Genomic DNA, 72,089 nt, shown 5'->3' on the forward strand with positions numbered 1-72,089 from the left:
CTCTGCAGGAGGGTAAATGATGCTGGCGGTCACAATCGCACCTATCAGCAGGTGCGCTAACACTGCACTGACCTGATAAGATGGGCAAAACAGCGTGCTAATGCAATCGCCAGGAAACAAGGTGCAACAAGTGGGGGGGGGGTCACTCACCCAGCCCCCTCTCACACGTACCGAGGATCTACTGGCCAACCTGGGGACACCTGCAGACCTCCTGCCACAAGCTTCAGCTGGTATTGTGGAGGTGGGTGTCTCTCAACCACTGAGCCTGGAGTTGCCTGGTAAGTCACTACTGCACATAAAACACAACTATATATCACATAGTTACATGTGTTACTGTACAATATGTAATGTAACATCATATGCAAGGCATGCATGCACACATGTCACATACTATAGTCTGCTACTCTATGTATGCACAGATGTGCATACTCCATAGTATAGTGTATTGTACTGGCTTATGTGCTAACATAGACATTGCACCCTGTAGCTACCACACAGGTGTGGATAATGATCTTACTGCTGTGACACTCCTGTTTAGGTACCTCTGGTGTTTTGCAGTGACAGCAGCCTGTATCAGGTGAGATTGTTATCATTTACCAGGCTTGATAATGCATGGAACATATTAATTGTATGCTATCTGCCATAGCACACATACACATAATGTATGGCAGTCCTGGTAATGGACACTGGTCAGACCTGCAATGCATCACACTATTTACCTATGTGAAACAATTAAAGACTATATGAAACACCTACACTAAACCTTCCAAACTGTCATTGCCAGATGTGTGGACAACAGTGAATACAATGGTGGAGGTGTGTTCCACTGTAGGGACAGGTACTACATATCAGCATTACACATGTTGGGAACATGAACAGTACTGTACAGAGAGCATATGTGTGCACACACACTAAATGTGTTGGAGCTGGAGTATGCCCAGCCCACAGGATACACCTTTGTGGAGTATACCCTTGCTATGAATATCACACAATGTCATGTGCTATCAGACATGTCCATGACATGTAGTGGGCTGACTGCAACAATGCTCAACTATCCTGCAAAACATGTCTCACATCCCATATATACCACCCTTTGTCTGCATAACCCTGTCCTCAGTGGAGCATATGACATCTATGGGTGTATGTTATATGGGATAACACTGACATGTAAAATAAGATGGCCATCACAAGCATTGGTCTGAACATGTGTACACATGGCCATGGAGGATAGCCAGAGGCATGAAGCAAAACACACAATAGAAGTGATGTACATGTGTGTACACCCTGTTGTACATTGGCTCGACACAATACAACTATGGCCTTTGTGTAATGGTGATATTGCAGATGTGAAATACTAAACATCATACAGGCCTGTGCACAGCTTGTGTAGGCATATCATGAAACCACCACATAACATGTCTTGAACATCTGGAGTGTGTCACGACCTGGAAGCATTCACCTATACAGTATCCAAATACATACATGTGTTGCACAACATACACATACATCCACATCAAGCCACGGATATAGTACATTCACCTTGCTGGTGTCAGACATCACTGTCATGCCCGCTCCTCATGTGTGTGAGGTACACAGATGGCATGTGGGACATACAGTGCTTGTAAGATGTGTGGGCATAGTTGCCAGGTATCAGTAATATGGTTGCAGATATGCATGGGGTGTCATCCGTATACACTTCTGTGACCTGTGTCACACATTCCACATTAGGGTTTATTGTGTATACACCTCGGTGGCACGGTCACATTCCACATTAGATATGTATTGTATGTGAAGACAGTCATGGCTATGAACTGTGTCAGTAGCTCACACTGTATAGCAATTGTGAAGCCACATGATGTCCTGCAATGGCTATGCACATCAGCTCAATGTGTAGTATGTCCCTGCATATTTGTAGGGTGGACAGACAACATTGCATCAGCTGAAGACCCATGTTAGTATAACATGTCCCTGCATTGAGACACCATTACCGTACTGTAGATTGGAAAGGACACCATTGTGTTACACATGTATGCATGTCATTCAACACATCAGCAGAAGACATGTCATACTACATGTGATTGGCAAGGTCATACGCTACACAGCAGGCTGGTATACTGTAGACCTGTGCCGGTCTGTGACACCATTGCAAAGTAGGGACAGCCATGTCAAATGTGTGTACAGTCACATGCACAATGTCTACACTCAGCTCAGGGGTAGGTGGAATAATGTTGAACAGACATGCACTGCTTTGAGGGAGATATGCAAGCTAGGGCTCAGGCAAACATAGTATGCAGTCGACATACCCTACTGCTCATGTCCTTACACATAGGGGCAGTGGCCAACACAAAGCATCAGTGGCAGATGTACAAAGGTCAGCGATGGTCGTTTAACATGTATGTATGTTGCACACACCATGGCAGTGCAGTGCAATGATGCAAAGTGCATGCATTGTGTTGCAGGTATGGAGCATAGGCTACTAACACAAATGGTGCAATACAGGTATGTATGCTAACCACCACTATAATTATGTAAGGTGCATGCCATCTGCTATACCACATGCATGCAGTTGTGTGCAACTCAGGGATGTATGATAACTACCACTATAATTGCCTAAGCTGAAACTATAATTGTCTAAGCTGAATGCGATCTGCCATATCACCTGCATGTATCATGTGTGTGTGTGTGTGTGTGTGTGTGTGTGTGTGTGTGTGTGTGTGTGTGTGTGTGTGTGTGTGTGTGTGTGTGTGTGTGTGTGTCTCTGTCTTTGTGTGCCTCTGTGTCTGTGTGTGTGTCTGTGTGTGTCTCTGTCTGTCTATGTGTGTCTGTCTGTCTGTGTCTGTCCATGTGTGTGTCTGTCTGTCTGTCTGTGTGTGTCTGTGTGTGTCTGTCTGTGTGTTTGGGTGTGTGTCTGTCTTTCTGGGTGTGTCAGTCTGTAGGTGTGTCTCTGTCTGTCTATCTGTCTGTGTGCATCTCTATCTGTCTGTGTGTCTCTGCCTGTCTGTGTGTGTCTGTCTGTGTGTGCATGTCTGTCTGTGTCTGTCTGTCTGTGTGTCTGTGTCTGTGTGTGTGTGTGTCTCTGTCTGTCTGTGTGTTTGTCTGTCTGTCTCTGCGTGTCTGGTATAACTTGTAATGTACAGTTCTTGTCTTCCCCTCACAGGTGTTGATGTAGGTGCGTTGCCCTCCTGTGGTCCACCTGATGTTAGTGTCCCCACAGACTCTAGCAGTGATGATGATAGTATGATTGAGGCACAGGCAGGGTTGTCAGGGGCTGAATCTGTGCCATTGGTTACCATTCCACCTGTCACCTCCTCATCCTTGCACACAGTTCCCCTGCCTGCACATATCCCATCACCACTGGCAATAGAGGAAGGACAGTTGGTGGGTGGTAGCATGGAACAGGGAAGTGTAGTAACTATGGAAGGTGTGCCTGCAAACCATGATCCCAGGCAACAGACTGGTGATATCCCACACAGGCATGTGCCCAGCACTGCTCATAGGAGGACCACTGGCCAGCATGCCCCTGCGAGACCAAGCACATCAGCTGGAGTCACCAGACACATGTTTCGGGCTGTAATGGAGGCACAGGCACGTGCTGAATGGCACAACAGAGAAGGCTTGAGGCTTCAGAGGGCTGCTGTCCATTCATTAACTAACAACATCCAGGCAGTTGCAAATGCTCACCATCATCCTGCAGATGTTTTGGATAGACGATTGGGTGACATGGTGGGAGTCCTTGATCGTGGCATGTCAATCCTCGAGCGTGGATTGTCTGTGCTGGAATATCTGGTGGGAGTGAGGCATTAAGCACGTGGACGTAGGCCAGCTACATCACCTGCTGAAGGTCTACTTGAACATGCTATGGCACATGCCCACTCCCATAGTGGCGGTAGCAGCAGCAGTGCTGCTGCTGCTGTGCAATCCACACCAAGACACAGCAGGCCACATGCATGTCATCATACCCAATCTGGACCTCTGCCTGGTAGTGCCCGTGCAACCCCTGGCAGGCACAGGTCATGTGGCCATGGCCGGACACCATGAACTGTGACACCTGCCTTGTACAGTCTGCAGCTGTCAGTATTACCCCTGTGTAGGCCAGCCACATGCCAGACCTATGTGCATGCATACACACACACTGGAAGCAAATGTAGGGTAACTCAACACACACACGCATAACATCCACACATGCCCAATGATATCACAGGCCTTATCACACACGCATGATGTCATCCAATGGCACAGCCTAGACCTCTGGCAAACATTATCACCCTGTGCATATGATGATGCCTGTGCTGCATCCCTTTCATCCACACCATTGGTGCGGGGACATGTTCATATGGTCTGATGCACAGGGTGAACATACTAGGTAGACAATTGTAGATTAATATTGCTGAGTAGTGTTGATGGGTAGCAGACATACCATGTAGTTTTAGAATGCATTTTGTACGTTTGACAGTATGTATCATGTGTAAGAACACTAACAGCATGTTGATCTTGATGTTCTGCCCTCCTCTTTCAGGTGTAGTTGCATGTGCTGGGGGATGTTGGTGTTTGTGGGAGTCGCATATGTACATGTTGACTACCCACAGGTCAGTATGAAAATACCTGCACGCACTTTGTAGCTTCCACATCACAGTTATATTCTCCCATGTTTCAATTATGTTTACTGTTCCTAAGATCCAAGAGCATGATAGCTGTGTAGTAAGCTACTGTGTTCAGAGCCATCACATCCATAGTGGGTGACATCACAGGTATAGTTACCTGTAGCACGGAGTGGGTAAAAGAATGGTATGCTGGATGACAAGGGTAAAGACCAGTGGAAATAGTGGCTTCTCATTGTGATGCAGTAACACCCACTGCCATGACAGCATGCAAACACAGATACACCCAGACACTCAGGGATTCCCGACACAGTAATACACACTCTGACACATACATACACACAGTTTCCAGTGTTCAGATGAGAACCCCTGCTTATGTGCATATCATCATTATAGTACTACGCAATTGCAAGACGCGCCACAGAGATTACACATGTACAGGTAGTTGGAACGGCCTAAGATCAAGGACATCCACAGGGATACTACAGTGCAGTGAGTGTATGTGGGGAGGGGGGGGTCATCAGTAGGCTATGTAACAACAGATCACACCCCGGGGTGTACATGTTAACAGGCAGTTAGTATGCCTGTCTATGATTGATGATATCAACAGGGATGCTAGACTGCTTTGAGTGGATGGAGGGAGGGGACATTAACATTTCACTATGGTAAAATACTGCCTCATTCCAGGGACTGGACAGCCATACACACGGACAGCCATACACACACACACACACACACACACACACACACACACACACACACATACCAGCATTCGCAAAGATATACACCTATGTCACACACATACAGACACTTTACATGTGTGAGGTTTAAGCACCTGCCTATGCCTTTCTTTCTACACTTCACTCTGTACTGGTGTCAACAACAGTGTTCAGGAGAGTGGTAACATGTGGGCTGTATTTCAAACTATACGTGACATATATGGACACACACCTACACGTGCCAGTACTGTGAATCAAACACCTGTTTATCTCATGATAGGTACTACAGCAGTACAGCACTATCACATCTGGTACAATGCTTAATGAATCTTTCCTTTGACAACTCTGCTGATATATGCACAATATATGCACAGGGGTGGTATTACTATTACAGGTGTCATGGGGTTTGCCTTTGGTGTCACCCTTACAGCATTCTACATTGTCTGTCTTCCACTTCAATTAAAAAAACCTGACCTTAGCAGGTACACAGGTTATTGTAGGACTGGTTGTAACACACCAGTGATCTGTCCTCAGTAATCATTCATCTGCAAAGAAGCCCCACCACTTAGTAGTCATGTTCAAACATCTGTCCATACCTCATGTACGGCTTACTGTACTTACAGCATATCACCATACACAGTTGGCAATGTTGAGGCTGTATTGCAACAACATGATGTATTAAGACAACAGTCACCTCCAGACATCAGACATTGCACACACATGTAATCTACACAAACAGCAATATATGTACACATATGTGGTCTACATCAGTACGTGCACTAGCAGGTCAAGAGGATACATTCCACACCTTCCCCACGCCATTTGTGAAACATAACCGTGCATTACACCATAATGGATGTTGTATTCATGTACAGGTAGGACACCACCACTTTCACTGAGTAGCCAAGTGTACATATATTACAACAGCACATAACAGCATGACACACACAGCATTATTCCATGTCATGCTCCTACAAACTGACAGTGCCATGGTGAAGCCAGGGCACTGTAATGGTCAACAGTGAGCACAACATATCTGCCACACACACCTCATGTGTACTGGAAGAGTGCCAGCAATGTGCTCTGTTAGAGCTAGGCAGTACACTCATTCAAGCATGTGCGAGGTCTGTGACTTGTAAACATCTCACCCCAGCATGTACTGGCAATTGTGGTACTAAGGCTAATGTCCAGACAGCACACAGCATGCATGGCTTGCAATTGTTCACATGGGTATATGTAGGAGCTGTGGCCACACATGGCTGTACATGTCATGAACATATCACCTGTGACTACTCAGGAACATGCAGTGCAGAGCTGGATTTCCTTGATTTTGTCAATACAGGCCTTGAGTAGGTCTTATGGTCCTGTTATTTGGGTATGTTTGTAGGCATTGCATTAGGTGGACATGTCTAAAGACATACATGCCACATGGGGTGTTGTATGATATGACAGGTGTCATGGGTGACCAGTAGAGAGGGGATATTACTTCTGTCAACCTAGATATCGAACCTTATGTACGGTTAGCATGCTATCTGCCATGTGCATGTGTGTAATGACTGTAGCCACCTAAATGTTGAAAGGTAAATGAAAACTATGGTAATGTAATTTATGTTGTATGAGTGTGGGATGTACATATCCAGGGCAGGTGCAGTTAGGTCATATCCAACCATGAGGGTGTTGTTTACTGGTATACAGCAACAGTCGACCGTGTTAATGCTGAAAACATCTGAGGGACCCTGGAATGTGTACAACTGAGCTGGTTACAAACAGTGGTATTGCTGCATTGCATAACACATTATGCAGTTGTGTCTGTACATGGGTACTTTGCACAGTTGATGTAGGCCTAAGTACAGTCCACCAATCGAGGGTTATCCGGTGGCCTACCATACTATGTCATACCACATATGGATGTGTGTTGGTAGTCTGGGAACAAGGTGGTGGATGTATGTGAGGATACAACCTAGAATGCAGCATTTGCCACTGTTACCTGTACCTGACTCATCTGTGATGTGTTATGTCGGAGTAGTGGTCTTTCCATGTGAGTAGCCTTTATGAATATATGTACACCACCACCTGGTATGGTCCATATCACTGTTATGGCCCACATGTCTGGATCTGAGTTATATGGTGGTAGTGCAATTGTGCACTACAGAGCCTTCAGCCAGGTGTTCCTCACTGCATAGATGTTGGTATTCCCCATTGTAGGTTCTACATTGAGCAAATGGATTACTAAAGCCACACATCTAGCACGGGTTAGCATAAGCATCCAATGCAATTGTCATGTAGGTGTCAGGGTGTTACTTCTGTATGTAGGACATTTACCTTGGAATGCGGCTATATGGGTAAATGCGACCTAGGTATTATTTACACACACGTGTAACATGGATGCATTTGCTCTGTGTTGAAGGCTCGTCGTTCAGTCATGACAGCCCGGAATGACAGACACTGGATAACCTCATAGTAACAGCAGGACATTGGCTCATTGTTTTGGTCTAGTAGTTGCCACCCATACCATGACATCACTGCACATGGCATTAATATGTTTGGTAGCAAATGCCCCATGTAAGGTTACGGACAGCGGCAGAATTTGTGTATATGACCAATGTGAGATATACTTAGGGTAGCAGTCCTGCTAATAATGACAACTACTAACATAGCCAGGAGAGGTCATCTTGACACCTGCACCTTAGTACCATTACACAAGGTGGCTCACACATTATGCTCACACATGCCACTGTTCCACGTATAATGCCACTGTCCACAACCTGCTATAAATGTATGCCTTTCAGGGCAGCAAGGTGTGTGACACATGCTGTAGGTTGCATCCGTCTGTGCGAACCAGGTAACCTATTGTCTGTCATGTCCACACATGCATGAATGTGTATATGTAACATATATATGTCAGTAATTCATGTACATGTATGCATATGTATCACACAGCACAGACACAGATATATCATTTACAGGCCACATGCAGGTATCAGGTAGTAAACTAGTATGATGTGCATATATACTGACAGGTAAGATGTACCTAACTGTAAACCTGTGTGTTCACAATAGGAGTCCATTACAACATGTTCTTTACATGTAAGTGTTTGAGCATGCACACTGTGGCCTTCAGTGGTCAGAATCAGAGTGCATCCCAAACAGCCCTGTGCTACTAAGTGTATGTGCGTACCCACTGCCACCTTGTATAATTTGAGTCAGTGCATCCAACAAGTCATTTGTTACTGTGTATGAGCATGCCCAGTATAACCTTGTGTAGTTGCAGTCATAGTAAATCCCAAATGGCCCTGTGCTACTAAGTGTATGAGCATGCCCACTGTAACCCTGTATAGTGATAGTAGTTGTCCATTCTGCAGATGGCCATACTACAGTTCAGGTTCCTGTTGTGCTACAACTATATCTCTCAGGCCTACCTGCAGATGGTATGTCTTGTTTGTGCGTACAGGTTGTAATGGACACCTACTTTAAACACAAAGGTCTACAGCTATGTACTTCGTGACTGTCAGTCTCCCTGTTGTTGTCTTCAATTGTAGAAGGGCAGTATGACTGCCTTGGGATGTGTAGTCTGTGTGGTGCATCTCGTAACTGAGTAGTACTGTAATAGTGATCCTTAGATAGGCAGGAGTTCTGATCCCACAACTGAGTGTGTGTGTTTGTGTGTGTCAGCATAGGCTGAGTGTGGTTGTGTGTGTGTATTTGTGTCTGCATCCTGTCACGGCAGTGGGTTTTGCTGTATTCCAAAGAGATATCTCCTTTTGCACTGGCCTTTATCCTTGTCAACCGCTATACCTCTCTCTTCCCCCCTCCCCACTGCAAGTAATCGGTCCTGTGATGTCACCAAGCTCAGATGTGGAATCAGTAAGTGAAATTGTATGTGTTCTGTGGCACATACCCCAACTGCATACCACTGTACTAGTTACCTTTACATCGACAAGACGTGTATGCACAATACTGGCAAGTGTGTGCGTGTTTGTGTGTGTGACTACCCTGTAGCCAGGCATATACATGTATAATGTCTTTTAGCACACCATGGTAGCCATCTGTGGTGACCGGTGTCTACAAAGTATTACATAGTTAGGAATGGTAAAGAATACACAGTCAAGCATGACTACAGTTGGGTATGTTATTTTCCTGTGCCACTGTTGTGCAGTGACACAGAAGTGGTCACTGGGGTGTAGGTCCATACCTATCATTCCCCCACCCTAACTCCACAATCCCCGGGGTAGATTACATTAGCCATCATTCCCCACCCCAAACTCCACATACACAACAACGTGACAGTAAGCAGTGGGTAAACGCAGGTGACAGACAAGTACAACCCGCGGTACACTTGGAATGCCCTTCTTTGGCAATCCTGCTGATGTCACCCACCTACGAATACACCTCTGGGACTGCTGTAACCCAGTATTCTCCGTAGCGCGTGCTATAACTGCGTATTGCTGTAGTGTGATAACCTAGTTAGGTAGGGGTTCTATTCCAATAGAGACCAACTGTGTGTGTGTGTGTGTGTGTGTGTGTGTGTGTGTGTGTGTGTGTGTGTGTGTGTGTGTGTGTGTATGTGTGTGTCTCTGTCTGCCTGATACAGGAACAATGCTTTTTAGAGTATGCACACTCTTTACGATTCACATGACCACCTTTGGCAATCCTGTTGTAATCCAGTAGTCTTCGTAGCACATGCTGTAACTACATATTACTATAGTGTGATAAACTAGTTAGGTAGGGGCTCCATTCCTTGCTGTAGTGTGATAAACTAGTTAGGTAGGGTCTCCATTCCAAGAGAGACCAAATGTGTGTCTGTGTGTGTGTGTGTGTGTGTGTCTCTGTCTGCCTGAGACAAGAACAATGCTTTTTAGAGTATGCACACTCTTTACATTCACATGACCACCTTTGGCAATCCTGCTGATGTCACCCACCTAGGAATACACCTCTAGGACCACTGTAACCCAGTATTCTCTGTAGCGTGTGCTGTGTGTATTGCTGTAGTGTGATACACTAGTTAGGTAGGAGTTCTATTCCAAGAGAGACCATGTGTGTGTGTGTCTCTGTCTGCCTGAGACAAGAACTATGCTTTTTGGAGTATGCACACTCTTTACAATTCACATGACCACCTTTGGCAATCCTGCTGATGTCACCCACCTAGACATACACCTCTGGGACTGTTGTAACCCAGTAATCTCCGTAGCATGTTCTGTAACTGCGCAATGTTGTAGTGTGATACACTAGTTAGGTAGGGGTTCTATTTCAGGACATGGCAAGTGTGTGTGTGTGTGTGTGTGTGTGTGTGTGTGTGTGTGTGTGTGTGTGTGTGTGTGTGTGTGTGTGTGTGTGTGTGTGTGTGTGTGTGTGTGTGTGTGTGTGTGTGTGTGTGTGTGTGTGTGTGTGTGTGTGTGTGAGTGTGTGTGTGTGTGTGTTTGACTTTCAGAGCCTGAGTGGAGGTGGCTGTGAGTGTCTAACCACTGGACATGTTGGGGAGCGGATTTTGTAGTTTTCCTATATGGTGTCCATCTTATATGTCACAATGTCCACCTCACGAGGAGTACAGATGTCAGTAAACCAAGGGACTGTGTTGGCAAGCCATACCCCTACATCTGGCAAAAGGCCTGGTGGACAAAGTATGCAACCCTACTATTACCCAAAATACATCCTGAACCCATGTGCCATACACAAACACACTTGCCCAGAATATCCTTCTATGTTGCTAGTACCCTGCACACAGATAGTAGGCATGGTGTGACTGCAGTGGGCTGCAGAGGGCATGGTACCCTGTACAGCAGTACAACAGGCACATAATTGCGGACAATGTGCCTTCACTATGTTCCCCACTAGATGCCTGCAACATATGTGGTGCCATCAAATGTGATCCACAGAGGCCATACAATGCCTTAAACATGTGCCCTGTATGGACCGATGCCACTGACACCAGGGAATACCTGTATTATGCTATCAATGCAGGTACAGGGTCAACCTGCTGACTATAAACAGGTTCTGCCACACCAAGCCAGTATTGGCATTTCGGAGGATAACAGTCTGTGTACACAACATGTGACAGACAAACCAGGTACACCTGTGTATGTCACTGTACATTATTGTGGGGCATGCACATCCCAGGCAATGTCCATGTCAAGGACTATCAAACACAGACATGGCATGCATTGCAAAGCTATGGCCATACACAATTCTGACCAGGATGTCAGGAAAGTTCATACAATACCCATCTGTGTGGGACATTGCAGAAACTACACCCCTGTACTACACTGCACACCATTGTCGGGTGGCGTGATGCCAAGGATTACCCCTCACCCAGCCTTGTACAGCCATCTTCCACAGCCAACCATACACACCCATAAAGCAATGCACACATGCATGTCAGTACTGGCACCTTGTGTCTGCATGTTGGGTATGATGCTCCCAACCACAGTCACTCCCAGTATAACTCCCATTGGCATACCGACAGATGTCAAACACGTTCACATGCCCTAGCTCATAAAACCTCCAGATATCTCCTGTGGTGCATGTAGTACCTGTGTATTACTGCAGTGTGGCAAACTAAGTGGTTTGGGAATGTATTTGTGGGCCTGGCAAAGAGTGTCAATGTGAGTCCATTAGAGAGTGCAGTTGTGTTGACAATGACATTTGTTCATGTGGACAGCCATGTGTGCTACACCTAATGTATGTCTGCTATATCTCTGTTGCAGATGTCGCACACCAACACACATATATGTTCTTACAGCACACAAACATGTTAGCTTTGTGGCACATGGAGTAACTGAATGCACTTGTAATAGTAATGACTAGTCAGTCAGGGGTTTGAACCCCTGTACTGGTAGGTGTGTGACAGATGATGCTTAGGATTTAGTCTCCAAGCCCTTCTCTGATGTACTTTGCCTCTGTCTGTCCCTCCCACACACTCTCTGGTGAATGTGGAGGTGTATACCTACTCAGCAGCAGCTTGTGTATTGTAAGTGATGGTCATATTCAGGTGATGGCCTCTGCACCTATAGCAGTCCTCCTCTACCTGATTGCATGTGGAACAGCTGCGATGATGTTCCCATAGCCATTTGCATGGAAAATACAGTACAATATCTAGGAACATCATGTTGGTGTTTGCCCATGACAGTCGCTGTGAGTGGTTCTTGGATCTGGTGTTTGGTAAACGGCATCACAGATGATATCTGGATGTTCCTCAAACAACATACACAGTGGGAATTAGCCTAAAGACAGGAGGGTGATGTGCCAGACATGACTACAGCATGTAAGTGTAGCTATGCTTCATTGAGACAACTGCTTGTTTAACAAGGTGTGTGTGGTAATGGCTATCCTGCATGTTTTAAAACTGACAAGACAGTGCTCTGTTTGTGAGGGACCCCCATCTGTAGGGCCATCTGTGGACTGGTCAGTGAGTGGAACCATTTGTTTCCAGTGTTACTCACTGAACACATACCTGTGAACAGCAGGAGCATAGTGTAAGGATTGCAGTCAGTACATGGTGATAGTGATGTGTTACTGCCATTGCATCCCTGACTAGACATATGTCACATGAAACAGTGGTATGACAGACACTGTCTGGGGTTCTCAGTGACATGCCAATAATGGGCCACTGTTTATAGCTGCAGTCACAAGTTTTCTACACGTTGTACAAATGTCATGCAGTATATATGCATGCATTGTGCTCTTTCTGTAAATGTATACCATCTGCTGTGCTGGGTTGATGGTCATATATATGCATGCTGTTGTAAGTAATCCTGAATGCTGTTGACTATTACTAAACCATATTTGTGTTTAAATTGCAACACCATAGGCTGTATGGGTTTGGAGGTCCCGGCAGAACCTCCAGTCCCACTTCAGCTGGCCATGGCACCGAGCACCAGCACATATGGGGCCCAGCCTTGGACCTTCACCTCTGTCGGCTCTGCACTGCCTTCTTGTGGTACCGCCACTAAGGATGAGGCTTATCCCCCCTGGGAGCAGGTCCAGACAGGGACATGTCCACTGTCATACAGTCCCGGACGTGGTGTGTAGGGGGCTCAATAAAGGGTTTTGAGGCCGGATATGCCAGCTCAAGGTAGAGTGTCACATTTACAGGGTGAGGCTGCCCCTCCTAGACAGTCCCCAGCACTGCCAACTTTGCAGCTGTTTTGGTGCAGTGGTGGCTGCCCATGGCTGGGGTCCTCCGTCCCACTGTTTCCATCTGGGGGCTCATGCGTTTCTGAATTTCGAACACCCCTCCCCGTCCGTGGTGTATCCCCCCACATGTCATATACTGACCCTGTATGCTGTCTTTTCTGTCATCCTACCCTACCTATCCTCCATGAGCATACCTACTCTCCTTCCCCCACATCCCACTCTCTCCCTACGGAAAGAAAAGGCCAATAGGTTCCTAGAACATTTGCCCCATACATAGCTGTCCATTTCACACACGTGTCCACTGGACACATGTAACCCTTTTAATATGCATCACAACATACTCCAGTTGTCCTCATCCCTGTCTCTCAAGTGCATGATCCTAGTATGTACATGACTCCTAAATGTTCCAGGTACACGTGATGCAGACAACCCCATTGTACACACAACACTACCAGTCCCTCTATGGTTACACCATTTACCTTTATCATGATGATGATGTCGCACACAGCACCTTGCAAGAGTACTGTTCTCACATAATGATTGGACAGGAACTGTTGTGTTAATGTAAATAACATGCACAGAATGATGTATATGGCCAATGTGCAAATGTTTGCGTGTATGACTGACACATGTCTAAGGGAGTCTTGATATTACATAGGACGACACCACTACATAATACAGGTGTTGCTGGTCTTTCCCTTTTCATTCCTTTGTAATGCTTTGCTGTCACATGGGATGTTCCTGATATATCTATATATATGTATATCTATATGCTGGACATAAACACTCACACAAACATCTATATGATGGAATACATTTCCTACTGTTGAATGACTGCGCTGGATGATATGTTTGTGATAAGGTCTGATGTCTGTATATCTGCCATGGCTTAGTGGTAAATCACAATAGCTGTGTGTGCAAGGTCCTGGTTTCGAGCCTTGCAGAGGCCATTTATTTGGTTGCTGGGCAGAACAAGGCCATTGGATATGGTGTGATTAAGGCATGTTAAAGCAGTTGTGAGCGGATGAGCATGGGTTTGTGCGGTGCTAAGCAATGCTAACCTCTGGTTACAGTTTCTTACACTCAGTTAGCCTCTACATCACTTTACCAGTGTAATACTCACATACTGGCAGCCAAACAGGCTTACACTCACTTGCTCCTGCACTTGCAAATGCACTGCATTTGGTGTTTGCATCTTACACTCACTCCCCTGTGTGGGAGTGAGGACTATGATATTACCTTGTGATGCCTATTACATCGGATTACATGCCTACAGTATCGGGAATAGCTGACCATTAGGCGACAGCATGCCATTCGATTGTACGGAATCCGCGGCCTGTCCAGAGTTTGATTCATATTATTGGTGTGTTCCTCTTACAATCTGCACCCATCTGGCTAATACATGGGAACTGACACTCTTCAATACAAACAAGTAATTGGGTTTTGGAACCCACATCCTTCAGCCGAGTCATGCTACTGCATACCTAATATTCTATCATCATTGTCAGTGGAATATGTGCTTTCTGTCCCTATCAGACCTCTCATACGATTGGGGAAATATACGAAATGAATCAGGGACACTGCATAACAACATCAGGGACACATTTAAGTTATTGGTGCTATTAACCTGACACACTGACAGACTCAGAGCATATGAATTCATACACATTGTCTGAGGTAAATGATGTTTATAACTCTTAATTATTGTCGTTATTCATTACATGTAATTTCCACCAAATGTCACTAGTTTTAGGAGGGATTAAGTGGGGCAGAGTTAGAAACCGAGTCGAAATCTGGGACATCCCTGGAAATCGGGGACAGTTTAGAGGTATGGTCCCTATTTGTTCCCCAATGGTTTATGTCCTGTCCAGTGGATGTGCTCTTAGAGGTTGAGAGGTATGGGCATCAGATATGCCCATTTCTGAATATTACTTACATCCCTGAGGCGGTCCTAATATGACTGCACCAGCCAACACCTGCACGCCTAGGTCCATAATTGCATACCCATAGTTCCCCCACCTGCCACTCCTCTACAGCACTCATCATTACTGTGGGTGCAGGTGGGGTATAAACACACCACTACACATTGACCACTCTCCCTGTTTCGGGACACATGTTGTACATTGTGTCGACCCATGGGTTATCAGGCTTGCACAACCTACTGGTCCGTGTACATCTACAGACTGGTTTGATAAGTCATTACCAGGACTGCCTCCAATCATTAATTTTTGGTGTCCCACAAGGGACATCAATGTCTATGTTTCAAGATTAGACCTGGCAGGTCTCTCCCACTGGTAGTATCCTGCCAGTGGTCTGGGAAGCAGTGGTGTGTTTACCTTTATTGTGTGTCTGTATGTCTCACCGGCCTAGCTGGAGGGGTGGGGGGGTTGATGCTACGTGTTACACGTTTGTTTATTGGACCCCTCACCCCCATATGTACGGCCTGTGAACATGTGTTACTCGTAACTGCTGTATTATATCCTAGCTATATACATGTGTATATTTACAGTCACACACACACACATATATATATATATATATATATATATATATATATATATATATATATATATATATATATATATATATATATATATATATATATATATATATATGGGAACACTACTAAATCTCGAACGTTTGAAATCTGGAATTTCAAACGCTCGAGACCATGTAGCTGAAACCGCACATTACCGAAAGACCAGAAGCGCGAAATTCAAAATCCCGATGGTAAGGGATTTTGAGTTAGTGCTTCTGGTGTTGTGGTTCAGGTAAGTATGTGTGTGTAAGTGTGTTTGTGAGGGGCTTTAGTGTGTGTGTGTGTGTGTGTGTGTGTGTGTGTGTGTGTGTGTGTGTGTGTGTGAGGGGCTATAATGTGTGGGTGTGAGTTTGCCTTGTGTGTATGTCTGTGCGATCTCGGAGTTGGAATATTAAAGTCGGGGGGTGTGGGGGGCAGAGCCCCCCACATGGGGTGGTGCAGGGGGGCAAAGCCCCCCTACTTAACTTTAGTGGAGGGTGGTTTGTTTGGTTATGGGGTGAGGCTGTGTATATGTTTGTATGTGTGCTGTATGTATGTGGTAATTTTGCGATTTTGAATTTCGCGCTTTTAACATGTCGGTAATGTGGGGTTTAGTGATTATGGTCTCGGTATTGTGGGCTTCGGGATTGTGCAGTTTCGGTATTAAGTAGTGATTCCATAGATATATATATATATATATATATATATATATATATAAAGAACAAATGTGTAGGTTTATTGCTAGAGGTCCCATTGTTGTTATAGATTCTTATGAGCGGACCATTATGGTGCCAGAACATGTTAATTGTCGCACTGAGGGGGTAGTATATGTTGCAATGTGTTGTTCCTGTTCCGGGTTTTATGTTGGTATGACCACCCGTAGTCTTAATGTTCGTATTCGTGAGCACATTTACAACATTAAAACTAAAGATGTTAAAAGTGTTTTGTTTAGACATTCTGTTATCTGTAACAATTTCAAAAAATTTGTTTTTTCAGTGGTGGAGGTAGTCAAAACTGATTTAAGGGGTGGTGACTACAAAAACTATGTAGAACAAAGGGAAACACTATGGCAGGTGAAATTAAGGGCTGACAAACCCCCGGGTTTTAATGAGACCATCAACATTAAATGCTTTTTGAAAGGGGCCCCGTTAGGTATTGACAAAAAAGCATTTGGTTTGCTTTCTTTATTCAATTGATGTTATATTACATCAAATCATTTTTATTTTCATCGTATTTTTGCATTTTTAATTGTTTTTTAAAGTTGTACAGGTTTTTTATATATGTCAATTAATTAATTAATTGGTTAATCAGTTCATTGGCTGTATAATAGAGTATATATATTTGATGTGTTTTAACTTTATGCTATTCTGATGAAGTCTGTTGACGAAAGCGGAAATAAAGGATTTTTTACGCTATTTCCACTCCAGGTGTTCATTTCATTTCTTCTTCCGAACCTTGTTCTTTGGATTTGGTTTTATTGGATTTTTTACTGGTTGATATATATATATATATATATATATATATATATATATATATATATATATATATATATATATTTACATTACTATATACAGATGTATCTATATATGTATGCATGCATGTATATTTATATTTTGCTGTCTATAGATATATATCTATCCATATATATATATATCACAACATATGGGTCTATGGGTGTCTGCATATGTATTTATATATGGGTATGTATCTGTATTCTGTCTCTGTATGTATACATTTGTACTACGGAGAGAGAGAGGTTTATCCCTATGTCGCTATGGATAGATATACACACACATACCTCTACATATATACATCCACATCTGGTTATTCCATTCTTTGCCATATAGATTACACTTTGCTGCAGTGGGCCTCGTAGTGGGTGTGGCTGCTCATTGGGCGATGCCTCTGCCCAATGATCACATTCGCCTACATCCCTAGGGCTGTCCATATAGGCCCACATCAGCCAACACCTGCACACCTAGACTCATAAGTAGCTACCCATAGTTCCCCCACCCGCACTTCCTCAACAGCACCCATCTTTACTCTGGGTCCTGATCTGTTCTGGACACACCACTACACGCTGCCCACTCTCCACTTCATGGGACTCATTTCATACAATTGTCTTGGTCCATGGGTCATAAGGGTTTCCCACCCTTGTATTCCTAGTATGTATACACCCCAGCCAGAATGGCTGGTCTATCACCTTCTTTTGGTCTTGGCAATTTTTGGGGTGTCCCGCAAGGGATGCTCCAGTCTGTGTTCCAAGATTAGAATTCACGGGTGCACTGTGTACCCCCCGGTTGTATCCTGCTTGTGGTCTGGGGAGCAATGGACTCTTTACATTGTTTGCGTGTATGTTTCCTGTGTCCGGCTGGGGGGGGGGGGGTTGAAGGTCATGCTACGTGTTTCATGTTTCTTGCTTGGGCTCCTCACTTCCATTGGCATAGCCTGTGAACATATGTCATTCTTGTGTGCTGTTTCCTATCATAGCTGTATATCTGTGTATATTTATGCACACACACACACACACACACACACACACACACACACACACACACACACACACACACACACAAACACACATATATAAATATATATATATATATGTATGTGTGTGTGTCTGTATATATATATATATATATATATATATATATATATATATGTGTGTGTGTGTGTGTGTGTGTGTGTGTGTGTGTGTGTGTAGATATATATATATATATATATATATATATATATATATATACATATATGTATATGTCTGCAACTATATATATATATATATATACACATGCATATATATTTATAAATATATATATATATATATTTATATATATATATATATATTTTTTTATTTATTTATTTATTTATTTATTTATTTATTTATTTATACAACAAACCGAATCCAGCGCTAGTTTACTGTGTTATAAACAATATTGTATTGAGCAAAATAAGGTTCGACCCATATTTCTTTATCTGATTTATTAATCCTTCATTACAGTGGCTTCGGACTGCCACCGGTTTCACCCAATAGGCGTCCTCAGTGTTCAAATGCCCAGATCCACTTGCAACACATTCATTCTTTTTTAAAGCGACAGACCATTTTACAGAAAAATCCATGTGAACATGCACCTCTATTTTTAGAGAGACTAACTAAGCTAATGTACTTTGCACATTATTAAAAAATAATAAAAAAATAATAAAAATATATATCTCCTAATTTAGTTAACTATTTAAGAAACACATGACACAAATAACTAATTAGAAACAATGTATGTTAGAGATTTTCATTCAACCCTGGTTTATATAGAGCTCCCTACTTCAATATCTGCATCTTCTCTTTTGAATCTAATATTTTATGTTTCCATATTGTAGTTATGTTATCACCCAATACCTTATCTAGCCCCACAGAAATGAAATGTGCACCTCTATTATCTACCTGGTGCTTATACAAAGCACTACGAGTTCTTTTGCAGTGTATATCACTAACATGAAGGGCAATCCTATGTTTAAAAGATCTGGAAGTTTGCCCAATATAAAAAGCACCACACTTACATACTACCATATAAATGATCCGATCAGTATTGCATGTTATTGAGATCCTAATATCATAGACTCTAGTATTGTTAACAGATGTGAAGGACTTGGTTTTAGATACTACCTTACAGTATACACAATTCCCACAAAATGTGCTTCCTCTCATACTGTCTCTTTGTGTTGTTTTATTCATAAAGGAAGCTTTTTTATGTTTATTGAGATATTCTCCTAAATTTTTCCCCCTACGGTAACCAAAATTACAATGGTCATCTACCATCTGTTCAAAAAAGGGATCATTTTTTTAAAATCGACCAGTGTTTCTCTACAATCTGCTTTATTTTAAATGTATTGGTACCATAGGTAGTGATGAATCTCAATTTATCCACTGTCTTGACAATCTTCTCTTTATCTTTACTTAACAACTTGTTTCTATCCTGTATTCTACCCTGCTCAAAGGCATTAGAAATCAGCTTACTATTATATCTCCTATGTATAAATCTATCATGCATATCTGCTGCCTCTTTTTCAAAATCTTGCTGTCTACTACAAAGGCACTTTAATCTAACAAATTGTGCTTTTGGTATATTTTTGGCTATGTATCTAGGGTGGCAACTTTTGGCTTCCAATACTGAATTTATTGTATAAGGTTTCCTAAACATACTAGTTACTACTGTTCCGTCGATCAATCGGCGGAGGGCAGCGACACGCAGACATGCTGCGCTTTGCTTACACCTTCGCTATTGCTGCAATTCAAATGTATAATAGGGACATGGGGACAGGGAATCTAATTGTGACAGTTCTAGGGACAGGGCTCTACATTCCACTACGTGCTTGTGTGTTTACTACTTCGATTTTATTTCACTGTTCATGGACACTCTTGTATGCTTAGCATACATTTCGTTATCCATGGACACTGACTTACTGACTTACTATTAGGGGCGAGCTCTACTAGTAGGCATAGTAGGTTTTGCAAGTGTCGGGGCATGTTTACTCCTCCGTAGAGCACTTGTACATGCCCCCTGCACTTGCACACATTTCCTGTGCACGTCGAGGGTGCAGCAGTGTGCCCTCATATATATCCATATGCCACTGCTGTGACATCTGTAGTGAGGATGCTCGGCACAAGGCTAAAAGCGTCCTTGTGCCGAGCTTTTTGAATCCCAGGGCTTGTTTGTTTTTATACTTTTTGCCTTTTTGTGTCTTCAAAACTGATATTTATTATTTCATGTTTTTACTAATTTTATATTCTGGTCTTTCTTTTTATGTCTGTTTTTCCTTAGCTAGACTTAACTTTTTTCGGTCTTTTTTATAATATGTTTCTATCATTCTGACATTTGTTAATTTATTCAGAATTATATTTTCAAAGGAAAACTGAGACAAAAAGCTCTATATATTGCAATACTTTTGTTGTTTATTTTTTAAGTTGGAGTCATTCCTCATTCAATGTGCTGTACCCTGCATAACATTAATGATCCATACCCACTATTAAAAACAAATCAGGCCAGTTCATAACAATTTATATTGGAACAAGGGCTATATTTGTCTGCCTTAATTGTTATGGTGGGTATTATTTTTACTGTGTGGTTACCATCATTTTTATTTATATTCTGGTGCTTTGGCTCACCATTCATTGTCATTGTTAATCTTTGAAGAAATTATTTGTAGTAAAAAACATATACCAGAGTCAGCGGGGGTGGGAGTGTTGCATGATACCAGTTTAATGTTTAAAAGATGTGTTTTAGAGTGTTTCGGAGTTTTGTGCTTGTCTGGCTATTTTCCCCTGAATAGTGCCCTGGGGTATACCAAAGGATTAGAATATCTGGTATTCTTTGGTTATATTTGCCCCAGTTATGATTTTCATAGATTATTTCCTGATTAAGTGCCTTTTCCTCCCAGTCTGGCTTTTATTGGTCAACTTCTTCGCAGTCCCAATTGATTCAACTCAGTTTTCTTCCATCTTTTGATCACTCGTTCTGTTTCAGTCTAGTAGTCTTGCATTTAAAGTAGTTTGCTTGCCATGAGGCAGCTCCTTTTTTAGTTTTGGGCATATTAAATGTTAGCAAATGCAAAAATAGTTTTCTGTCCACTGGTTCAAGTGTTCCTGGTCCTTTAGTCCTTCTAAAATGTAAATACAGCACATAGTTAAAAAAGTCATAAAGGCCATTTAATACCTGTATTTCACAAAATTGTCTGAAGAAGTCTGAATTTTATGATGAAAGCATTTAAGTTTGTTTAATAAAGTTTCATTCTGCATGTGCCACTAGTGGGCTCCTTGATTTCATTTTGTTTATATATAAAATGCAGCAAATAGAGACCATTAATAATATACAGTGCAGCAAGTAGAGACCATCAGGCTATAAAATTAAACTTAAATATGCATAGAAAAATGAATTGCCGGTTCTCCACAAATAATTACATGGAATGACAAAACAACTTAAAGTACCCTTAAGCATGGATCCATACAGCAGGGGACAGTCTGTCTTAGCAACTCTTCCTGCACTTCTCAGAAGTTCTCCCTTGCTGGGTCTTCCTACAAAGCACTATGCTATGCTGATCAACCCAAACCTGAAACTCACTTTTAGGCTCACTAGATGGGCTGTGAACCTTAAAAGGTTGTCTTCTTTCTAGTGGATCAAGCCTGGTCTGTGCTGTTCTGTAAAGTTGAATGGTTGTCAGGAGAAGGCCAGCCTATATAGCTTCACGTTTGCATCATGCTGGTACTTTAACCGCATTGGGGGGGGGGGGGGGTATGTCATGGTTCACTTCTTCTGGCCAGTCTGTTTGCATGAAACTACCATTGATCATCATACCTCCTAGGCTTTCAGCATTAAAAATTATATGGCTTATCTCATAATGACTTTTTCTGGAGTTAAACTGCCCAGCACCAGAAGTGCTTAGAAAAGTACTTGTGCAAGGAAGTCATTCTCTCACTGGCCGTACAATCAAGCTAATGAGATAGAGATACAGAAGCTGCTACAGGTAATCTGATCTAGAAAGGAAAGTATTTGTCTAAGTGATTTGGATCACAAATTAGACTTTTTTATTTTTTTAATGTAAGCAGGACAGTTTTAGGAAAAGTTTTTCAGACTGGATTAAAAGTGTCAACAGGCTGCATCTGGCCTGTAGACTGGGAGTTTGAGACTACTGATTTAGTGTTGTGAAAAGGTCTGTACAGAATCCATATACCCAACTTCTCCAGGTACAAGTGAGAAGTTCTGAAAGTGGAAGCTGAACTCATCCTGTAATATTTATTTATTATTTATTTGCCATTTGTTAATCGGGTTGGTCTGGCTGGGCAGGTGCCCTTTTTCAGCAGAGACACGAGAAGAAAAGCTCTATTACAGCAGTGAATTTTTTTTCAGACAATTAAGTAATTAAACATACAATCATGAGGAGATGCATACACTGTTTGAAGAGAAAGAAAAATTTAACATAGATATAAACTGTTATGTGTCATACAATCACAGATTCATCATAATCATTATTTGAATGAGAAATTCATTCAATAAAGTATTAGCTGGGTATTCCTAGGATATCTTCACAACATGTTTGGGTTTCCACGGCTTATCCAGCCACCCTGCTATTCATAAGGCCTAACTCATGACAAAATGGTGTTAAGTTGACAACTCAGCACCTCTGTTTATCTGATTACAACACATTTCTGATGACATGATTACAAAGTCAGTCATTGCCTATCAGTGTTTTACTATGACTACCGTTTTAGGTTCCATACAGCAAGATACGAGGTTTCAAAAGGGATGTTACCAATTATGTCCAATCAATATACTTCCATTCCATGAAAATATTAAAAATGTCACTTTTTATTTTCCACATGTTGTTTATCTTTTTATCACTAGTTATTGAGAAATTATTGGAGATGCAGTTTGGGGGGCAGCATGTCAGGTCAGGTGATGTTTTCTCTAAGTATTTGTTTCAGTATTTTACAAAAACCTCATTATGTAGTGTAGTACACATGCCATTGTAGGGAGTTGCTATCACAATTAGCCCCCATCCCTTTTAAAATGACATAGCATTCCAGCAGATAGTTCATAGCCTGCTCTGACAGTTCTGTGGCTCTGGTTGTATAGAAGCTAATCAAAACATGATTTTCAGATCCAAAATGATGGTGGTAACTATAGTAAAACATTGCCCATCATCTTTTGACCCAAGGTTTTCTGCTACCAAGTACACTTATGAGCATCACCATATTTGAATACAGTGTTTGCAACAGACAATATGTAACTTGTACACAAGTCTAAAAACAATTCACTGCTAAGATTCAGATCATGCAAACCATTCTTCACAATCACTCCTCTTCAGGTATCTCCATCACTGCCCGCATGAACACTGAAGTTTATTGATAGAACTACAAAATCTGTCAGTGACAGCTGATCAAGCTGAACAGCACTGTCTCTATAAAACCATCCACTCTGAAATGTTTTCAGGTGCATATGTACAACTAAGAGAGAGAAGAGTTTGTCTTTCTGCAGCTCATAATCACATTGGGCTGGTCCAATAATTTACTGACATAAGCCCCAGTAAATGGCACTCAGCTTGGAGCTTGTGACCATCTCCACTCCTACCTAGTACTTCTCCTGAGGGTCAACCACAGAGTAGGAGGAATCATGTGTTTAATGACCCCGGGTAACAATATATACAAATACACATGACCATAATGTATGAATCAGGACCTTAAGTAACACTTTTCCCCATTCTAGAGCTTTGTCACAGGTTTTCAAGAAATCTCTGAAGGTTCTTCAGAAAGATCATCCCTGTTCCAGAAATCTGGTTCTATAGCCAGTGGTGTGTGTAGAATAAGTCTGACTTAAAAATGAAGCAGGTACGTTTTAACCTTACAGAGATGCTCCAGCTCTTTTCAGAGCAGTGATGAGACATTCCAAGGCCAAAGACCCATTTTTCATTGCCAGGGTCAATCTTACTCTGTCTCATTCTGGCCTACCACTTGACTGATATTACAAAGGAAATTACTAGGTCCAATATAAACATGCATACACAAAAAGCATTTGTTTTTAGTAATGCAAAACGTTTAAGTTTTACAAATAAAAAATGAAATGCCACTAATGGTCAGAAGTAGGACATGTTTTTCAGCCATTCTGAAATATTTAATGGTTAATAAATTGGTAGTGGGAAATGATTTAAAGGAATACATCCTTCTTTATATCTTCTGGACCTGCTTAATGAAAAAAAAACAAATAAATGAATAAATAGCTTGATAATGAAAAGATAGCACAGATTGTCTGGAAGACCAATACCCAGCACTCTGTTATGCGTGTGTGTGTGTGTGTGTGTGTGTGTGTGTGTGTGTGTGTGTGTGTGTGTGTGTGTGTGTGTGCGTGCGTGTGCGTGTGTGTGTGTGTGTGTGTGTGTGTGTGTGTATGTGTGCGTTTCTGAGTAATGCAACCACCACAGAAAGCAGTATAGTAATCAAGTATGTCATGAAAAAGCCTATCATTTATCTTTTTTTTTTTTTTTATTTTGCAAAAATAACTCCAAATAACTATTAAGAAACTGCTTAGCTGGACCTTGTTCCAAACAGGTACAAAATTATTTGGGCAAAATATCAAACTATAACTGGCATAATTTGTTATCTCAAAGCAAGTTTATTGTAATGCTTTGTATGACAATGACACTAACACTTTGCCAAAGTCAACTTTTTACAAGCAAAGTATTGTAAAATCATTTCTTATACCTCCAGAGCCAGGAGCTCTATTTCAGGCGTGTCTGTACTTTTTTCTAACAAAGGGTATTCACAAATATTTTAAGGAAGATTATTCCTTTCATATGTAGTGGTAAATGCAGTCCCCATGGAGTTTGGCAAAGTATAAGATACTGTTCCACACTAGAAATGCTCTTGGGTGGGCAAGGCTTCTTATAAATGAGTCTAACATTGATAAAATGTGTTTAGAAAATGACAGAGCTAGAGACAGAGATACTAAATCAGAAGTGTATGAGGAATACCACAAAAAAACACTTCTGAGGCTGGTCCAACTTAATATGCTCATCATACCTCTCAGCTGTAAACATTTTCACAGAATGTGCAGATTTTTACCTCATATTTTTGATATGTTCCTCATAAAATTTTGGTTTCTGGCAAATCAGTGGCAAATCATTGGGGATTGAAGAATGAAAATGACAGACATTTGAGTTTCAGATGTCATACCCTTCAGAAAACCTGTGTTAATGTAAAACATGTTACTCCATCAACTTTCTATAAGAACAATATTTTAAAATTGTCCCTATTTTAGGGCCTTTGTCCCCCCCATTAATTATGGCTTTGTCCAGATTTCTTGGTCTAAGAGGTTGAGAGGTATGATGCTCATATACTAAACCACAGAAAACATGAGAATCTATGCATTGCAGAATTTAGTAGAATCGATAATGGAAAAGACTGTATACAAGGTATGAAAAATGAGAAAAGGCCTACGTTAACAAGAATTATGGCTGAAAATAAAGCATCTAATATTGATAGCAGTGAAGTTTAAGTTGTGCATTAGTCAGTCATGCATGAAACATAGAGATCTGTCAAGTGAGTTCAGTTTTGTAATCTAATCAGTTCTGCACTGAGTTTTACTATTCTATATGGCAGTATGTATTGTACTGCTGATATTCTCATACTTGTTGCAGTTAATTTTCAAAAATGGCATGAGCAGTATGTTTTGTTTCTATGGACATAATTACTAATTTATGTATTGTTTTCAAGTGACTATGCCAAGATAAGATATTACTAGTGCTGTGCATATCTCTCAGCTGTCCAGAGTATTGCAAAATGTCCCTGACTGGGTTTCACACATACACATGCAAACACAAACATGGAACTTAAACACAATACCACTACATACCTCGTACATGATTCCCATATGCACATCATAATTTGCCTTTTCATCTGCTCCCAGAACTATTATCAATCTGCCCTGTCTCTGTTATTCTCCAAATAGTTTTAGGATTAAGCATTTGTTCATTTGTAAATTGCACTATATACCTGTCTTACAGTTTCATGCTACATTTTCTTAAGAAATAAAAAAAAAAACAGAACACATTACATACAGAACAATTTAAATAATGCACAAAATTTCACTTCCTTGTCAAAGAGTAACAGTGTTTGTGTGTGTGTGTGTGTGTGTGTGTGTGTGTGTGTGTGTGTGTGTGTGTGTGTGTGTATATATATATATATATATATATATATATATATATATATATATATATATATATATATATATATATAGATCCATATCAGATCCACGAAAAAATCACTTACCCGAAGATGAGTTCACCGAGACCACATCGCCGACACAACACATCACTGACACAGGTAAGACCCAACACATCACTGACACAGGTAAGTATAAGTACTGCAGAATGGAATGTATTCCCATTTCCGAAATTAAATTAAAAACAACAAGAAACATGTCTGTGCCCCCCACACCCCCCTACTTAAATATACCAACTCCAATATCGCACTACATTGCAGAAACAGGAATACACCCTATTCCGCACTACTTACCATTGTCGGTGATGTGTTGTGTCGGCAATGTGGTCTCAGTGAACTCGTCTTCGGGTAAGTGATTTTTCGTGGAACTGATAGGTTCCCATATATATATATATATATATATATATATATATATATATATATATATATATATAGATAGATATACTGAATTTTATTTAGTAATCAGCAGTAAAACAAATTCATTATTTCCTAGCAGAACTCATACGATTTGTGATTTCCCAAATGTTTTTCACAACAGTATGGAGGAGGCGACGCAACCTCGTCAATGTCAACATCACTGTCATCTGAACTTCCAGCTAAACTCAAGCAAATCATTAACACCTATGTGGTATGGAATGTCGCACCTATAGTAGCCTATCCATATCCTTACATTCTAGAGTATTATCAGAAAACTCATCTTAAAAACGCATAGGATAAACAAGTGCAAATATTTTGTTATTAGTAAGAAGTATTCTTAGCAGTGATAATAGTCAGTCTTTCCAGAAATGCAATAATATATTATGATGTACACAACCCAGAATTATATTTTTGACTAAACTTTTTTGTCATGTCTTGGAAACTGCAAAACCAGGGCATATTTGGTTAGAACACGTTTGTTAAGTAGGCTACAAAAAAACATATGGTACAGGAACCTGGGCAATGAAGGCAGAGTAGTTGAGGAAGCTGGAGATGGTGGAGAGGAAATGATTGATATGGGTGGTAGAATGCATACTGTGAGACAGATGAAGCAATAACAACAGAGCAGAAGCCCAGATAGCTCCAATTGCAGAGAAGGTCAAGGAGGACAGATTGTGGTGGCTCTGACACATGTACAGGGAAATGGAAGACAAACTTGTGAAGAAGATGTGAGACAGACAGGAAGAAGGCAAGAGAAAATGTGGGCATCCAGCAAAGAGATGGCTGGAATGTATGACAGATGACCTGTGAGCCTTAACTGTCAAAGAAGTTAGCAGAGTGGCATTCAGTGGACAGAGAGAGAGAGAGAGAGAGAGAGATGACGACATACCCTGACCCCATGTAGAAAACAGGAAAAATGTGGTTGATGGTGATTGCTACATAAGCTTTCACATAGCAGCTCTGAGTGCAAGTTTATTGAGATATATATAGAAATAGGAAAACATATGCTTGATCCTGCCATTAGCTATATAAATAATACCAAATATCTCTCAAAGTGTGAAACTTACATTGCTAATTTCATCAACAGTTTTCTTCAACAATATCTAAGGTTTCACCTGATGCCATGTAATAATTTGTAAGTCACTTGTTTTGAAGTATTATGTTGTTGTTGTTTGTCTTTCAGCTTTTCCCGCTTAGGGGTCACAACGACGTAACTCTGGTCTGCTAATGATTGGCAGTAGATTTTCAAGAACGCCGAGGTGCCAGCCCGATGTTCAACCTTCAACGAAGGCATGCCCATTTACTTACTTACTTATGTTGTTGTTGTTGTGTCTTTCGGCGGAACTCCAGTCCACTAATGATTGGCAGTAGATTTTTACGTGCCGAGTTGCCGGCCCTGACGCACAACCTTCAACGAAGGTACGCCCATTCACACATGTCTCCACACAGAAGACGCTTTAGCTGAGTATCGAACAGGACGTCTTATTGTAAGGTGACAACGCTACCGCAGCACCACCACCGCAGTTACTTATGTACTTATGTACATTTTACTTATTTTCATAATTACTAAGAAGCAACTAGCAATATCTCCAGTATAGTGTGATATAAATGGACATTGAGAATACATGTTTATGTCTCCAAAATGGCATTTCACACTGCACCCTTAAAGAGCGTGTAGGTCTCTCAGATATGAAAATATAGACATAAATGTGAAAATAAATGACAAATGGTAATTAATTTGTCCACTGCAAGATATACTTCATTAACAACCTTTGTGTTGTTTTGTTAATGACCACTTCCCTTTCCAGTACTGCCTATTATTAGCTGGTAATCCAATTAATTAAAGAAGTCAGACCCCCAAAAAATGTCTGGATGCCATAAAAAGCTATGGTTGTTATGTGGATGAATACAAAAAATGCGCTATAGGCTCAAATGAGATAAGGGTCATCCTTGTAAGGATTTAGAACTCTAGCATCAGAAGTTAAACCAACAACTTGGATAGCATTGCTACTACTAGAAAAAATACCCCAGTCATCAGGTTTGCTTTCATTTACTGAACTGACATCCTTAGTGGAATCTTTTACATGATATCAAAGATTGTAGGGCATTCCACAGAGAATTAGATGGAAATCTTGCATTGCAGAATAAAAAATAAGTGAGAAAAATGAAAAAAAGATTTCAAGCCATGAAATGATTATGGTGAAATCACAGAAAGAGGGAACAATAAGACAACCATGAAGGTAAGAATAACAACAAATCACTTTAAAATGCTCTAGTATAGCAAAATACCATCCTTAGGTGTTGGTTATTCTGTAATTTACTCTTTCTCAGCATGGTCGGGTCATGAGGCTAAAGTCTGACTGACGTGCCTTTACAACAGAATGTGCATTAATTCCAGCATAACCCGCACCCAGACATGGTATATTGTTATTATACCACAGCTTGTGAACAGTAAGCCTTAGTGGTAGCTGCTGAGGCTGCCATACTAAGAAAACACACTGCTATGGGGTTCATGTGACATTTCTGCTGGGTGCAGTTTGTGTGTGTCAGGAAAGAAAGCAGAGACCATCACCAAAGAATAAAATTAGGAACTACTACCTCTGGGGATTTTTAAAAGTTATCGTTCCCTAAGATGGCATATTCCTGTTTTTCTGTGTGCTAGGTCAAGGCAGGAGTTTGATAAGGAGTGCCCAGGTAAAGGTAGTCTGAAGGAAAGTATGAATATGGAATGTGTCCCTGCAGTAACAAGTTGTGAGATGGAAAACACTCTGCTTACGTTAAAGGTTGGACTTTATCCTGTTTGTGAGATATAGAAAAAATGCCCTGTATGCCAGGCATAGACCTCCCTTCAAAAGCCTGTAGAAGACAGAATACAGGGATAGGGCCTTGAGGCAGTCTGTATAGGACATTTTACTTACGCCCTGTATTCTTTTACTGAGGAACCCCTGTGGATGTTCCAATTGTTGGATATGTTTGGTTACGTACATACCAAAGGGGGCATTGTACTCAATGACAGGGCTGATGAATGCCAAATACAGTGGAAGAGTGACTTCATTGGACTTAGATGCCATACCTTTGTTTCTAAGTTGCGCAACATAGCACGGTTTCATCACCACTGTAGACACATGATGGTCAAAGGCTAGATTACTATCTATGTGTGTCCCTAAGTCCTTGACTACTGGGTCAATTCTAAGTGGTATGTTGTCAATATGATAGTTACCAGGGATGGATGACTTCCCAAAAGATACCATTATCCATTTCTTGGCATTTAATTTTAGCCCATGGTTCTGACACCAGTTGTTTCCCTGTGTCAGCCCCTCTTGGAGAACATTTGTGTCAGTGTGAGATTCAATGACGCCTCCTAATTTGCAATCGTCTGTAAATTTAGTCAGCCAGAGACTACTGACATTGTCCTTGACTTCTGAGAAGTAAATGCCAAAAAGGAGCAGTCCAAGGACTGATCCCTGAGGGACTCAACTTGTGACTGGCCTCTTTGTAGAGGTGGAATCCCCAGTTCTAACCTCTTGGGTCCTGTCTGTGAGCCAGTTGGCTATCCATCAGATGACATACAGGTTTGTATCTAACTTCCTGAATTTGTCAACAATGCCCAAGTGGGGTATTGTGTCAAATGTCTTGGTCAGGTCAAGGTAAGCAGTGTGAATGATTTTGCCCTCATTCATTGCTTTGGTGACCTTCTCAAAGAAGTTCACCAAGTTGAGTAGGCATGATTTGCCCTTGACAAAACCATACTGGGTTGGGTCCACTGTCTGGAGGTTTACTATATCTCTATTGATCATCTCCATGATAATTTTTTCCATGGCTTTACATATAAGACTAGTGAGACTTTTGGGTCTGTAGTTTACAGGGTCTGTAGATGGCCCACCTTTGTGCAGAGGGATGACTATTGCCTTTCTCCACTCATGAGCCACAAAGCCTGTTTGGAGGGCTATAGTTAAATAGTACTTCCAGAGGTCCTGATAGGTCATGTTTCATCCTATTTAGAAGGCATCCTGGAATATTGTCTGGGCCCATTGACGCAGTGTTCCGGGTCTTACAGAGACCATTAAGGATCTGTTCCCTAGTGATAGAAGGGGGAGCTATATTTGATGATATTTCTTGAGGGAAGGTTGACGGGGAGAGAGGGATAAAGTTGGAGCTGAATTTATCAGCCAGGAGGTTTGCTATATCTTCTGGCTCAGTATAGGTGGCTCCATTTCCAATGAGCTCTGCACAAAATTGCCTTTGAGGATGCAAACAAAGCAAAAAAATGCTTTGTGGTTGTCCTTGGCCTGGGAGGCCAAGCCTACCTCAAATTTGGCTTTGGTAGACTTTATTTGTCATCTGCATTGTTTGTTTAGTTTGATGAAAGTGCTTTTATTCTGCTGGTTGCTGCACCTCCTAATTTTTGCCATGATTTTCTTCCTGCTGTTATGCAGTCTATTGACTTTGTAATTCCACCAGGTGAGTTGTTTTTTGTGTTAGTTCTGTACTTCTTCCTGATTGGTACAGCTGCCTCAGTGCAACTATTAACATGCTTGTACAGGGCTTCTGTGAACAGTTCTGCATAGGCAGCAGTAGTCTCAGGGTTTATGAGGGATTGAAATGTTGCCTGGTTCTCACTTAATAGCAGGAGGTTAGCCTTAGAATACTTCCTGAATATTCCAGGTTTAGGTGGGGGTCCGGGTTTTATTTTTACTTCAAAGGAGACTATTTTGTGGTCTGACCTTACCAGGGACGACATTACAATTGGGGGTGTGCAGCAGTCTCCCATATTAGGGAGGACCAGATCTAGTATGGTTGCACCCCTGGTTGGTGTATTGACTATCTGGTCAAGGGAGCTTGTGTTTACAAAATCCAGGAATCTCTGTGTATGTACGTTTGATGTAGTATAGGATTCCCAGTTAATAGTGGGGTAATTAAAGTCACCCATGAATATGGTATTGGGTTGCATGGTTAGTGTTTCTAATAAGTTTAAATACATGGTATAGGTTCCCTGCATCATAGAGGGAGACCTATAGCTTGCAAGGAAGTGGTATTGGATTTTACATATGGTGATTTGAACATGGAGCAGCTCAAGTGCATTGTCCTGTTTGACCAGCCTTGAAGTATATTTATTGCTGATGTAAATAGAGACACCTCCGCCTTTAGTTCCTGGCTGTGAAGTAGCTGGCCTAAATCTGTGGAAGGCATTATAACCATGCATTGTTGGTGTGCTCTCCTCAGTTTTAAAACATGTCTCAGTGACTGCACAGACATCAGCATTCTCTAGGGTAAAGAGAGCTTCTAGGGAGTGGAGTTTTTTTTTTTTTAAACTCCTAGCATTGAGCAGTAATACCTTTAGATTTTCTTTGATTTTCTATGTCAGAAGTACTTTCAGTTTGGCATTGCCTAAAAAAGCACTACAGGGGAAGACAATGTTTTTGCTAATATTCGAAAGCCTAGAAGGGAGAGGAGCAGACCATCCCTAGCAAAGCAGTGGGGTCTGTTGACCGTCTACTTCCATGCTGACAAATATTGCACCCCCTTAGAAAGACATCAGAAACTAAGCCAATTATTAAAGTCAATCATCTTTTGTTTGTATTGTTGGATCATCCTTGGAGAAAGTAAAATGCTGTTCAATGCTAGGCTCATACCAGCCTGAGACACAAATTCCGAGAGCTCCATAATGTCTCTCTCCATATAGTCTAGGGAAGTACATCTCAGGTCATTTACTCCCACATGGACTATGACTGAGTCATATTGGTAATTGCAGTCCAATGACCTGAGTGCATGCGTAACGTGGCGGATCCTAGCCCCTGATAAGCAACTGACCATAATTTTTTCCTTACTCAGCCTGGTGAGAGTGACATCAGTGTGTCTCACAATGGAGTCTCCGATGACTAGAATGTCAGATTGTGTGGTGGCTTGCCTTATGGGATTAGAGGTAGAGGCTCCATTAGCTGTAGCTCTATGCGTTGATGTGGATGTTGTTCTGAAAGAGCGCTTTTGGGGCTGCTGAGGGTATTTATTATGTGTACTTCTTCTAGGAGGTCTTTGTGGTTTAGGAAGGTTACATGTAAGTGCCTCAGCATATGTGGGTCGATATGTCTGCTTTGAATTGTGCATGATGGGTGCAGTGTGAGCACTAATGACAACCTTATTGACATTAGGAGTACTTTTATGTGAGAACTTTGCCTCCCTTAACATTGTGGAAATACATCTCTCGCATACCATATTAGTTTGTTTGAGAATTAACTGGTTGTCAGTAAACATCAGGCAATTTCTACATTGCCTTAAGATGCCCATATCCACCAAGCTGGTAACAGAGACAGTAGGAAAGTTCATACCCATGGCAATTAGACCCTTTTTTATTGATTAGACAGTGGGAGTGAGAATATCAATCACTGGTAAGGAGTATCGGTTTGCAACTATGTGGACAGTGCTTGTCACTGCGAACTAGTTGTCCTGTGTACAACTAGGTAATGGAGAAATTTAAATTGTGCTTTTACAGGAAAAATGTCACGCAAGGTGTCTGAGTCTGTACAGAGCACTGCCAAACACTTGAGGGGAAACTAATACGTAGACCATAGACATTTAAGGATGAAATATTTAGGTAGATATTCTGAAGTTAGAAACTAATCAAGCAGTACTTACTGAAAACAAAGAATTAGGCTGTCAAGAATGATGAAAAAAGGGGAGTCATATGAATGGCTACTGCCTGGCTACTACTAATGCTGGTCTCACCACAACTTCACTCTGTTGGGATACAATGCTCCTTTGCTTCTTCTTTCACCAGAAGCAAAATGTTAGCACTAATCCCAAGAAGAGAAGCAGGTTACAGCCTGTTTGGTGATCAACAGTCTTGTCCCAGATGATGCAAGGATCTGTAGTCTTGTAGCTTTTTTCTGGTAGATGCCTTGAATAGCAACCAGACCAACCAGGAACGTTAAGCACAGACACTCACTCTACAACTAGAAACAGGAATCAATGCACTCTGCTCCTTCTCTCACCAGTACAAGAATATAAGCACAGATTCTAAGCTGTCACTTATAAAGCAGTTATTAGGCTTTCCGGTGATCATCAGTCTCCAGGAAATAATGTAACTGCACTCCTTCTCTCACCAGGAGGAAACAGAAGCACTAATCCCAAGATGACTACTGAGAGGCAGAATGTGGGCTCCCCAATAACTGGTGGTCTTATAATAGATGCTTAAAGGTAAGATGAAAACATGGTTGATCCTAAACACTGCCGTGTGCACTAAGTGGTTAGATATGAAAGTGGGTAACTTAAGCTTTAGTTGTCTAAGTGGTGAGCCACTATTTTAAAAGAGCAAGATAGATTGAAAGGAAGTGGGCACCTTTGTATTCTGGTACTATGGAATACAGTGGGATGGCCAATAAATTTAAATAGTTGAAGGGGAGTGATTTCACAAAATGATAAGTTTGTGCTTACTCACAGCAGCCAGTGAAAGGAGAGAGGGAATGAGATATATGGTCAAATTAAAATAAGGGGCAGGCAACTAGAAAGACAGCAGTGTTTAAGAACACAACAGTAACAGGGTGAGAGGGTGGGAAACAATTCTGTCTGGCTCACAAGAGACAGAGCTGTGGTCTCTTTTCAAGTTTTAATATGCAATTAAAAGCAGAATACAAGTAAAACACGATGTAAAGAAAACAAATCAAGTATGCAAAATAGAAAAAGGCAATAAAGCAATACAAAGTACAAGAAATCAAAAGCAAACTAACCTTTCCCTCACAGCAAGCTGTGGCAGATTCTGGGTGAGCTTTTCCAGTAAAGCTTTGAAATGTTTTATTTTACCCCAGAAATAGAAGGTTTATTTCCTAGCTCCACCCCCTCAGTTCACAGATGATTAACCTTAACTGACCTGTTCTAATGTCTGTGTGACTCCTTAATTGACCTCTTCTAATGTCTGTGTGACTTACAAGAGACAGAGCTATGGTCTCTTTTCAAGTTTAATATGGAATTAAAATTAGAATTCAAGTAAAACACAGTGTAAGGAGAACAAAATCACAGTATACAAAACAGAAAAGGGCAAAAACGTAATACAAATTACACAAAATCAAAAGCAAACTAACCATTCCCTCACAGCAATCTGTGGCAGTGTCTAGGTGAGCTTTTTCAGTAAATGTTCTTTGTGTTTTTGTCTGTATACGTTTATTGTTCCTTTGTTTGCAATTTGATTCATGAAACATTCTGTTCCATATTTTCCTTTAACTGGTGGGGAGACTTTGTTATATTCTTCTTTTGCTGTATTTAGTTGCAGCGTTTGGCTTTTTAGTATGTCTTAGTGTAGGATGCTACATCATTGATAGTGTGCTATGACTGGTGACCAGTAGTATATCATGGAGGTTTTGATTTCTGTCCATTTATGAGCCATATTTGTTATTATTCTCATCTTACAGGGGTCCCGCGGTAGTGGTGCTGCGGTAGTGTTGTTGCCTCACAGCAAGACGTTGTCCCGTTCGATTCTCAGCTAGAACGTCTTCTGTGTGGAGGCATGCGTGAATGAGCGCACCTTCATTGAAGGTTGTGCGTCAGGGCTGGTAACTAGGCACGTAAAATCCACTACCAAACATTAGCGGACTGGAGTTCCACTGTGGCGACCCCTAACTGGGATAAGCCGAAAGACACAACAACAATAACAACATTCTCATCTTACAGGGCTTGAATAGCTATAGTTGCAGTTCTCAGTAAAAGTTTTGTGCATGCTTTTGGATAGACTGTTTATTGATATATTCATGATGATAGCAAGTGGAAGCAATCTCATCCTATTTGTTCTTTTGTTTGATATGTGTATATATATATATATATATATATATATATATATATATATATATATATATAGCCTATTTGTCAAATAGTATTTGTGTATACTTTATAATAAAGATAGAAGAACTTCAAAATTTGTGGAACTAGCATTCCTTATATAACTACATTTCTGTAAAGTAGAGAAATACTGGTGTTGCAAAGGATATATTAAAAAAAAGAAATAAAAACTGTAACTGCTTCAACTTTCACCTGCATTACACCATGTAGGTCAATATGCATGCATATCTCCTCTGTGCATTCAGAACTCAAAAGGAACACTGATACGTAATCTGTAACATATCAGCCTAAAGCTCATATAATTTACACATTAAAAGAAAATTAAAACTATGGGAATGATGTTTTTATTATAGTTTACTACATAAAGACTTTGAATGCATGATTGTCAAAGGGAATTATCAAAAATAGGGACTTATCAGCAAATGCACTTATCATATTAGATTAAGCTGGTCTTTCATCCTGTGTGCTGAGAAAACCCTCTGTGTTCACAGATACACAGTTCAAAAACTTCAGACCTGACAGATATCAGCAAAGCACTCCTTGTGTTTCTAAATTCAGGGTTTTATAACTTTGAGCTTTGAAACATCATCATTATAAAGGCAAGTCATAAAATGTTGTGGAATATAAAGTATGTCATTCATGGCATTATTTAGTTTTGCATTTAAATATGACAAGTATTCAAAATCTAAAAAGTTAGTTCAATGAAAAATTGTACTTTGGATGTAAAAATCCCCTTAGACTTAGACTCCCACTTAGTTTGAGTACATATTGTCTTCTGGAGAGTGTTCATCACTGGTGTTGCAACTTTGCATGTCTGTTGTTTAAAATGTATTCTTTTGAAGTTTTTGGTAAAATGCAATATAAAACAAACAAGTTGGGGGTCTATGCCCCCACATCCCCCAATGTGGGGGGCTGTGTCCCCCACATGCCCCTAACTATATATACTAATTCCAGGATGGCACTACAGTAGGGAAAAGGGCATATACCTTTTACTTGCCTTACAGTACTCTACACAGTGCCATATATATTAAGTTCAGTTCAGTGAAATGAGATTCAATGAAATGAGTTTTCAGTAATTTGTGTTTTCAGCAAAGTGGTCAGGGTGAAATAAAATTCAGTGAAAGATTCAACGACACAAAGTAGACTCATATATATATATATATATATATATATATATATAGATATATATATATATAATTCATATATATATATATATATATATATATATATATATATTATTCATATATATATATATATATATATATATATATATATATAGAGAGAGAGAGAGAAAGAGCTAGATATAGATATGTTTCCACAATGTTTCCTCAAACCCAACAAGCTCATATCATAAAAGCTTGGCAAAGAAACCTCTTACTACACAAGTCTGAATACAAAATAACTTGAAAGATACATACTTGAATATTTTATAACACAAGGTGATGTAACAACTAAAAATAAGTACTTTGTGCAGAGTCAAGCACCTTGCACCTCCAGTCTTTGCCTACTTTGCCCTGACTGCTTGCTGATCATCAGCTCCCTCCCAGTCAACCAACCCGTTCATTCCTCATTACTAAGGCAAAAGTCGACAAGGAAAGGCCATCATTAAGGCAGGTTACTGAGGTGGTTCATAGTTTTTCTTGTTTTCTGCTCTAACATCACTGTGTAACAATCAGCAGAACTTGAGGAACAGGAAGAGCAAGGGTCTGACTACAAAGTACATCCACACACTACAATAAGGGGTGTCCCTATAGGCAGTCCCCCCAACCCCTGAGGTAGTTACCTCAGTCTCCATCAGGGAAATCACACCTACACAATGCGCCTCTGAGTACATGCAACCCTCCTCATTTCCATTCCATGTCAGGTATGCAGGCTTCTCCTCTTTATGTCTCCCCATCCCTGCCTGGCTCCTTCAGTGCTAGGGTTACTGATTGATCCTTGGCTGCCTGGGACACAGTATGGGCCCCATCCCTTAGTGCCACAAAACCATACTTAATTTATTATTCTTACTCTGAGGTCACTGCAGCTCAGAGAAAGTGATCATTTTCAGGATGTGTAAAGCCGATTTCACTCTTTCTTCAAGATACCACATCACTGGCTACCCAGCACACAAACATGTACGAGCATTAGTGTCTCATTTATGTGCAAATATAACAAAATTGGCACAAACAAATACAACTCTAGCCATTATAATTCAGCAACTGAGATATGAACTCAGGTGATCTGAGGAATTGGACATGAGCCTTTACCTAAATCTATACCTACACCGACATTTATATATGTACTACATCTATATCCCCTTCTAAATCAATATATGTCATGCTCATGCACACATTTTAAATACTGCTGTACCCCAAAATGACCTATTTCTGAATGTTTAAGCTGTAAGGCCCTACATCAGGGTCATATTTCTTTAAAGCTATGTATATAAGAATGACCTTTCTGAAAAAGAATTTTGTGTACTGAACTACACTGTCTCAGTAACGAAATTGTTTCCCATACTTCAGACATCATATTCTCTTACAGTATCTTTTCCACTGATGAAACTTATTATAAATATTTTATATTAGCTATAAGCTAAAGGTTGTAGAGTATGGCTTTTCAGGGCACTACCATGGCCAGGTCAGTGGTGGATTTTTAATCAACTGAAGCTTTACTGAAGCACTTATATTTACATCAAGCACAATGGAGATAAAATAGGGTGGTACATGCTACTTCAGTGTTTATGCCTAAGTAAAATCTGAACTAAAGACCAATGGTCCAAATACTGTAATGGTATGCAAACATGGCTGTTTCTCTCGACTAATTTTAATGTTTGCCCTGACCATAACTCATTCTACACTTACCATGAGGTTGTAGACCATCTTCTTTCAGCCAGAGAGATGGTGCATGTAGAAAAATTAGCATGTTCTGGAAGGATCTTATGAATCTTTGCCTGCATACTGGCATTACGGAATGTTTTCTCAGTAAATCCATGTGCTCTTTTGATGGTTATAATGCAAAACACTGGACCTCACATAAGTATAGGTCCACAACAGCATGTAATGTAGTAACATGGGCAAAGAAAGGCATCTGTTTCTCAAAAATTGCCTCTGCATTTTTTCACCCATGTCAGCTGTGGCATACATTTTTGTTTTTATTTAGAAGAGACAGCTAAGTTAGCATACAAATAGACAGATAGAGATCCAGACAGATAGATAGACAGGTAGATTGATCAAACAGATAAACAAATCTATAATTAATTTTATTTGTAATGGAGTTAATGCCCCACTACCCCCCTCCTCAATTAGGATTCTTTCTTTTAAGATTTTGAGTGTGTGGGGATTAAGGGGGTGGTACCACTGCACCACCCATTACAAGTGAAATTAAAAAAAAGCTGGATAAGTTAATTAAATGGCTCTGGTGACTTCAGTATATTGACCCCATGTGTATATGGTTGCCAGCACAGCAGCTTTTAAACAATCATTGTAGATGCCATAATGACACAACAGCTGTCAAACGTTGCTGCTCACATACCATTCTGAGAGATATGGAGATGCACAAGTGGGGGCCAGTGTTCTCTGTTATTTTACTTACACAATTTTGTGTGCATGAATGAATGTGGTATATGAGCATGCATCCAGATAGTTTGCACCTTCCTGAACAAATAGAAAATCAGTGAACAGAGTAAAATCTCTTTGGCTTGCCAAGTCTTTTATTCAGTGGTATGTTGTGCTAATGCAGCTTATGTCATTGACAACATACTGGTGATCTATAAGAACCGTCTTTGCAAACAGATTTTAGAAACTTTTGACAAAATGCTCAGAATAGAAATAAGAAAACAGACAATAAAAATAATGGTTTATCAACACTGAAACAGTCTTCTACTAATGAACATGGAAGACAGTCCTGGAGACTCAATAAACTCCATGTAGGTTCCACTCAAAGCCTACATGGATTTTACATGTTAGCACAACGAGCAGCAGCAATAACTGTATACTCATGCTGTTCATCATGCTTACATGCATAGGTTCATACTAGGCTATCTGCCCTAGGGCATTTACAAGCCTAGCCCAGAGTTTTGTGGCTTTCGCCACCCCTTTAGTTTGAAGGATACTATGCCCATTATTATGCTGTGCCTCTGTCAAGCAGTGACACTGAGGTAATCCCTGGGGTATACCTGCGATCTCCCATCCATTGGTCAAGATTTCTCTTGAACAAAGTCAGCGAGGTGCTCTGCCTCACGTGTACCGGGATTTTGTTCCACAGCATAGGGAGTCTCTGGGTGATGAATCTGTCCCTCCAGCACATCCTATTTATGACCGTGTCAAGGTTTAAGTCTCGTGCTCTTATAGATCTGATGGATTTAGATTTTTTGAGGTGAAGCATGTTCATTAATTCCGGGTTGGACATGGCCTTGTATGTCAGGCACAGGTCACCTCTGAGCAGGCGTGGCGACTGAGTAGAGCTGGAGCTCCTTCAGTCGGGCAGCATAGGACATATTTTTGAGACCCTTTATCCTTTTGGTGAGGAACTTTTGGGGTCTTTCCAATTGCTGCAGGTGTCGGGTCAGATACATTCCTAATGGGGCACTGTACTCAATCATCGGTCTGATGAGTGATGAGTACAGGGGAATGATGACCTCCCTTGACCTAGATGTGAATCCCTTCATGATCAGGTGAGCAATGTAGAAGGTCTTCCTAACTACTTTGGCAACGTGGGTGTCAAATGAAAGGTTACTGTCAACCTGGGTCCCCAGATCCTTGATAACCTCTTCTGTGCTTAGTGGATTGCCACCTATATGGTAGCTAGGGGTAACCTTGTTTTTCCCGAAGGGTATGACTATGCATTTTTTAGCGTTTAACTTTAGGCCATGGCTTTGGCACCAGTTATCCGTTTCTATGAGACCCTTCTGAAGGATATCTGTGTCTGATGTGTTTTCAACTATGGCGCCCAGTTTGCAGTCATCTGCAAACTTTGTCAGCCATAATCCTCCTGTGCTTGCCTGTACTTCTGAAAAGTAGATGCCGAACAAGAGTGGGCCCAGGACTGAGCCCTGTGGGACACCACTTGTGACAGGCTTGGAATCTGACATGGCGCCAGCAACTCTGACCCTGTGGGTTCTGTCACTTAGCCAGTTTGCAACCCATCTTGTGACGTATGGGTTTACATTTAAGCTGGTGAGTTTGTCTATGATGCCCGAGTGGGGTATTGTGTCGAATGCCTTTGCCAGGTCAAGGTAGGCTGTGTGGACCGCCTTGCCCTCATCAATGGCCTTGGTGACTGTTTCGAAAAAGTCAACCAAGTTTAAAAGGCATGATCTGCCCTTGACAAAGCCAAATTGGGTTTGATCCAATGTCTGCAGGTCCCCTATGTCTTTATTTATGAGTTCCATTATGATCCTCTCCATAGCTTTGCAGACCAGGCTTGTCAAGCTGATGGGACGGTAGTTTCCAGGGTCGGTGGAGGCACCGCCTTTATGTAGTGGGACCACAGTTGCCGTACGCCACTCCTTGGGTACGTATCCTGAGGTGAGGCTAAGATTAAACAGCTGCAGTAATTGCGGGTTTAATTCCTCAATGAGTTCATGGAGCACACAACCGGGGACACCATCTGGTCCCATGGATGCTGTGTTTTTCACCTTGGAGAGAGCTGTTCTCACCTGAGCATTTGAGATGTTTGGGAGGCTACAATCCTCTGGTATAGATATTTCTCCTTTTGGGGGGGAGAAATTTGCACTGAACCTGTCAGCCAGTATGTTGGCAATGTCTGTAGGTTCAGTGATCTTTACATCATTTTGAACTAGTTCTGAGCATATCTGGGAGTTTCCTCCCAGGTTTCTAACATAGCTAAAAAAGGCCTTGTGATTGTCTTTTGAGTCCTTGGCAATTTTTCTTTCAAAATTTGCCTTGGATGATTTTATGAGAGATCTTAGTTTTTTACTTATAATGATCAAGGGTGTCTTCCCTTTTAGGGAATTTGCTCTATCTTGTAGTAGCTTTCTCCTTTTGTTGTAGAGCTTGTTTATGGCTGGGGTCCACCAGACTGGACGCTTGCCTTTGGTACATAGCGTCTTTGTTTTGTTTGGGATTGCCTGATCCATGCAGTCCTGGAGGTGCTGGTAGAAGGCATTTGTAAGTGATTCAGCGGCTTTAGTGATGGTTTCCGCTGGCTCGGGGGCCTTGAAAGAGACCACACCAGACCTAAGAAGTGTGAAGTCGGCTTTAGAGAAGTTCTTCACTGTGGTCTTTTTTATCTGGGGTGGGGGCGGGATGTGGACTTCCAGTGAGATTAGTTTATGATCTGATCTCACCAATGAGGGGTATACCTCCGGTGTTGAACATTGTGACCCCATGTTAGTGATGATGAGATCTAGTATGTTTTCACCTCTTGTGGGCATGGTGACTAGTTGTTCCATGGCATTTGAGTTTATGAACTCTAGGAACCTTTGGGCTAGAGTGTTGGGGCTTGAGTAGTGATCCCAGTCTATATTCGGATAGTTGAAATCACCTAGTATGATGGTGTTTGGGGTTACATTTATCCCCTCCACAGTTTTCAAGAAAGCTGTGTGAGGTTCCTGAGTTTGAGAGGGTGGCCTGTAACATGCTACAAATTGTAGAGCAGTCTTGCCTATGGTTAATTGCACCTGGATGGTCTCCGATGCATCATGCGTTGCCACCAACCTGGAGGTGAGGGTGTCTTTGATGAATATGGACACCCCTACTCCTTTCTTGGTGTTGTCCGGATTTTGGGGCCGGAACGCATGATATGAGGTAAAACCTGATAGTGCCGGGGTGCTCTCAGGAGCCTTGAACCAGGTTTCAGTCACAGCACAGACATCGATGTTCTCCATACTGAGAAGGGCTTCGAGTGTGTGCATCTTGAGGTTGAGACTTCTGGCATTGAGCAGCATTACCCTTAGTTTTTTTCCTTTGTTTTGTTCTAGGGTGGTAGGTTTAGAATTTGAGCCTGGCCTAAAAAAGGCACTATGGGAGTGGCAAGAGCCTTTGCCAATATCCGGAAGCCCAGGGGTGACAGGTGCAAGCCGTCCCTTGCGAAGCAGCGTGGCTTGTCCAGCATGTCATCCCAGGCAGACAGACATTGGATCCCCTTTGAATGACACCAGAGATTAAGCCAATTATTAAAGCTGATCATCTTGTCTCTGTATTGTGGCATCATTCTTGGTGAAGGTAGGATACTGCTCAAGGTCAGGGTCATGCAGCTCCTCTATGTCCCTTTTCATGTAGTCCAGGGAGGTGCGTCTCTGGTCATTCACACCTGCATGGACAATGACTGAGTCATACTTGTACCTGCTGTCGAGTGACCTGAGTGCTTGCGTTATGTGGCGGATTCTAGCGCCCGGCAGGCAGCTTACTGTGACCTTCTCCTTGCTCAATCTGGTGAGTGGGACATCAGTGTGTCTGACTATGGAGTCACCTATGACAAGAGTGTCTGGCATTGTGTTTGGCCTTAAGGGCTGTGACTGTTTGGCACACTGACTTTGTGGTCTATGTGTTGCATGTGTCTTGTTCTGTAGTGGCAGTTGTTTGGGTGTCTGCTTTGGTGGCCTCTGCTGGGCAGTGACAGTGTTGCCGGCCAGGAAACCATGCAGAGCAGCACAAGCACTGAAAGACGCAGCATTCATGTTTGCCTATGGATACACCTGCTCCATGAGATCACATGGACAGCCACAATGACTACCAGAGCTGAAAATACTGCAATAACAGCAGTAACAACACAGTAAAGAAAAGTGCACTAAGTGCAATGTGCACTAAAGCAATTATTTGCACAACAAAATAATGGATGAGGAAGGTAAACAGCAAGGGCGACTACAAAGAAATGTACACTCGGCAGGGAAAGTGACTGGTGAAAAAGTGCACAGACATGAATGATATGAATGAATAAAGAGTAAGAGAGCATGGTAAATATGGAAATGTTCTCAAGATAAGATATGTTAATGTATGCACACTTCCAAGACTAGTCTGTAGCATAACATTATGCACGTACTGTATGTAGATAGCACTGTATGTGTTGCTGTTTATACCTCCTGATCAAGTACATTATGATACAAAGATACATGACAGTGTATGTATATATATATATATATATATATATATATATATATATATATATATATATATATATATATATATATATATGATGGTCACACAAAGTTACATGTCAGTGGGGGTGAATGGTAGTGATATAAATATCACTGACATGCTCAGACACCTAGCAAGGATGGCATACAATAAGGGATATTTGCATACTCTGAAGATCTGCAAAATGACTTATTTGAATACGACTGACATGTCACCATAGCTCTAAACAAATCATACAATAGGGGATATTTGCATATTCTGAAGATACGCAAAATGACTTATTTGAATACGACTGACATGTCACCATAGCTCTAAACCAATCAGGGAAACATAGCAACAGACTCGTGGACAAATGTAGAAAGAAACAGGCACAATCATTCATAGGTTCATAAGTTCATATGTGTGTACTAGGCTAATGGCCTGGAGCCCTTACAAGCCTAGCCCAAATAAATTGCCCAGGCAGCATGCCACCCAATGTTAGTTCACAATGCCTCTATCCAGTAAGGCAACTGGAGTGATCCCTGGGGTGAACTTTCTGTTACCTATCCACTCATCAAGATTTCTCTTGAAGAGGGCCAGCAGGGCGCTCTGCTTGACATGAATGGGAAGCTTATTCCAGAGTATGGGCAGTCTTTGGGAGATGAACCTGTCCCTCCAGCATGTTCTGTTAATTGTGGTAATGAGGTTGTGATCTCTGAAGTGTGTGACGCAGGAGGATTGGGATGTCTTTAGGTGTAGCATTTCAAGTAGGGCTGGGTCAGACATGGCTTTGTAAGTCAAGCAGAGATCACTTCTAAGTAGATGATAAGAGACTGGGAACAGCTGATGTTTCTTGAGCCTGTCCATGTAGGACATGTATTTAAGGCCTAGGATCCTTTTTGTGAGGTACTTTTGTGGCATCTCCAGCTGTTGTAGGTGTCTGGTCAGGTAAATGCCAAACAGAGCATTATATTCAATGACTGGTCTAATGAGGGATGAGTAGAGAGAGATGATGACCTCTTTCTTCCTGGATGCAAAACCTTCAGTTATAAGATGTGCCACATAGAAGGACTTTTTGACCACAGTGGCAATGTGGTGATCGAAGGTGAGTTGGCTGCTAACCTGGGTGCCCAGATCTCTTATGGTCCCTTCAGTGCTCAGTGGGCTCCCATCAATGTGGTAATTCATGGGAACTTAGTTTTTTCCAAAGGGGATGATAATGCATTTTTTGATGTTACGCTTCAGGCCATGGTTCCAACACCAGTCACTGGTCTCAAACAGGCCCTTTTGTAGGATGTCTGCATTACTTGGGGAGTTGATAATGATGCCTGTCTTGCAGTCATCAGCGGACTTGGTCAGCCAGAGTCCTTCCATATTGGCCTGGACTTCTGAGAAGTAGATTCCAAACAGGAGAGGGCCCAGGACTGATCCCTGTGGGACTCCACTCATGACTGGTCGGCAGTCTGACTTGGAATCCGCAACTTTCACTCTGTGAGCCCTGTCTGTCAGCCAATTTGCAAGCTATATAGTGTTGTAAGGATTGATGCCTAGTTTGGTGAGTTTATCAATGATACCTGAGTGTGGAATGGTATCAAAGGCCTTGGCCAGGTCAAGGTAGGCTGTATACACTGTCTTACTCTCATCCACAGACTTGGTGACTGCCTTGAAGAAGTCAACCAGGTTCAGCAGGCAAGATTTCCCCTTGACAAAGCCAAACTGTGTGGGGTCAAGAGTTTGGAGATTGCCTATATCTTTATTAAGCAGGTCTATGATGATGCACTCTAGAGTTTCCATAACAGACTCATCAGGCTAATGTGGCGATAGTTCCCAGGGTCTGTAGTTGCTCCCCCTTTAATGAGCGGGATGGCTGTAGCAGTGTGCCATTCATTAGGGACATAGCCTGAGGTAAGGCTGTGATAGAACAGGGCACACAGATGTGGTGCCAGTTTGTTTTGTAGCTCATGCAGGACACAACCAGGGATATTATCAGGTCCCATGGATGCTGCATTCTTGGCTTTAGACAATGCAGCTTTTACCTGTGCCACAGAATGGGGCATACCAGACTTTCTTCTGGCATTGTGATAGGGTCCTTGAGGGGAGAGAGGGATAAAGTTGGCACTGAATTTGTTGGCCAGTATGTTGGCTATATCCTTTGGCTCAGTATAGGAAGTCACCCAGTATGACAGTATTGGGTTGGACCTTGATAGATTCCAGGGTGCTTAGGAACTTGGAGTGAGAGTCTAGGGACATGTTTGGGGTTCTGTAGCAGGCTATGATTTGTATTGCCATCTTACCCAGTGTTAGTTGTACCTGAAGTATCCCAGATGCATTATTCTAAGCTATCAGTCTAGAGGTGTGTCTATCATTTAAGAATATGGAGACACTACCACCTTTGGAGCTTCTGGCCATATTCTGAGGCTGAAAAGCATGGAATGAGTTGTAGCCTGGGAGTGTAGGGGTGCTTTCTGCCTCTTTAAACCAGGTCTCCATTACAGCACAGATGTCGACATGCTCCATTTTGAGGAGATCTTCCAGGGAGTGCATCTTGAGATTTAGATTTCTAGCACTGAGCAGCATGATCCTGAGATTGCATTTGTTTATAGCTGTTATGGTGGAATTTTGGTCTTTGGAACACTGCCTAAAAAGGCACTATAGGGGTGGCAAGAGCCTTAGCCAGTACCCAGAATCCCGGGGGTGATAGATGCAGGCCATCTCTGGCAAAGCATCAAGGTCTGTTGATCATGTCATCCCAGGCAGATAGATACTGTATCTGGATCCCCTTAGAATGACACCAGAAACTTAGCCAATTGTTAAAGTCAATTATTTTCTGCTTGTACTGTGGTATCATTCTGGGTGATGGTAGAATGCTGCTCAGGTCTAGGGTCATACCTGCATGGGTCACATAATCCGAGTGTTCTATCACATCTCTTTTCATGTAGTCCAGGGAGGTATGTCTCGGGTTATTCACACCCACATGGACAATAACTGAGTCACATTTGTATTTGTTGTGGTGTGACCTGAGTGCATGTGCTATGTGGCGGATGGACACTTTTAAAATATTACGACCATTAACCTGCGGCATTGACAGAATATGTGATTGTAACTTATTATACATGTTCTGCAGTAATAGACATGTACAGCTGTAATGATTGTCACTACTTTAAAGGGGAATTCACCATCCATCCCACAAAAGTAACCACATTTTGGAGGGGTTAAGAGGGACAGTGTTAAACCCGGAGTTGAAATGAGGGGCAATCTTGGTGAGTTGAGAGATTTGCATGACCCATAACCCACAATTCTCCCCTGCGAGAATCAAACCCATGCCATCAATGTTGTCACTGAGCTGTGTATTTACTGGGTCCAACACAGAAAGAGATATCACATAAGCATCTAGTAGAAGACCTTGAAAGGAAGTCTGCATTGACAAATTCTAATGGGTATGCATCCTAGAGAATAGTTCTGTATGACCTACCAGATGTGGAAACTCACTGTGTCAGATATGGTATAATTGACTAAAGCATTCCTGCCTGATGTAGGTATCAGTCATACAGATAACAACACAAACAAACACCACACCATCATGACTGCATTCCCTATACACAGCTGGGTATTGCATGAATCTGCCACACATAATAGCAATGGATATTGTCTGAAGCATGTGGAATTGATGTGTGAATTAAGAACTGATCTGTGATAATGAATGGTACAACACTATGTGAGACTGATGGCAATACATCAACTATGCCCATGTGCATAGAAATTACAGCAGTGCAAAGTCAAGTGTCAATGATCAAGAAAGCTGTCACTGTAATATTGTATGCATACCATACAATACATGGAGCACAATTTATAAGTATGTCAAACCCTCAACACATGTGCCACACATTTACTGTCCCCCTGGCATTGCCAGTGAAAATGTTATGCTGCCATAAAATCCTAACATACATCCACATGTGTTCATAGAAACTATCAAGTAGTTATACTAACATGATGTAATGGTACATCCATTATGCATTATAGTCACACTACAGCTGTACCTGTGCTACAATTGGACTTCAAGCTGTACATCACTTTTAAATAAAACCTTGGGGAAGAATCACATGCAACACAGTGGAACTGTTAACAAATTCATTCAACTCTATCTATTTCACATCATTACATCAGTTGCACATCATATGCTTTTCTGGAAATGTGTGGGTGAGGGCCCAGACACCATATATGAACACATTACAACTGAAATGGATGCAGTTCATGCTGATAGTCATACAATGCTGCTGTGGAACACCTACATAATCCTTGAGAATAGCAACATAATAGTGCATACAACGAATTTGTCAAGGTTGCAAATGAATCTTAAAATGTCATATGTTTGTGTATATAACAATATTACAACATGTTGATGAACCCAGGAGAATGTGTCCATGTAGTCACTATGATGTGATATTTCTGTATGTCAGATAACATTTCCAGATGCTAGGTATACACATGCACACCTGTGCTGTACCGCAGCTGTCACTGTGATGATTAAATAAGAATAATGTAGAATGTGGATATACTCCAACACATGCCTTAGTAAGACAGCAATATGGATAGCATTATCCCATGTCAGTGTTTCTCAGGAGGTATATTGCTACAGCTGTTATGGAATGAACATGTGACTGAATGGCTGCAGTGGGCAGCAGTACAGTAGCTCATATCACAGATTGGAATTCATTATTGTAGGGCTACAGTACATCCACAACTTAACATAATAGATGTGGGTGACAACAGTATCAAAATGTGCAATGTTCATAGGTTCATAGGAGATTACTAAGCTAACAACCATATAAGCCAAGCCATTATTATCCCATTTAACCCAAATCACTAACTCTAGGAAAGGTAGATAGTAGGGGTATATGCATATGTGTTTGATTTTATTACAGACTGCCTCTGTCCATATGGGACATAGGCAACACCCCATTAGTGAATTAGCAATCACACATTCATGGTCTAGAAATGGCATTTTAAGGGTCATAGTGGGGTTCTGCTTCATGATGTGTGTATGCATCTTTGAGATGATGACATCCTCAGTGCTCCACAGAAAGGATGGTATGTGGACAGAGGGGAAAAAGAGGATTTTGGATTCAGGGGGTTATGTAAAAGTTCTCCTGAGTGGGAATCAAATGAGAGCAGATTCAAAACATCAAACAATGACCATAGTATACAACCAACCAACACACACACACACACACACACACACACACACACACACACACACACACACACACACACACACACACACCAGTTGATTGAGGTCAGATTTAAACACCATACCTGTCTAGGCATACAAGCTGGATTCCATACAATGTAGGACTAGTTACAACACAGAAGTCAGAAGTCTAACTTACACTCTGTCAGAATGCACTTTATAGAGGATGACATCATCAGTGTATGCCAAGAAGATTTTGGGAGGAATGTCTGACATAGCCATGGTCTCACATCTCAGTGTAAAATTGTCTTCAGATTGCTAGTTGAAGGAAGACAGCAGCAGATTGACTTATGCTGACTTGAATCTACATACACACACATCCACACGTTTACTGCTGTGATATTAGAACCCCTACCTATCTAGTTACACATGCTAGAGAACATAATGTTTAACACTAGAGACACTGCAAAAGTCTGACATTACCAGTGTCACAGTGCACTTTATAGATGATGACATCATCAGTGTATGCTGAGAAGAGGATGTTGGGAGGGTTGTTTGAAATTGCTGTGGAGTCATGTAGCAATTTAAAAGTATCTCCTGCATGGTTCTTTAGTGAGGGCAGCAGGACCTGCACTTATACACATCTGACTATGCACACATCCACTCAGACATAGACACACATAAACACAAGTTGACTGGTGTGAAATTAGAACCCCTACCAATCTAATTACACAAGCTAATAAATACAGTATTTAATGCTAGCACCACTGCAGAAGTCTGTCTTTAACTTTGTCAGAGTGCATGTTATACACGATGACATCATCACAGTGTTGCAGGTAACATTTATTGTTATGAGACTTGGTTGCAAAGCCAGGATTTGTGATGTGATTGTGTGAGTGCTATTTGCAAAACGATTTATAAATATATCCTGGCAACCTAGGTCAAAGAAGGTGTTATGAATGCATGTTGTAAAAGTGAAAAAGACATATACCTGTTTTTCAGGATGTTGTGTAGATGAGATACACACACACAAACACACACTCACTTGGGAAACACCTGTAGTGCAATGATGGGGTTAGGGGTCTTCATAGCCGGATGAAGGTATGTCCACATTAATATAAATTACTGACAATATCAGTCTGATCGGATCATGGATGACAAATGTCCACTATCACTATAAACGCATAAATGTAACAATGCAATTAGGCTATGTAGTTCTGGCGTTTGTTTGACAATGGCCCAGGTACCAATATATAATTTGCAAGTGCATTGTTTCAGGACGCACATGAACATCAGAAAGTATGCATTCATTCAAGCACACATGTCACTGCCCTTCTCTTGTGTTTATGAATCCATTTGCATGTATTGGAAGATTACAGTCCAGTAACCAGAACTAGACATGCTATACACCTCTTCACAAAGTGCATCTCCGAGAAGCTGATTTGCATGGATGATGGCACAGTAATAGTGCATGCATGATTTGAATTTCAGAAATTCAACTTGGATTGTATTTTATGGTGCTCATTGCCAAACTGTGCTCAAATAGGGAACATACAATAACTGGCCTAATTGGGGTTAACTGCAATACATGCTTGTTGTTAATGTTTCATTTGCAAGATATGTTCTGGGAAAAATTGCTGGCTGCTAGTATGATGTGCATGCTGTAGTTTAGCTTTAAAATGTTGGGGACAAACTTTTATTACATAAATAATTGTTGGCTTTGCCTTCTCTGTTTGTGCCACGTTAAGCACCAAACAAACATGGTTCTCTGCTTAAGGAAAACAGTGAAATTTTAAGTTAGTACGCCTTCCTTCGTGCAAACAGGCTCAGTGGTGATGCATGGCCATCAGCACTCTGGACAGTACTGAGTGTGAACAATACACCTGCTGCCCAGCTTTCTCTGTGGCATATGGTGTAAGAGTAGTGAGGTCCTGGTTAGAGGACAGATGAGCCAGGGTTCAGATCCGGATTATTCTGTTGTTTACAAATGGTGTCAGTATGTCATTAGCTAAGTAAACGTGCTCAGGACTGCAAATGTGACTATCAATGACAACACTAAAGTATGTGTCTTCCCCAAATTGTATCAGTAATATCTACCTCAATACACTTATCCAAACTAGTAGCTGTCTTGCAGGCCTCACTGCAAAACACAAGTTAATTGTACAGCTTGCTACAAATGACAAAGGGTGGTACATCTTTTGAAATGAATAGTATGACTCAGCAGATATGTTATTTGTCTAGGGTGGATATTATGAAAAGTGTGTTCAGTATGTTTCTTCACAGCAAGGACAGTATCCACATCATATCACATGAACATTTCATCCATCATCCTACTAAAGATGCTACAGTATACTCTGATTATACAGAGGAGGAGATGACAGACAAAGGGCTGTAGAAGACTTAGGAGGTACTGTCCTGCCACATTCATGAACATCTTAATGGTATGTTGGTATTATGTGTCTTCTCAATCAGAATATGTCCTGCTCTGTACCATGGATTGCATGATGCAAGGACAGAGGATATATAGAGTAACAATAATTAATATACCCATCTGTTTGAAGAAGATGTGGGACATCTGAAATATAATGGTGCCATGTGGGAATTGATTTTTGAAAGTTATATCAATTGTGGCCCACTGTACAGTTTACTTGATAGGCAGACGTATCATATTTATATAGGAGGAGGGGTAGACAGAAGGATAGGCAACACATACACAGAAAATAATCCTTAAGAGCATCTCCTACTACTGGGTTATAAAGCCTTCACAAGATGCAAACATACATTTAAACACCTGATCATCACCTGAATATGACACTAAGTGAATCCTAGAGAAGATTTTGAAACATTGTACATTATCTGAGCATAGATAATCTATTGAATCAAAGTAACATGTTGGTATCCACCAGCAGAATCATGACTGTATGCAGAAACCATGAGATGACCTTTTCAACTATCAGCCTAATAGATACACACACATAAAGAGGGGTGGGAGTGAAGGGGGGAAATACAAAGAGAAACAGACATACACATAACAATCTTTGGTATAATGGCACATTCAGGAACATGTTTTTGGAGTGTTCCTATTATTAAGCTGCCATGCTCTGTAGCATGAAGTGACTGATATAGCGGTATATAATTGTTAGAAGAGAGACAACAGGCTTATGACAAGCAGAACAAGGATGGATAAATATCTCATGTTAAGGGGATGGATGTCACTTCAAATACTCTTTTATTGGCTAGTATTCAATATATCTCCATAAGAACTCATAACCGTGGCGAATGTTAAGCTCTAGGCAATTAAAGCATATCATAACCATATAACATCACAATAAGAAATGATGTGAAATGTATCTGGAATAAAATCCTTAATGCTATGGTCAAAAACAATCTTCAGACAAGTGATTTATGTCAACATTCCACATAGGAAGTCGCACTTTGTTTCATCCGGAAGTCTAAGAACTGTCAGAGTAACTGTTTCAAAGTAATGCCTTTACTCTGCTTTAACTCTGTGTTCCTTTAGTGTAGTCACTTTAAGCAGTATTGCACAGAGATAACCAGACTACAGGAGATGACGGCAAAAATTCACCAGGTTTGGCTATAGGATGTGACAGCCATTCACCACTGCTTGGCATTGGTACATGATGCAAACTCCACGCAAATGCATAAGACAAAAAGGTGAAGGCTTTTTTGTAGGCCATTTCTGGCCATGTGTGTTGTATGTGGTTCTGTTTTTTGACCAGATTAAATGTATGAAAATGGGGTTGATAGGAAAGTGGTGAAAATGGAAAGGCAAGAAAAAGAAAGAACAAAGTGGAAGCAATACAGGCATTTGCAGGAAGGGATTGGTAGGGAACCATGGATATCCGCTTATTCACTTCAGTAATGTATACAGATAGACAAAAATTTAATGAATTTAAACTGTTCACAACACGGATGGGTGACAACAATGCAATGACATTATAATAAATATAGAAGAACCAGCAGTACACATAGCAGTGGAAGTAAAAAAAAAGCAATTTAATAAGGCAAAAACACACAGAAATGTTATAAGGTTAGCGCTTTCATACTACAATAGGGCGCTTCTTCAGAACATATCTTTACAAAGTGAACAAGCCATTTAAATTCAAAAAATAGTGGAATTAATCATGTGATTTCAAAATTGGTTTTAAGGAGGCAGTCTCACTGAAACCTAGTCCCTTAGCAGCTTGTAAGTTCAATATCCACTTGGTTTCCATACATTCAATTGAGTTTTTTATCACTGCCTCTACGATTCTTTTTATACAACTGCAGTACCAAAAAAATCAAAAGTAAGACTATCACCCATTTATTAAACATGTTTATAAAGTGCACTATGATCGCATCTCCTAATATCATATAAATGCTCTCTGATGCGATCCTTCAACTTTCTACTTGTCATACCTACATAAAAACATTTACAGATCTTCCTGCGGTAGTGGTGCTGTGGTAGCGTTGTCGCCTCACAGCAAGACGTTGTCCCATTCGATACTCAGCTAGAGCCTCTTCTGTGTGGAGACATGCGTGAATGAGCATGCCTTCATTGACGGTTGTGCATCAGGGCTGGTAACTCGGCACGTAAAAATCCACTACCAAACATTAGTGAGCTGGAGTTTTGCTGTGGTGACCCCTAACCGGGATAAGCCGAAAGACACAACAGCGACCCCTAACCGGGATAAGCCAAAAGACACAACAATAACAACAACAATAACATGATGCAAGATATACAAGAAAATAATAATAATAAGAATGTCTGCATAAAAATTAAAATAATATGCCTGTTCTGTAGTAGGATGAACAAAAGATGGAATTCTACTTATATATTTACAAAAGTTATAGACTCAGCACATAAAAGTACCATGTATATCTGATACTAATGTTTCATTTCTAGAGGTATTATGGCACAACCTCCTTTTTAAATTATGACTATTATTAAAACAGAAATGTGGTGTATGACCAAGTAACACCTTATAACTCTCATCCGTCATTAGGATGGACCAATTCTTTTTTATAATGTCACTTCCTAAGTGTACATCATTTGAGTAAGTAAATTCATTCTAAGACCATTAGAAGTAGTAATTCTTCTACTATTTTCTGTAACCAAAGTATGCAAAAAATAAGATCTAGCAGAATCATGCCTGTGCTGTAGAATTTCTTCACTAGCAACATCTATTTTATAGTCGGTGTAAACCCTAAATAGAAAATCTTGTTTCAAATCATAAAACACTTGCTCCATCTGAACCATATTATCATTTAATCTGGCGATTATTTAAAAGTTCCCCTTAACGACGTTCTTATGCACATGTCGGGGAGTGCATACTGCTATGGTGCATCACATTAAACTTTTTACATGGTTTCTTATATAGACTAGTGGAAAGCCCATCTGTGTTTTTTCATAATGTGTAAGTCAAGAAAATCTATGTAGTCTTATAAATATGTCAAAGTAAACCTTAAAAAGGAAGTAGTGTGATGTAAAAACTCTATAAAAATCAATTAATAATTCAATAGAACCCATCCAAATGAAAAAAAAATATTATCAACAAAATGAGAATAAAAAATAAATACCTTTTGAAGAAATTGTCATTGTTAAAAACATAAAGATATTCCCAGTAGGCAAGGACCATGTTAGCATAGGTATTTGCGCACAGGGTACAGATGGCAACACCTACTTTTTGTAAAAACAGTCTCTCATCAAATGTAAGCACATTATTGTCAAGGATGATACCTAATAGAAAACAAATCAAGTAGATTTTATCAGTGCTAAGATCTGAAAATGTAGATAAAAACAAATTAATATATTCAACCTGTAAATCATTGGGGATCACAATAAATAACGAATTAACATTTAAGGTAACTAATAAAAAAATCAGTGTCACAATGCTCTTCAGACCATAAAACAATCCTGACAAAAAATGCTTAGTGTTTTTCAGTATTGTCTCAATATTATCTAATATAGGGTGCAGAGTCTTCTTAACAAATATGGAAAAGGGTTCCATAGACCAACCACGTCCAGACATAATAGGTCTCATGGGTGGGCTGGAAAGCAATTTGTGAACTATAGGGAGACAGTATAAACTAGGGATAGTGAGGTACTCAATGTAAAAATATTTAAAGAGTTCACTATCAATGGTACCTTTGATCAACAATTCATGGAGGATAAACCTCTTTAATCAACATTCATTTCAAGCCTAGTAATTACCTTATATGTGGATGCATCAGCTAACATAATATTCATACTAGAAAAATAGTCAGATGAATTCATTACTACTATCACCCCTCCCTTGTCCCCATGGTGAATCTGTATCAAATTAATAGAAGTTAATTCCTGAAGTGCACAATTTTCTTCCCAACTTAAATTGTAAGACTGGTTACTGTGCTTATGACGAAGGACATTATGTATGTCTTGCATGCATTTTTGTAGAAAAGTCTCAACCAGAGGATGATTAATGGTAATAAATTGACTGTTTTTTTTAAAGAGTTGATGATTGCTGTAGGATCTTCCCATATAAAGCCCTTAGTGAAATATTCTTTACAAAAGTCTCAAGTCAGTTAAAACATCACCAAGATTAGAGCTGCAAGCAGGGATGAAGGGCTTTATTGAGTACACTAACCTGTGATGGTGTCAAAGTTACTGATAAAATATTAATAACTAAATCCTTTGCATCTTTTTCTGTACCTGTGACATTGCATCCATTGGTCCCAGACTCTGTTGTTGTTTGCGATTTTTGCACCCATCCCCCCCCCCCCCCCGCTCGTCGAGCAAACTCTTGTGTCTTGTTGAACCTCTTTCATTAATTTTGGTAGTTATAAAAAAGGACAAAACACAATTAAGGCATTTGCAGTTAAATCAGGAACATAAATTGCAGATGTAGCATTCATAGTAGAAACATTAAGTGCAACATTGTTACTAGAACCAGAATCAAAACTGGTAACCGGACGGGCTACATTGTTACTAATTGTATCATTACTAATAGGTTTCCCAATAGAAACAGCAATATTGTTGCCACAAAACATCATGGTTCACTGGTTTCTCAGCATATGTAGAATCTGTCCTTGGCCAGGAAAACACATGCCCCTCTTTAAAATTATCTAGATCATGAAGTAACTTCTTCTTTTTAATTTCCTGTAGATGTTTCTCATAAATAGTGACATCAACAGGGAGTTCATCAAGCTTTTGTTTAAAGTGATTAGAAGTTAGAAACATGCTAAGTTTGTTTCTAATACTCATAACTTCTTTATGGAGAGCAGTCTCCATTGGCTGGAAGAAGTCAATTAATCATTTCTTGTAATTAAAGCTTAGTTCTAAGTTGAGGTACTGTTTCAGTAAAACAGGATATGTGTTCCAATAGGTGGGCATCCTGAGAACACGTAGTCCCCTTAGCACAACTCTAAAATGAAGTGATGCTTCTTAATGTAATCTTTGCCACTGGAGCATTTACATTTGTAAAAGCTAGTTTTCAGCTCTCTAAACATAAGTAAGAAGTCATTGTAATCAGTGTTGTTTGTCTCTATCAAAGACAAACATTCTTCAGTGCTGATAGAAAGTAACAAATTACCATCAACTTGCAAAATTATTCTAAAGCGATCCATAGAGGCATTCATTACTGATGTGCCAAGATTATAGTCCAATTCAAATGAATGCAATGAAATTCTATAGCCAAATGGACTGAATCAAGTGTGTCATGGAGACACATATGTGATGTGGAGAGCTATGTATGGGACATTTTTCTTTTCTGGGACAGGTGCCCATTTATTTTTTGTTTGTTTCAAAAAGAAATGAATGTTGGGGATGAACCTAGAAATGTGAGGATCAGGTAGGTAGGGTAGGCAAGAAAACAGGTGCAGACAAACAGGACATACAAGACAGACACAAGGATGGTGATGAACACAAAAGTTTGGGAGATACCATGATTGGGAATAGTTAGGGGACATTGGAGGCACATGCCTGTCAAGCTGGGGAACAGTAAGAATTTAGTCCTCATCCTCAGAGCTGCCATCACTATCCCCTTCCTCAGTTGCCTGTAAGACTGCTTGGTGTGGGAGTCTTTTTTGATTTTTAGAAACACCTTCTCCACTCAGCTGATACAGGCACCAAGGTAACTCTCTATCATAAGCAGTTCCTGGTGCTTGAAATAATCTCCACCACTACCAGTACTCCTGAAGGATACCACTGCACCACTAGCTGGGCACTGCTACCTGATGAGGATGGACAAGGTAAGTGGTACGATATGTGGAGGAAATACTGCCAGATTGCATCCCAGAGGTGCTGAGCAATGGTGCAGCAGTTGGAGGGTTGGCAGGACAAGCCCCAGTGGTTGGCCCACCTCCCTGTGCTGAAGTGCATTTTTTTGTTTTGCAGAAAGGTATGACATCAATGTGGTGTAATTTCAGGTAACCAAAACATAAATACATAAATAAAGACAGAGAGAGATAAGGGCTGGAATGAGACAAAAAAGAAAAGAGATTATTAGAATCATGATGTATCATATTCATCCATCATTACAGTAAATAACCATTTATTATTATTATCCTAGCTATAAAGCTTTCACACTCAAAACAATGATTATGAATTGTTACATGTAATCCTCAGAATATGTGCATATTTCATAAATGTTTTCAAAAACACTACAGAGTAAGTTAGCAATATGCCTTTAAAGCCAGTATTGCTGCATTTCAACTGTAAAAATAATACTTGTTCAATGTGAATCTATAGGTTAGTTGTGAATACTGAACACACATAATCTGAAAACACTAAAATACTTGTCTAATGCAATCACCAACAGCTACAAGAAATTGCATGCATGCTTGCTGTTATATGCATGTTGAAGTTGCTACTAATCTATGGAATCACAGTAATTACTATAATTAGGGTCAGTTGTGCTGCAGACATATTTGCCTCTCTCAGACTTGCCAATCTCTCGGCATGCACATCCCTGTTTACTGAGATTTCCTCTGCAGGTGTAAAATAGAGAATGAGAGATAAAGAGACATGAAACTATTATGCATTCCATATCAATTTCCATTTGCTTTATCTGTATATTTAGACAACTGGGGAGGGGGTGTTAGCAGTTCTAAACTCATCCAGCCACTGGTTGAGTTCTGCCTGCTTGCACCCATTAATGTCACTGTAGTGGTGCCTACATTGCTCTCCATGGTGTGGTATGCCAATTGCACTGGAGGCAGCCTTGGCTAGGCTCTTTCAAGCCTCGACTTTGTATTGAGACCCAGTATAATCCCCCTGCAGCATCCTCCAGCTGTAGCACTTAATGAGAAGTGCAACAAAGATTTTGAACTCTTCTACACATATGCCCACACCCTGAATTTGGCACCATCATCCCCATCGCCTGCCATGTCCACAGATGCCCTCCAACAGCAGTAGCAATGGTTTGGTGTCAAATTCGGATGTCCCATTTTAGGCCAGTGCACAAACATGCACAACCATGTCAACCGCATTTGCATGATTTTAATCAAAGAGAAACATTGCCAAACAACCAGGGAGTTTATGAAACAGCAATGATGATCTGAAACTTGGCAGTGATCTTTGGCATGTGTGATGCTTTACCAGGTCACACTTTGCCCAGTGGTCAACACTCAAATGCTCAGTGGCTTGGCTTTTAAACCTTGACTTTGGAAGGATCAATGGGATGACCTGGTACATATTTTGTTGGGACTTAAATGCTGCAAAAAGTAAATTGTACAAGTTGGGATTTAAACCTATGTAAAACAGAATGAACACATTTCCACACTGGTGATTATTCCTCAGTTCCACTGAAGAAGTGCTGGTCAACCATGGTCATCAAAGATATACAGCTTAAAAAGTGACTGGTGCTATACTTTAATTAGGCCTGTATATGTATGACATTAAAAGGTCTTGGCTCATGCATTCTCAGCTGTGATGCAGAACTAATGTCTGACAATATATTGGAAGTGGATAGTCTTGCATGTGTTTAGCAATAGAATTTGGAGTTATGACACAGACCTCACAATGCAATCTGTTTTACAGTTACAATTGGGTTATGGGAGGGGTCTTGATGATGTCAGTAAATTATTGTGTCCATCAGAGATAAGCAACTGCATGTTTTATTGCATAATCACCATTATCATGCTAAACTAGTTGCATACATAATCATATGTCAGTCAATAATGCGCTATGATACCTACAAAAGAATCTGTATGCATGTAGTAATGATACGTTTCTGTCAATCAACCTACAATATGTAGGTATTGGTATGCAGTATTACCTTTATAATCAAAGTTTTGGGAGCAGTGACAGCATGACACCCTTACTAAAATGTACAGTCTGCTAGATTTGAACTCTGGCTCACCTGTGTTCTGACCATATACTCACTGCTGTTACATGTGGTGCCACCGGGAAAGCTAGGCATCAGCTGTATTTTATCTTCTCAGTACTATCTAGAGCACTGACAACTGCGCAACAACACTGAGCCTGTTTACTCAGAGGGAGGTGCACCAAATTCAATTTTTCATGTTTTTCCTTAAGCAATGAACTGTGTTTGTGCTCAAGTGGGAAGTATATAAATGGAAAGGGCAATAGTGAACATATATGACTTGTGTAATTACCCATTATGACTCTCCTCAGTAAAAATATCTACTATGGGACTCAAACCCTGCTTTACTTCGGTTCTCTCTTTTTGAGCTTGCCATATTTTCACCATGTGCGACAAATACCATTAGCTAATAGGTGGAATTTATGCAGTCATTACCACCAATGGTGATAACCACCACAAACTACCACTACGCATGTTTGCACTGTATAATTTCAGTCACTTTATGGAGCATAAACATGCTCTTTAATTTCAGTCCCCTTACAGATCACGTTTGCTGATATGGGCACCAAGGCCACTGTATCAGATGCAGTTTCTGGCAGCTGACATCATCTATAAGATGACTGAAATTAAGTTTTTCACTTTTTTCTTAAGTAGTGAACCATGTTCTGCTATGTCATGTGCTGCACACATGGTAAAGGCAAAAAAAAAATAATTAAAAAAGATAAGGTTAATCAATGACACAGCTCTGGATCTGAACCATCAGACTATTCTGCTTATACAACACAGTTGTATTGTCTTATCTCCCTTTGCCACAGACACAACTTTGCAGTCACAATCAAATAATGTCCATACAAGCCATGGTTCCAATGCATCCCCTGCATCCCCCTGTAAATGGCCATGTGAGATATGACCCTTTCAAAATCTTTAGTAGAGCTGTGAGTTGTGCCAGATATGGGAGCTGTGGTAACTGCTGGGGATGCCAGCACACACATTCAGGATGATTTCCCTAGCATTACACATGACTAGTAATTAATGGAGTAGAACTTCCTATTGATGTAGACCCTTTCCTGTTCCCCGTGTGGTGATTTGATCTCAATGCGGGTGAAGTCTATTGCATCCAAGACTTCAAGGTAGTGTGCTACGGGGTAGAACTATTGCATAGTTCTAGCTCTGTCCTTGGAAGTAAGGGGGAAATATATATAATAGTCACTGACATGCTGCAGCATAGCATTCAAGAACTGATGTAGAATCCTAGATGCTAATGCCTGTGACAACCTCAGAATGTCCCCTGTGGGGTCTCTGAAAGGTTTTGTAGCTGCTAAAATTCTAAGTGTTAAACATACCTTGGTCTCCAAAGACATTGGTTCCCTTCAGTTTGCCCTTGGTCTCAGGATAGGACAACAGAGGTTGCAGAATTCCTGGAGTGTCTCTCGCCACCCTGTAGTACTCTACTATTTCCACTTCTTGCAGACCATGAAAAGTTAAAATTTATTTATTTTATTTTATTTTACATTTGTTGACCGGGATAGTCCGACTGGATAAATGTCCATTTTCAGCAGATGCCTGGGGAGAATAAGCTCCAGACATGCATACAAAGACTATTACATATAAGATATAAAAAACGTTAGTCAAGATCAACATTAAAGATGTATGTTACATATAAGATGTAAAAACATTTGTCAAGATCAGAGCAGTATATGATACAAACATACATATATTCATACTCCATCAGTCTAACAATATAATACACTGTTATAAGGTTATAGACATTCACTTAGGATGTAGTCAGAGTGGAGGAAGATGTCCTGAGTACATCCTAAGTGTATGTCTATGCACGAGTATTTGGTATTAATTAGTCTGGATTGGTGCATGGGCAAAGCCAATGCAATTTGAAGTACTGTATTAGATTTTTCTTGAATTGTGTTGGATAGAGTTCTGAAGTAAGGTCAGCAAGAAGGGAGTTCCAGGTTTTGCCCACAGAGTTGGCAAACAGTGATTTTCCAGCTAAGTTGTTAGCTTTGAAAGTTTGAACTAAGAGTTTGTCGGATGAACGTAGTGCCCTAAGGTTACTATAGGGAGTGATAAGGTTAACGACTACGGGCGTATTTTCAGGCTGATAGAGAATCTTGTGAGCTGCTATTACTTGAGTGACCTGAAGTAGATTAGGTAATTCAAGACACCCTAGAGAGTTTAGGTTAAGGCAGTGATGGGTTCTGTAAGCTGTACCAGTGGCGAATCTGGCAATGTTATTATAGCAACTAGATTGTTTGTTAAGGTTAGTCTTACTCAAGTTTGTAAATAAAGGGGAAGCATAAAGGAGGGTGGAGACAAGGTGTGTTCAGGCAATGACAGTTTTAGCTAATGGAAATAGGTAGAGTTTAATCCTATAGAGTGATCCAAGTTTTTTATTGACAGTTTTAATAGTCTGATTAATGTGTAAATCGAACTTGAAGTTACTGTCAACTATTACTCCTAAGAGTTTAGTAGAGGGGTCAGGAGAAATGATGGTCCCATTGTTACATCTTATAGCAAAGACTGGTAAGGGGTGTCTACTGTTGGGGGAGAAAAGCAATAGTTTTGTTTTGTTCAGATTTAGTATGAGCTGCCTATTAAGGAGCCAGTTTTCTACTGTGTTAAAAGTGGCTTGGGAAACTATCTGAAGGTCCCTAAGGGAGGTGGCCGAGCATATTAAAGTCAGATCATCTGCATATTGAACACAGATTGCATATGGGATGATCTTGTGCAAGTCATTAATAAAGATAGAAAATAGGAGAGGTCCTAATATAGATCCCTGGGGGACTCTTCTAGGGTAATAGGTAGTAGAGTAGATAATGTTTCCTTCCATAGGACAGCTTGGTGTCTACTATTCAGATATTATAGGAACCACGTGAGATTCTGGGTATCTAGGGAGATGGTTTTCAGTGCTAGTAGGAGGAGTTGGTAGTTAAGCATGTTGAAGGTCTTGGAAAGATCCAGAAACAGGGCAGAGGAAAGTTTGTTATTGTACCAATTTTGGTTAATGACATTAGCATAGGTGAGGAGGGCCGAGGTTGTGCTATGTAATGGCCTACAACCATACTGAGTGTTAATTAGGAGATTTTTCTTGATAAGGTAGCTCATGAGTTGTTTGTGGATACATTTTTCCATTATTTTTGCTAGGGGTGACAGGATAGCTATAGGTCTATAGTTTGATAATTCAGTGGAGCTGCCAGATTTATGGAGAGGGATTACATGGGATGTCTTCCAGATGGAGGGGATGGTAGCCTCAGATATAGTTCCATTAATCAGGATGGTGACTGGATAAGCTATGACTTCTGTGGCTTCTGAAGGTACTCAGCAGGGATTAGATCTGCGGATAGGGTGGTTGGTCTTAATTTCTTGAGTAGTGTAGTGATAAGTGAAGTAGGAACTGGTTGGAAGTTAAAAAAGAGTTGGGAGCAAGGTAAGGCATCAGTAGGGTTTGGGCAACAGGAAGATAGTTGGCTGGCTCGCTGCTGGATGGTTTCTGTAAAGAAGCTACTAAAGGTGGTGGCTACTAATTCTGGAGGTTTTTGTTTAGTAGCTGAGTGGGAAGAAGTGGAGGACTGACCTGGATGTAGGAGTTTGTTTACACCTGCCCAACATTTTTGAGGATGGTTTTGGTGCTTCTGTTGCAGATGACAATGATAGTTTTTTTTTATCTTTTATAATGCATTTTATGAGTCATTCCTTAGCTGTCTATATCTGTATACGTTGATCTGTGGGGGCTTTTGTGGTATGCCATGTTATCCAGGCTTTGTTTCCAAGTGATATTTTTGTCTGGTTTCTTTAGAAAGCCATGGGGTGACTTTTGTTTTTGTTCTAATCAATCATGCTGGTGCTAGGAGTTTGGTATTAAAGTAGGTTACAGCCTCTTCCAGTTGAAGATGCTTAAGAACTGACCATGCTTTGAGTTCATTTCATTTTTAAAACTAGTGAGGTTGAATTTCTTGCTGTTCCTTATTATTTTGTAAGTGGGTTGGTTAGGGACATCAGCTTTGTGCCTGATTATATAGGTAAGAAAGTGATCACTTATGTTATCAGACAGAGTCCCAGCCTTATACATGTAGTGATCACTGTTAATGAGTATCCAATCTAGGGTGCTTTTTTATTGTTGGGTTTACTGATCCTAGTGGGGGAGGATATGACCTGCTTAAATTCATAAAGGTTTACATGGAGAGTAGGGGGATCTGTAGAGCAAGAGAACCAATATATGTTAAAATCACCAAGAACAATAGTTTCTTGGGGGTAGTTATCTGACTGCCAGCAAATAAAATCTTCAAGGGTGTTTGTGTTATTGCCTGGGGGGAATATAAACACATACTATATTTATGCATTTGTCCTTATTAATTTGTAGCTTAGTAATGAGCATTTCAGCATTATCTACTCGAGTTGTTTGTGGAGTGACACAGTTCATTTCCATTGTACTTTTATGCAGACTGGCTACCCCACCTCCTTTCCTAGTGGTGGGGGCAAGCCTTAGTATGTTGTAACCTGGAGGGATTATCTCACTGTCGATTGTTGAAGGTTTTAGCCAGGTTTCAGTAAGAGTATCTAAGAGGGCATGAAGGTGATTGAGCTTGTTATTTAAACTTCTAATGTTTAGGTGACTAATCAAGAGAGAGTTAGTGGGTTTGTTTATGGTTTATGAGTTAGTGGGAAAAGTGGTATTGCTTGTATTATTGTTGGAAGAAGATGGACTGGAGTTTGGGTGGATGCCTCCATCCATGGTTAGGTTGCATTGTAGTCTAGGTATGAGTTTGAAATATTTAAGTATTAGATTATGGTATCTTTTAGTTTTGGGATTGACATATCTGAATCTAGCAGGATGGAGGTATTTAGTATGTAAGGGGCTAGGTGTGTATGGATTTATTAAATAATCTAACTTATTCGATGCTATCTTGATAATAGTTTGGGCTCAAGGATGATGGAAACCTAGGTAGCTCTGATGTTCATAGGCAGTGAGAAGATAAGGGATAATCAGTAGTGGGGGTAGGGTGTAGATAATTCTTAGTTAGAATTTTAACATTGATAGTGGCTGTGACATTGTATAGTTGTTAACTTATGCAAAGGTTATAGAAAAGTAAAGTAAAAAGGGATAGAAGAAGGAGGGGTCTATTTTATGAGTTTTTGATTGGTTAAAGAGAGAGGGGGTGTGATTTCTGTCTAATAAATTTAGAACATCTAGGGGCGGGTGAGAGTTGGGGGCAGGGAGGAACACGGAGTAAGCTCGAGCACAGCAACGGTGAGTGGAGTGGGGCTAAACCAGACCATGAGATTTACCATGTCTGTGAGAGTTAAGTAAATAGAAAAAGACTGAAGTTCTTAGGTCCACTTTTCTTTATTTTACTATGTAATTAAAAGGGGCCTAAATACCCTTTTCCTCCTTGCCAGAGGTCTATCAGCAGCAGCAGCATCATAGACTTGAGCCTGTTGCACATATACATGAACAAGAGCAGCTTGTGTAATGATGTTTTGCAATAAAAAACAAAGTGCTTTGAATTCAATATCAGTATATTAATGGCCATTATCTAGGACAACTACATCAATTATTGTCTATGAAACACGGCTATAAGTAATTTATTAATATCAATGCTTGCTGTGTCTTATCATTTTGTGATATCTAGAAATGTTGAATATCAAGCAACATGTTAGAGACACTGCCTTAAAATGAGTCTGTTCTACATTTACTCTATTGTCAGGCTGATAGTTTCAAGAAATCATCTCTTTTATTTGATTTTTGATATCGTAGAGACTGTACACAGAAAAAAATCTCTGTTAATTCTTGTTGAGTTTGCACTGACATACCTGGGCAGTCTAACATGCCACATATCTTTTCTTTATAGGTTCCTAGGTAGCTACTAGGCTATTGGCCCAAGGGCCTAAGTAAGCCTAGCCAACAAGGTTCCCTGGCTTATGCCACCCAAGAAAGTTATTTTCCTGTGCCCCTGTCAAGCAGAGACACAGAAGTGATCCCCGGGGTGTATTTCCTATTTCCCATCCACTCATCAAGATTCTTCTTGAAGAGTGCTAATGAAGAACTTTGCTTGACAAAGTTGGGTAGCTTGTTCCAGAGTATGGGAAGTCTCTGTGACAGGAATCTATCACTCCACCATGTCCTGTTTATTGTGGTGACAAGGTTTAGGTCCCTAGAGCATGTAGCTCGGAGGGATTGGGATTTATTTAGGTGTAGCATGTCCAACAGCTCTGGGTTTGACATAGCTTTATATGTTAGGCAGAGAACACCTCAGAGTAGGTGGTATGCTATGGAGTAAAGCTGGAGTTTTTTGAGACGGTCAGTGTAGGGCATCTGTTTGAGGTCAGTAATCCTCTTTGTGAGGTACTTCTGTGGCCTTTCCAGCTGCTGCAGATGTCTTGTGAAGTACATTTCAAAAGGGGTGTTGTACTCTATAATGGGTCTAATGAGTGTCGAGTAGAGGGGAACAATGACCTCTTTTTTCCTGGATGAGAACCCTTTTGTGATGAGGTGTTCCACGTAGAAGGCTTTCCTGACTACTGTAGCGATGTGATTATCAAAGGAGAGACTACTGTCCACCTGGGTCCCAAGGTCTCTTATCACACATTCGGCATTAAGTAGACTGCCGCCTATGTGGTAGTTCATGGGTATAGAGTTTTTACCAAAGGGGATGACAATGCACTTTTTGGCATTGAGCTTGAGGCATTGGCTCTGACACCAAGCATATGTCTCAGTGAGGCCCTTCTGTAGGATGTGCACATCATTTGGGGTCTCGACTATGGCTCCTAGCTTGCAGTCATCTGCAAACTTCATTAGCCAAAGGCTTTCTGTGTTAGCCTGTACTTCAGAGAAGTAGATACCAAACAGAAGAGGTCCCAGGACTGAACCCAGTGGTACTCCACTTATCACTGGTTTGAACTCAGATTTGGAGTCTGCAACTTTTACAGTGTGGGTTCTGTCAGTAAGCCAGTTAGCAACCCATCTTGTGACATAGGGATTTATATCTAGGTTAGTGAGTTTAGCTATAATTCCAGAATGGGGATGGTATCGAATGCCTTGGCGAGGTCAAGATAGGCTGTGTAAACCACCTTACCCTCATCTACAGCTTTGGTGACTGCCTCAAAGAAGTTGCTCAGGTTCAGGAGGCATGATCTGCCTTTCACAAACCCAAACTGGGTGGGATCCAGAGTTTGGAGGTTACCAATGTTTTTGTTTATTTATGAGTTCCATGATGATACATTTCATGGCCTTACAGACCAGACTCATCAGGCTAATAGGGTGATAGTTCCTGGGATCAGTGGTGGCTCCCCCTTTGTGGAGTGGGATAATTGTTGCTGTGCACCATTCAGTGGGCACAAAGCCTGATGTGAGGCTATGATTGAACATGGTGCTTAGGTGGGGAGCCATTTTATTCTGAAGTTCATGTAAAACACAGCCTGGGATGTTGCCCGGTCCCATGGATGCTGTGTTTTTGGCTTTAGAGAGTGCAGCTTTTACCTGCATAGTTGTGATTACAGGGACACTGCATACTTCCTGTATAGATATGGGCCCTTTAGGGGGTGAGAGGAGGCAAAGTTAGCACTGAACCTATCTGCCAGGATGTTGGCAATATCAGTTAGTTCTGTAATTTTTGTGCTGTTGTACTGTAACTCAGAGAAGATCTAGGTGTTGCCATTCAGATTCTAACATAGCTATAGAATGCTTTGTGGTTGTCCATAGAATCAGTGGCGATTTTGCTTTCATAGCTAGCTTTGGAGGGTCTTATAAGGGATCTCAGCTTCTTACTGAGGCTGACCAGGAAGCTTCTCCACTCATGGGATTTTACTCTCTTTTGCAACAGTTTCGTCCTTCTGTTGTAGAGTTTGTTTATGGCAGGGGACCACCAGATTGGCTTCCTTTTTTTGGAGGATAGCATCTTGGTTCTGTTTGGGATAGCATGATCCATGCACTTGTGTAAGTGCTTATAGAGTGCATTTGTGTAGGATTCAGCAGTTGTAACTGTATTGTCCATCTGCATGGCTGTCATGAAGTTCGCCATTTCTGTCTTAAGAAGCATGAAGTAGGCTCTGGAGACATTTTTTACCGTGGTTTCCTAAATGGGCGGTGGTGGCGGGATGTGGATATCTAGGTTGATTTAGTTTATGGTCGGATCTGACCAACGAGGAGTTAACTTCAGGTGTGGAACACTGGTCACTCATGTTGGTAATGACTAGGCCTAGGATATTGTTGCCCCTGGTGGGGGTGTAGATAAATTGATCCAGGGCATTGGAATTTATGAATTCCAGAAGGCATTGAGTGAAGGAGTTGGTACATGAGTAGTTTTCCCAGTTAATGGGGGGGTAGTTGAAGCCTCCCATTATTATGGTGTTTGGTTGAACCCTAATATTTTCCAGTAGATCAAGAAAAAAGGAGTGGGAATCCTGGGGCATGGTGAGGGAACTGTAGCAATCTACAGTTTGGACTGCAGTTTTGCCCAGAGTTAGTTGCACTTGGATAACCTTGGATGCATTATGCTGAGCAACTAGCCTGGAGCTGTGGATATCCTTAATGAATATGGACACAGCTCCGCTTTTGGTGTTCAAGTCCAGGTTAGATGGCCAAAAAGTGTGGTATGAGTTATAGGCCGGTAATGCAGGGGTGCTGTCCGGAGCCTTGAACCAGGTCTCAGTCACTGCACAAATATTGGTGTTTTCCATTTTAAGGAGTGCCTCAAGGGAGTGCATTTTGAGATTTAGACTTCTAGCATTGGGTAGCATTACCTTCAGTTTTTTGCTTGCCTGTTCCTGTTATTGTGGTGAATTTGTCATTTGAACCTTGCCTAAAAAAGGCACTATAGGGGTGGCAAAAGCCTTAACCAGTATCCGGAATCCCAGGGGTGACACGTGCAGGCCATCTCTGGCAAAGCATCGTGGTCTGTCGACCATGTCGTCCCAGGCAGACAGATACTCGAACCCCTTAGGATGACACCAGAAGCTTAGCCAATTGTTGAAGTCAATCATTTTGTCTTTGTACTGCGGTACCATTCTGGGTGATGGCAAGATGCTACTCAGGCTTAGGGTCATACCTGTCTGGGCTAAAAGATCGGAGAGCTCTTCCATATCTCTTTTCATGTAGTCCAGGGTGGTACGTCTGAGGTCATTCACACCAACATAGACAATGACAAGAGTCATATTTGTACTTGTGGAGTGACCTGAGTGCGTGAGTTATGTGGCGGATCCTGGCACCTGACAGGCAGCTGACAGTAACCTTCTCCTTGTTTAGCCTGGTGAGTGGGACATCAGTGTGCCTGATTATAGAGTCACATATGACTAGTGTGTTGGGTACATTGTTTTGCTTTATGGGCTGTGGTTGAGTGGCACACTGAGTCTGTGGGCTATGTGTCACTTGGGTTGTGTTGGGGGGGTGGAGGTTGCTTGCATTTCTGCTTTGGATGTCTCTGTTGCTTGAGCAGATTATTATTGAGAGCTTCTGTGAATGTTTTTGTGTTTCTATGTGTGGATTTTGGTGGTGTAGGTTTAGTGGGACTATGTGATAAGTGTGGTGTGGTGCAAGTGTTTACCTTCTCCTTTTGGCTGTCATGTTCAGTCTTGGCTGGAGAGAGTTTTACCTCCTGTTTGGTTAGATAAGTGCATCTCTCACAGGTTGTAGTGTTGGTGGTAGGAGGAGAGGGTTGTCTGCGTACATGAGGCAATTGCTACATTGCCTCAAGATGCTCAGATTCATCAGATAGAGAGGGGAGAACACTGGGAGCTGACCCTTGGACATGCCTGAATAAAAAACTATTTTCCTCCAGACAAGTGAGGAAAGTGAGTACAAGAGCTGTTTTTCTCTAAGCAAGTGAGGAAAGTAAGTACAAAACTATTTTCCTCTATGTAATGAGGAAGGTTGAGTGCTGTAGTAATTTGTAGCTTATTTAGTGCTTACAAGTTCTGAACAAGTGCTGAGCACGAATAAGCAAATTCAAGTGCTAAAACTAAGAGTCTGTATCTGAACTAGACTACTTACAGGAAGAAACAAGTGCAAGTGTGGGCTTTTAAATCAGAAAGTTGAGAGAGATGGAAAAATTGCCCAAACAGCCAATAACTACAATTTCTGGGCCAGAAACCACACCTTATATGGTAGATAGGTTACCTAGTGCTTACCACTCCCACTGATAAGCTAGCAGGCTTCCCTCCAACACAGAAAGGCTTCAAAAATCTTACATGTAACTCATTTCTTTTTGCCAACATTTATTTCTGTAGTTGAGGGAACACTATTAATATATCTGCTTTAGACATCAGACCTTGAATACAGTTTATGTCTTATTTAAATAAAAAAAGTATGGTTGTAGTTCTTTCTTTACAGCAGACTTCTATTCAATTCAGCCTTACACTGATACATCCTAAAGGATACTGAATATACTTTTGAAAGACTTTCAGCTTTTTTGTCATAGTGAACTGTGGAATTATTCAGTTCATTTTCAGTTCTTCTCCAAGTAAATCTTTTTGTTGCTCTAAAGAATATATACAGCTATCATACTTGCTATAGGCATTGCCTTGCCTGTTATTTTTTAAAACACAAAGACATACTTCTGCAGTTGAAGTAACATTATCAGCAGTCTATATGATGTCTTGTATGAGGACTTTTTTTTTCAAATACTCTTCAGTGGTTAATTATTTACAGAGCAGTAATGAACTTTCCACACTAATGCATTATGTCAAGCAACTGTTTCTTTTAAGAAAATCTCCTCTGGTACTCAATAAAAGCTATTTACCTATGAGTTCCTATTTGATATACATTCCTCCAGTTCTTCACCACTACTCTGAAAGGAATATGCTTGTGATAGTCACATCAAGATACTTTAGTGTGGATCCCTCATTTGCATGCTGATTAAACACTTCAAAGAGCATTTGCTGCTCTTTTTACTAATAGCAGTCCATAATGCTTTCTAATAAAATCCTTAAAGGTAAACTCACATCTGATGGATTAAGAATCAACTTTAAAACATACTACACCATTCCTAAATATCTCCTGAGAACATATGTAATTATTCATGAAGTAGTATTCAGCAAAATATAAGGTGAAACATTCCACTGTGTCTCTAATAGCCTGAGTTACAAAAAAAGATCAGCAACATTTGCTCATATCACAAGTACTCTAGCTCACAGAGGGCACAAGCAAATGAAACAATCATTTATTGTATTATCATTTTACTTAATTGCCTGCCAACTATCACTCTTCTTTCAGTTGATCAGCCTGTTCATTCTCATATGGGGCAAAAGATGATTACTGAAAGCCATCAATCAGACAGTCCTTAGAGTATTTCTGAACTGGACGTACCCCTCCCCCAACAGCTGGCATGCATGTTCAAATATGCAAGGCCCTGCTATGCCTTCTTTCATGGGTTTGCAAATTCCCTCACATGTACTTTAAGGTTACTGAGCAAACATAGCTCTTCAGAGTAAAAGCTCATCCCTAGCCTATATATACCATGCCATAAACCTCTTCAACAATTATGCCAGTAGTGCTGTGGGTTAGACCACATACATCCCTTCCTCTTTGGATGGGCAAGCCAAAATCAGCTGCAAACTCCCACGTTCCCCGCCCAGGTCTTCCAATCCTCAAGCTACTAAATGATCTGTAATTACCTGGGTCATAGTCAGTGCTCCCAACCCCTATGCAGAAGAAGCAGGCTTAAGCACAGGCCTCTCTGCACCCCTTATCTGGGGGCAAACCTCCCACTCCCACAGACTTTCTTATTCTTAGCCTGAAGTCACAGCATCATAGTGAAAGAGTGATTAGTGGCAGCACTTTAAAACCTATCTGGCTCTTTCTCTTGAAGGCTATGAGACTTTAATAACCTACAAAGAAAACATACAAAGATAGGATATGTGCCTTGAGAAAAAAAGCACATGTACAACAGAATATTCACGCTTGCATACTCTGAATACTGTGATACAAGCTTAGATGACCCAAGTGATTGCTTCCAGGTTGTGGTAAAAATGTGGGATAAGCACATTAAAAATAATGAAGGAATGACACAGAGCTGAAATATATAATGAATAGGACCTCCACCAAAGTGCATTGTAGCACCTACCTTTATAGCTCATCACTGTAGACTGAAGAAATATCTGGTGCCTGAGGAATCATACAAGTGACAACTTGCAGAAGTAAGATGTGACGTGTATGTTGTTTGCTGGGACAAGGGCATGGACCATAAAAGGAAGTAATGTAACATTTTTTCATACAAGCAAAGCTTCAAAGGTGCTCACAGTTCTTTCTTTTTAATTGTGATTCAGCAGTAGGAGAGTTAATACTTCACAATGACACAAAAAAGAAAATGTAGATAAGAGCACATAAATGCACATGAACACCGTAGTGCTGAAACACATAATAATGCTAGATACTATTCTTGGGGAAATAGCATATGGGAATTGAGAACCCTAGTGTTATTTATAAGGCAAACTGGTTTGTAGGCAGAAATAGCATGCATAAATCAAACAAGTGACTTATCTCGGTTCTTCTTATATTTGTTTATGCAGAGGAAAAGATAACAGATTGGAGACTGAAGTGGAATGTAGATTAAAGGTTTC

Source organism: Protopterus annectens, chromosome 5.part0, assembly GCF_019279795.1.
Source record: "Protopterus annectens isolate FY-2018-M chromosome 5.part0, PAN1.0, whole genome shotgun sequence".
NCBI classification, from domain to species: domain Eukaryota; kingdom Metazoa; phylum Chordata; order Ceratodontiformes; family Protopteridae; genus Protopterus; species Protopterus annectens.